General features: G+C 36.8%; 1 protein-coding gene across 1 annotated transcript; it reads left to right on the top strand.

The window, feature by feature from the left end:
- The first annotated feature begins 21,490 nt into the window (after window positions 1-21,490).
- LOC131932517 (guanylate cyclase soluble subunit beta-2) lies at window positions 21,491-59,496 on the top strand. The gene is made up of 14 exons (XM_059289437.1): window positions 21,491-21,619; window positions 28,857-28,930; window positions 31,031-31,131; window positions 33,369-33,552; window positions 35,071-35,147; window positions 43,130-43,244; window positions 43,945-44,139; window positions 50,192-50,382; window positions 51,382-51,556; window positions 52,174-52,319; window positions 54,877-55,025; window positions 56,016-56,162; window positions 56,879-57,033; window positions 58,226-59,496. The coding sequence occupies exons 1-14, from the start codon at window positions 21,617-21,619 to the stop codon at window positions 59,262-59,264; spliced, it is 2,751 nt and encodes a 916-aa protein (XP_059145420.1). The 5' UTR covers window positions 21,491-21,616; the 3' UTR covers window positions 59,265-59,496.
- The last annotated feature ends 2,329 nt before the right edge of the window (window positions 59,497-61,825 follow it).

The raw sequence follows: 61,825 nt of genomic DNA, 5'->3' as shown, positions 1-61,825 counted from the left end.
CACAATAATTGTAGGTCAACACACAATTTTTGACTAACCAAACATTTTCAATAAACAATTTTTGACTGACCAAATCTTTTCGATGAATAGACAATTTTTTGGCCAAAAAATAATTTCAGGCAGAACTAAGCATCAAATGTTAAAGTAATCAGAAACATGTATTACACATTTCGCAAATATTAATGAACTTCATATTGGTTTATAAGGTTGGAATCATTAAAAAAATTGGTGGCAGTCAATACAGCACTCATATACATATATATATATATATATATATATATATATATATATATATATATATATATATATATATATATATATATATATATATATATATCCATAAAAGATTTGATGCCTAGCAGAATTTGTACCCCCTTGACAAAACGCATTAGTCAGTGAGTGATAATTTTTCTAAGCAATCTATCAGACATGTCTCCTAGGTATGTTTGCCCTTTTCATCAGTTGAATCTTCGAGCACTGGATGGGGTGGGGGTGGAGACGAGGGGAGAGGGGAGTATGCGCCTCCCTCTGTTATCTTGTTACTCGGCAATCTAAGGTCCGAACTAATTGACAGTTTGTCGAAAGCTCCCGGGGTCTCCTCGACCTTTGTCGTAATTTCTCTGCTCACGCTGGAGGTTTCTCTCACCTCCCTTTTCTCCATCTTGCACTCTCTCTTTCTCTACCACTATATATATATATATATATATATATATATATATATATAAAGTAAAAAATTATATATGTGCATATACATGTATATATATATATATATATATATAAATATATATATATATATATATATATATATATATATATATATATATATATATATATATATATATATATATATATATATATATAAAGTAAAAAATTATATATTTGCATATACATGTATGTATATATATATATATATATATATATATATATATATATGTATATATATATATATATATATATATATATATATATATATATATATATATATATATATATATATATATATATATATATATATATATATATATATATATATTACACAGCAAATGTTATCACTGTTAGGAGGTAAACGTATTAGAATGTTTGGTATCCATTGTTCGTCAAAAGAAAGGGAAATCGCTAAACCTTCTTTTTTTACTAGCTAAAAACATAATTTATGATTGGTTAAGTTAGCAACTTATATGAAACTATGCTATGATCCTTGTGATAAAACAAAAAACAGCTATAATAGAAAGCCACTTTGATTCTGTCAAATATTTTTATTCGTTTTAATTCGATATCTTTAATCCTTTTTTTTATACGTCATATTTAATCCGTTTTTTTATGTCTCATATTTAATTCGCTTTACGTGACTTTTATAATCAGTATTTACGCGATATCTTTAATCCGTTTTACGCGACATCTTTATTCTGTTTTTATGTGACGTCTTCATTCCCTTTCGATGTGACGTTTTTAATCAGTTTTTACACGTCCTCTTTATTCTTTTTTTTTTAAATTCTCCATGTCTTTGATCCATCATTTCCGAAATGTCATGATTTTTATTTTTCTTAACGTTCGAATTTCTTCATGTTTGTTATTAGTCAGTGGAAACCCAATGTCAAGGTCGCGAGAAAGAGTAAAGCAGGGCTCTATTGAAACCCGATGCTGGCTTTCATTACTGCGTGTTTGCCGTTAATTACGGGCTGTGAGCTGTTAAGTGCCGACCACGCCCAAAAGATCAATCACATTTTTTAAGAGGGTACCGGATGGTTTCATGTTTGATGTTGGGGAACCAGATTTTCTTTTTTTTTATTTTGACATCAAATTTTGAGCAAGTTGCCTGAAAAGTTGAATTGTATTTTGTTACGGAACAAAGAAGCGAGCACTGTTTTCAATTACCCCCGGATATTTCACCCCGTATTTACCCCACCGGAGTAATTATTCCCACCGTCGATTCCCCCCCCCCCCGAAAAATTATCCCCATTCCCACCCCTTCAAGTTAGAATATTCTATATACCCACATATTACCTGAATCCTTAACTTAAGAAAAAGGCCAAAACCTAAGCATTCACCTCAGCCTAAAACTTAACATTGTTTTAAGCCTAACCTTGGCCATAACACTAACCCTAATCCTAGCCCTGACCCTTACCCTGATCCATGACACTAACCCTAATCCTAACCCTATATCAAGCCCTAACCCTAGCCCTAGCCCTAGCCCTAGTCCAAGGCCTAGCCCTAGCCCAAGCTCTAACTTTAACACTAACCCTAGCCATAGCCACAGCAATAGCCCTAACCCTAACTAACCCTAACTATGTCGGGGGGAGGGGGTAATATCCTACTGGGCGGGGGGGGGGGGGGGTAATTGACAGGGAGGTAATTAACAGGGGTAATACTCATGGGGGTAATGTCGGGGGAGGGAAATGTCCGGGGGGTATTTGACCGGGGGGGGGGGTGTAATGCCCTGTTCCCACATTTAGTACGTGTATCGATACAATGGCCCGTAATACAAAAATTGATTTTGAATGATGTAACCGTTAATCTTTACGTCTGGTCTGTTGTTATAGAACAGGAAAAAATTGTTCCGTCGACACGTTTCTAATTATCGTTAACACCTTAATTAGACAATTATGTGAACTTAATACCAAAGTTCTCGAATGTCATCTCACAAATCAGGATGAAAAAATAACCTACCTTATTTGATTTTCTAATTATCTAAATATGGTATATCATTACTGTAAACACCTTAATTAAATAATTTTGTGAAGTTAGTATGAAATCTCTCAAACAAACGTCTTCACAAAAAAAGTTGAAATTATACCCTTCTTATCCGGCTTTTCTTATAAAATATAGATTATATTATTATCTAAAGTATCTAGTCACTGTAAACACCTTAATTCGATAGGTTTTTTAAAACTTAAAATCAAATTCCTCGAGCATGCGTATTCACAAATCAGGTTGTACCCACCTAATCTGACTTTTGTTATAAAATATAGATTGTTTATATCACCAAATGACAGATTGACACCCAAATCATTCATCTGGGATGACGTTTGTTGAAAGGAGTGCGTGGTTTGTTTTCAAGTCTGCATAATCGATATCTGATACGTTCGAGCAAAGGCATGTTTGATACGCCTGTACTATCGTTTATTGATTTGTCTGCACGGGTGTTCATCGATTGGGTAAAACTGATTGGAAATGTTTGACCTGCTAGATTTTGTTTGTCATGAAATCGAATTGTAAGTTGGTATCAATTATTATCAGAATTTGTATTTTTCTTGAAATGGACAAAACCATCGAAATCTTTTTTTATATAGTTTAGAAAAAAAAACTCTTGCATACTTAATGAAGAATTATCTTTACACTCCATTCTCATTAATCAGTCCACTTTCTTAAAATACAGAACAAAAATAATACAAAAAACAACAGTAATAACAAAAGACTTGCCACTAAATTAACAACAACTTTAAGAAAAATAAGGAAAATGTGCACAGGTAGCGAACACCATTTTGCAATAAATTTGTAAAAACAAATCCACAATACTAAACGACCTGGTTACCCGCTGGCTATCGGTCAATCCGGAGAAAAGCATAACGAAAACCCTCCCCACTCATTCTTGTAGCCCCCAGCAACTACCGTCTTTAATTAAAATTTTATACTTACGTAAATATCAATATTCACGAATGTCTCTTTAAGCATTTTATAACGTAAACGAAATGCCTAAAGAATATATTTACATCACATTTAATTTCCCCATACAGCTACCAATTTAGAAATATTTCACGAGGCTGATTTAATTTAAAATTAAAATTCAGTTTGTGGACCGAAGTTTTTTTTTTTTTTTTTAATTTTTTTTTTTAGTTTTTTTTTGTTCTGGCATCTGGTTAGTGTTGAATTAAAGGTCATGGACACATACAAGGTCAGGTTACTGGACTTAATTAGACATCTAGCCCAGCGTCATCACGACTGGTAGACGTAAGCCATCAGAGCAATGTTTAGACCTCGACTTTTTCTAGTTTTAACTCACACGCGAAGCTGTGGTTCGTTTTTATTACAGGTGTCTGGTCATTGGCTTAGCTGTACTAATTAGAGTTAATGAAGATTAAGATCTAATGAAGTCGTCTTGACATTTGCGACTCGAAGTAAAAAAAAAAAATGTCGTTTTGTCGTATCTGACTTAGAGTGAGTGAAAATCTAAATCGCTGTTACTGAAGTCAATGAAAGCATGCAGCCACCCAGTGTTTCTGGGGGAGGGGCACTTGAAATTTGGGGGAGAGGTGGCGGACTAAAATCTGTGGGGGTCGGACACTGTTAAATGGATATATTTTCTATATAAATACGTTTCGTTCGGGGGGGGGGGGGCGCTAGAATCTCTCCAAAGAGATGCCTGGAAGAAACACTGCTGTAATCCTATTACATAAGTCAATGAAATCATATTGTCCTCTATTGGTTAAGTCACAAAAATAATGCATTCATGTTACTTGCAGTAAAAAAAAACATGTCGACCTTCTTGAATTAGTTCAATTAAGTCATATAATCCACTGTGATTTAAGTTAACAAGTCATATAATCCACCGTGATTTAAGTTAACAAGTCATATAATCCACCGTGATTTAAGTTAACAAGTCATATGATCCACTGTGATTTTAGTTAACAAGTCATATAATCCACCGTGATTTCAGTTAACAAGTCATATAATCCACTGTGATTTCAGTTAACAAGTCATATAATCCACCGTGATTTCAGTTAACAAGTCATATAATCCACTGTGATTTAACTAAACTATGTCATGGCGTCCGCTGTAACTTGTCTATGTCCTCTTCTTCTCTGTATCAGCTTCTCTAGTTTCCATCCCCCCCCCCATCTAATTAGAGCCTACACGGAATAGCTTGTAAACCTGACCAGAAGTCGCACAACGACAATGCTCGGGTTAAAAAAAAAACTAATTTGGATTACAAACAACAGTGCTTAGAGGTTATCAAGTTCGTTTTTCAAATTTCTTTAAAAAGCTGCCTAACTTAGTTAAAGAGTAAAAAAAAAATTCGTTGAGTATAGCCTACTTAATTTTCAGATACATGCAGAATATGATACGGTTTCATTTCTTTGTTATTTAAAACTTCTACTGGGAAAAACTATTTTTTTTTTTTTTTTTTTTTACAAAACGGAATCATTTTATCAATAATCTGTGACATAGGTTATGGACCTTACTTTCAATAAGTTCACGTTACCATAGCACCCCATCATAAATGGGTATATGTAATCAGCTAAAGGGTAGCCTACTGGCCTCAGCTAAAATGAGTACCTGTCATTAAGTCATCTCAACTTCAAAGAGAAAAATGTCACATAGGGAGATGTTCTATATTTAATTCTAAGAGTAGGCCTGCATACACAAAAGTACTTCGTTTCCAAATACCACGAACTATAATGTGTAGCTGTTGGTATAAAGGGATCTACTTTGTAAAGTTACTAGCGTCTACCCGTAGACCTAGTACAGAATGATGAGTGCTGATTGTATAAAATCCACTGGTATACACCTGTTAATAAACACACATCCATTTGCTATTACACAACAAGATAAAAGGTTTACATCTACTCTACTCCACCTATACAAAATCAACTCAAAACCTCTTTCTAAACATTGCTTATAAGATACACCATTTCTTTCATCAAAACCATCCCAGTCTGTTCCAAGATATCAAGAGTTAAAAAAAATACATTTTTGTCCTACATTTTCTAATCCCTATTCATACCTTAATTGGCAAATATCCCAGAAGTTGTTCAAACTAGTCTCAAATAGTAATCAATTAGACGTAAAAAAAATTGCATAACAGCGAAAATAATTACCGTTATAATTAATTAGATCATTTATTTCGAACTACGTAACGTGTAATTCTATCAGAGACATGTTTTAACCTTTAAATCAAGTCGCATTGAAATGTTAATCTTTTCTTCGGGCCAGTGCTAGTAAACGTCGCATTGAAAAGTTAAACTTTTTATTTCAACTTGTCTTGGTGAATGTCGAATTGAAGAGTTAATTTTTTTATTCCGGCTCGTTTTGGTGAATGTCAAATTGAAAAGAACCGGAATGGAATTCAGTCTTGTTCTTTTCAATCGGTTTGTACTTCGCTACGCCTGACTAGGTAAGAATGGAGTTCAGTAAGTGCTGAGTGAATCTGCATGACAAGTTGCAGTGGGATGGGTAGTCTACGTTGAATGAGTCTTGTCAGCAGCGCATGTAGGGTAAGGAGGAGCGAAAAAGGTTTTGGGGGTGGGAATCGGGTGGGGGGGGGGGGGGTGGGGGGGTGTAATATGGTATGGTAATAAGTGTACCGCACAGCGAGAGAGACTTTTTAGCACCAACTTACGGAGCTGTATTGGTAAGTTGTGAACTCAAAGTTCAAGAAACCAGTTTGCTTTTTTTTTAAATTATATTTCTCTAGGTTTTTTAAAATTATAATATAAACCTCTAGGTAGTTTTTCACTCTTGCTTTACCCCCGAACTGAACTTTCGGTATGGAAAATGTGTCTTTGATGTGGTAGAATAATGAGTATTTTAGATTAAACTTTCATTTGGAGGATATTAATTATCAAAAAGGCAGCGCCTGATTAATCCAAGGGATAATCGCAGCTGGCGCCTAATGAGACAAATGCATGTTCGATTAACTAGTGAGTACTTCTTTTCTAAACCTATAAGTTTAAAGTTTATCAATGTAATCGTTTGATATAATTATATCAAGTATCTTAACATCGTTTCGTTATGTACGTAATGGCCGGTATAAAATTCACTTGCTACTAATTCAGTTTCCTCCTAGTCACGGTTTTACTAGATCTAGAGTTTATCTCGTCCTATAATTCTATCTCAGTCCAACATAACGGACATAAATAAACCGATTCGGTACGCATCATTCATCAAAGCCACTAAAAGCCGCAGGTACACACTACAATGAATGACCGAATTACTGAGTGTATTGACAGTATCCGCCCATGACAAACCTACATCATCGACTCAAGGCCGGAACATCCATTAACCTAAACATGATCGAGCGATGGCTCATGAGGACAGAAATGTCAACACAGTAATACACACAGGACCGTAGTTGCGTACCATTTGTGCATATAAATTATCTCCCTTAAAATAACTATTTTAAATCTAAAATACATTACACTATTTAGTATTTACATCAGTTGTAGATAAATTTAGACACATTTATATGCATACGTGTTTGTATATAAATATACATGCATATATATATATGTATATATATGTGTATGTATATAAATATATATATGTATTTACATATATATATATATATATATGCATAAAATTTATATTTAGATACATATATTTAAATATACAATTATATATATTAAAAAATATCAAATATATTTATATAATTATATATAGGTTTATTGGATTATATATATATATATATATATATATATATATATATATATATATATATACATATAAATATATAGGAATATTTGTATACATATATTTACATATAAATAAATATATACATATAACGCTTTGGGTGTTATGATCGAAAGAGGCCGACGCAGCTGCCTACCCTACCAGAAATATCTAAAAGGCAATAACCGCCACTAGACAGTCGTCTGTGTTCCACAACCAGGCATATTCTAGGCTACCTCCGTGTTTCCCAAGTCTCGCTGAAGACGTTTCCGTGTAATTAAATCTTGCACACCCCCCACTTCATTAGCCGTCTTCTCGCCATGGTTGTGTATGTGTGTGTGTGTGAGGCTGTCCAATTCTTCGATGAAAGGGCCCGCCGTGTAAGGGGAGATAATGGGAACCCAGGACCTAGTCTGTGATTCTGTATGAAGGCTTTGACCCTGTGAACTGCGGAGCTGCGCGTCCTGATATTAGGACAGATTATGCTATTTTTAGATCTGCTAAAACTTTTAAAAGATTATGTAATTGATTTATGTTGTGTGTGTGAGTTTTTTCTTCTTTAACTCCATGCGTTAAAAAGTGCATTTGATGAATCTGTATCACGTGTGTTATATTTAAAATATTTTCTACGTCTCTTTAAAATATGAAAAAAAAAAATAGAAAAACAAACGTACATATTTGGTTAGGTGTTGTCGGATCGTGGTTGCTAGACGGAAAGGTCCATAGTTCAAATCTTCAAACCCTCTGCTGACGTATTATATGTTTTTTGGATAAACAAGAAAATCAATCTGAAATCGCATAGCGTAGGCCTATATGGCAAATAGCGTGTTGACACAATACTAAATCATACTGGACCAAATAAATCCACTTCATTATCAAACTATAGAACGGAGAATACAATATAAATAAAAACATAACATCTGAGTTAATTAAATCTTTAATTATCAACCGGTTTATAAGCTGAGTGATGCTTATAATTGGGATTGCATTAAGGTATTTAGTCAGAAAATCCGTACGACGTAGTTATAAATAAGAAAGAAAAACTCTAGCTGTAACAATAGTGAGATTATGTAATCGATATTTTAATGCCGAAATCCATCTGCCGATAACCAGCGTGGGATTGATTGAGTGAAAGAAAGCATTAGTTGGCACTATCCTAAATACTAACAGCCGATAGAGCAGGTAAGGTAAAGTATTGAACATCAATATTTGCAAGCTACTGAGCTCTCTTCCAAGCATCAGATTAGTATCAACAATGGTGTCCCATTACGAATTTAGTTTGATTAGTGGAAAACACATTTGGTTTTAAATTAAAAACATAGTAAAGAGTATTTTAAAAAGAATCCGTACAAGAAATGACATAGTTAATAATACAAACAGAGAACCGACTAGCCTTTATCTCGAGATATTGACGATCGTTAAAATAGTTCTACGATCGCGTTACATGGTTGTCAGTATTTACAAATAGTTTCTTGTAAGGTGCAAAGCAGGGTAAAGGAAGAAAAATAAAGACAAGCGGTGTAAATACAATACAACCAGAAGATCAATAAAACTAGGGCGTTTATGTAAATGCTTTGCGATTATGCGATCATTGTATAATTATATTCCATTATAATGGACACATTAAAGATTTTAAAATAATCACCTAAAAAAAAAAGAAAAAAAAAACATTTTTAATAATCAAAAGTTATTATTAAATAGACGAAGTTGTTCTTGGACATTAAATTTTAGAAATGAAGCCATATAAAAATTAACAGATTAGTGTTATTTTCAACATCAACAGGATTATTTTTAATAACAGTTCTCTTAAATTAATAAAATGTAAATATGTGCCATAACTTGTCTGAGTTTTCAGATATTCCGCTTGTCATTTTACGGCTCGGTGCATAGTTCGTCCTTGCTTGCCAATTTCTTAGACAGATTCGCTTGTTGCTTACCTCCCCCTCACCGGATTTGTTTTTTGTTATGCGTTATCAAACCCTGCTAGAAAACAAATTACTTCCGGTTGATTCTATTTTTAGACGATTGCCAATTCGCTATTCTTTAGGAAAATAGAAAATTAAAAAAATCAACGATTACATAATTTGTTAGATTAAAAAAAAATGTTAGAAATTTTTTTATAAAAATGCAGTTTACGTCTTTCTCCTAAAACCTCAAATTTGATTTTTTTTTCTCCGATATTATTATTTTTGCGTACTTTTTACATAATTGCACTCAAGGATAACTTTATATCTGAATTGATATTATAAAAAAGAACAAGCTATTTCTACACACAGTATAGACCCACAACTCAGAGAGTTGAAACTTTGCCTGCGAGAGGTTTGTCGGTGCTACTGTAATAGATTAGTTACCGCCCTTGTCCACGTACAAATCTGGCCACATCGTGATCTTTAGAATGCAAATCTGGCAATAACGCCAGTGGAGAAATCTCGGACAACAAAAGGTCGATGTCTCGTTCAGAAGTGTTAGGGTTGTACGGTGTCAGAAGCGTTAGGGTTGTACGGTGTCTCGTTCAGAAGCGTTAGGGTTGTACTTTGTCTCGTGCAGAAGGGTTGGGGTTGGTGTTTCGTTCAGAAGCGTTAGGGTTGTACGGTGTCTCGTTCAGAAGCGTTGGGGTTGTACGGTGTCTCGTCCAGAAGCGTTAGGGTTGTACGGTGTCTCGATCAGAAGCGTTAGGGTTGTACGGTGTCTCGTTCAGTAGGCTTGTACGGTATCGCGTTCAGAAGCGTTAGGGTTGTACGGTGTCTCGTTCACAAGCGTTAGGGTTGTACGGTGTCTTGTTCAGAAGCGTTAGGGTTGTACGGTGTCTCGTTCAGAAGCGTTAGGGTTGTAAGTTGTCTCGGTCAGAAGCGTTAGGGTTGTACGGTGTCTCGTTCAGAAGCGTTAGGGTTGTAAGTTGTCTCGGTCAGATGCGTTAGGGTTGTACGGTGTCTCGTACAGAAGCGTTAGGGTTGTACTGGGTTTCGCTCAGAAGCGTTAGGGTTGTACTGGGTTTCGCTCAGAAGCGTTAGGGTTGTACGGTGTCTCGTTCAGAAGCGTTAGGGTTGTACTGGGTTTCGCTCAGAAGCGTTAGGGTTGTACGGCGTCTGGTTCAGAAGCGTTAGGGTTGTACGGTGTCTCGTTCAGAAGCGTTAGGGTTGTACTGGGTTTCGCTCAGAAGCGTTAGGGTTGTACGGCGTCTGGTTCAGAAGCGTTAGGGTTGTACGGTGTCTCGTTCAGAAGCGTTAGGGTTGTACTGGGTTTCGCTCAGAAGCGTTAGGGTTGTACGGCGTCTGGTTCAGAAGCGTTAGGGTTGTACGGTGTCTCGTTCAGAAGCGTTAGGGTTGTACTGGGTTTCGCTCAGAAGCGTTAGGGTTGTACGGTGTCTATTTCAGAAGCGTTAGGGTTGTACGGTGTCAGAAGCGTTAGGGTTGTACGGTGTCTCGTGCAGAAGCGTTAGGGTTGTACGGTGTCAGAAGCGTTAGGGTTGTACGGTGTCTCGTGCAGAAGCGTTAGGGTTGTACTCCAGTTTTATGTGGATGGGGTGGAATTAAGTTGTGGTCAAGTCTAGTGTAATGGGATAGGGATTGACATTGTGTGTAATGGGATAGGGACATTTTGTGTAATGGGATAGGGAGTAACATTGTGTGTAATGGGATAGGGAGTGACATTGTGTGTAATGGGATAGGGAGTGACATTGTGTGTAATGGGATAGTGAGTGACATTTTGTGTAATAGGATAGAGAGTGACATTTTGTGTAATGGGATAGGGAGTGACATTTTGTGAAATATGATAGGGAGTGAAATTTCGTTAAATGAGATAGGAAGTAAAACTTCGTAAAATGGGATAGGAAGTAAAACCGTTAAATGGGATAGGGAGTGCAATTTCGTTAAATGGGATAGGGAGTGAAATTTCGTTACATGTGATGGGAAGTAAAACTTCGTTAAATGGTATAGGAAGTAAAATTTGGGATAGGGAGTAAGATTTAGTGCAACTTGATAGGGAGTAAGATTTTGTTAAATGGGATAGTAAGCAACATTTTTTTTAAATGGGATAGGGTGTACAATTTTATTAAATGGAATAGAGATCCTTATGATCACATTCTGGAGAATCGCAGTCCTTACCACAATCAAGACTAAACACGATCAGGAAAAGCTTACACCACTCATCTTGAGGGGAATCTAGTTACATTTTTTATCTTTGAAACAATAAATGTATCAAATTATTAATTTGAACGTTTGTTCTTTTGAATATTTTCATGTTTACCAGAGAATTCTAAAATAAATTCTAGATGAATTTAACTTACGCCTTTCCCCACTAGAAAATAAAAACCTTAATTAATTACATTTTAACGTATCGATTTACTAATTTAAAGCTGCTGCTTAAAGTAAACTACTCGTGATAAAATTCTTTCCGCGTGACAAGTAATACAAATAAAACCGGTTTTAAAACATTTATTATTTAAGTAGTAATTAGCACTCAAAATTATTGAAATCTATTCCTTTATAATAAAACGAATGTATTCATAAAAAAAAGGTTTACTTCTAAAATGGCATTAATCTGTCTAAGCCTTCAGTACTAGTTTTTGTTCTATTTAATTTTGGAAGGCGTTCGTGCCCGTCAGTCTCACTACAGCCTCCCCCCCCCCCCCACACTCTAATGACGTCAGCACTGTTTTATTTTCTGATAGGATTAAAGGATTATGTAATATTTGCGTGTCTCGTGTGTGAGCTAGTTAACGTTTGATGGAATATTTAATTCCCAGACACTCATTAATCAGCTTAATTACTAATAGGTAACAGGTAAAAGTCGGGCTGGGCTGGACAAGAAAGAAAAACCAAAAGTAAAGACTAAATTTTCAGAAATCAAGTGAAGACATCCAAAGCAATGAAAAAATTGATTACACAGATATAAAACAAAACATATTTTCTGTCTCGTCTAGTAATTCAGTAATGTAATACATAACATGAGGCTTACTCGGTAATGTTTGGAGAAATGTCGACTTAATGTTTGTAATATCATTTATAAAAAATCAAAATAGTCTGATATTCTATCTTTAAAAAAAATTGATAATTAAAACTGTCTTGTATGTTTAGTATTCCTAATTTAACGCCTTTTAATTATGTTATATAGCCTTTCAGAAATGATCTCATCTATAAGTAAAGATAGTTTAGAAAAATGTAATGTTAAAATAACATTTTATTTAAACAGTTAATAGATTAGGGAGTAGATTACTAACCTACATACGTCACGTAATCTAACTAGAGTACTGAATAATATTTACGTTTAACAAACGCATTGTTTGACTTTATACATCATGTAAAATAGTATGTTAGGGGTGCGAAGGTAGGGGAGAGGTAGCTTGCTTTAGAGACGACTCGTGTTTAGTGTGGATTAATTAGATTAATGTCTTGAAAATATTAATTAGGTTTTCATAATTTAAGTAGAGCGGCTTTTCGGAGTGTGTGAAAGTAGGTTAATGTTTCCATGAGAAAATTTTATATCTGGTTAAATTTGTGTCTGGCGTTTAGGTTGGTGTTTGGGTTTGGGTTTGGGTTGGTGTTTAAGTTTAGGTTGAAGTTTGGATTTAGGTTGGTGTTTGGGTTTAGTTTGGTGTTTGGTTTTGAGTTTAGAATGTTGTTTGGGTTTAGGATGATGTTTGGGTTCTGGATTAGGTTGCTGTTTGGGTTTATGTTTAGGTTGGTGTTTTGGTTTGAGTTTCTGTTGCTATTTGAGTTTAGGATGATGTTTGGATTTTGTTTGATAGTTGGGGTTAGGTTGTCATTTTATTCGTGGGTCAACACACCAACTTATCCATCAAATGAGTGCATAAACACATCAAAACACCTATCTCTACTGTGTGTCTACACACCAAAATATCCATTAAATTTGAGAATTTACACGGCAAAACTTCCATCCTTTATCCCTGTCCCAGACGTCAACAAACAGTAAACCCCGCCTAGCTGTTATTGACAGCACAGGAGCAAATTTGGCTCTCCTAATATTTCAAACGATGGCGCTTCAAAGTCTGGATTAGCTGGCTAACTGCGGCCGACAGAGTAAAATCTGGCAAAGCTGTACGCTGTCTACTGGCAAATGCTGTACTTTCTGGGACTGACACATATGATCATAACAGATGCACAGTTGAGCTGAGAAGGCAATGTTCTCTATGTTGATTCTTGGGAAGCGATGCACAAATAAAATCAGATATGAGAGAAATTTAAACTGAATTTTTTCCTCTTACAAAATGAAAATCGACTGGAGAGGAGGAGGGGTGTGTAGGTTGGATTGTGGAAGAGCGGGGGAGGGGGGGGGAGGGAGAGCATTGTTGAAAAATCAAAACTTTTGTCTTGTCGACCTTTTGTCTTGTCGGCCTTTTGGATGTCGGCCTTTTGGCTGTCGGCCTTTTGTCTTGTCGGCCTTTTGTCCATGTCGGCCTTTTGTCCGTGTCGGCTTTTTGTCCATGTCGGCCTTTTGTCCGGATCCTCAAAAATAGGGATATATAATTATATATATATATATATATATATATATATATATATATATATACATATATATATATATATATATATATATATATATATATATATATATATATATATATATATATATATATATATATATATATATATATATATATATATATACATATATATGTGTGTATGTATGTGTTTGTATTAATACTTATTAGATACTAAAAATCACAGTTTTATAAAAAAATATTTTGGAACTGAAATAACAATAGTTATTTAACTACCAGTTTTCTGTGTTTGAATACATTGTTTGAAGTACTAATGAGTGTCTGTAAAACAGTTCATAAAGTCACCCACAATACCCGGCTTATACCGGGACAATAGTAGCTTGTGGCGGGTGGGAATAGTGTGGGGGGGGGGGTATAGAACGGTCAACAGTCGAAGTCTGGGACTCGTTAGGCTGCCAGACAACGGTTGATTCTAGCTGACCAGCTGGTCAGACTTTAAGCAAACACCTCCCACGGTCTGGGCGTTAAATTAAAGGGACAAACTTGTTGGGCAACAGCTGACAAAATGGCTGCCACGTCATGTGACCAATGGAGGATAGAGTTTGTTTCACTACTGACTGGATGAAACTCGATTACGTGCCAAATCTTTCTCAGTTTTAGTTAAAAATATATGTTTCCCTAACTCTCTCTTTATATATATATATATATATATATATATATATATATATATATATATATATATATATATATATATATATATATATATATATATATATATATATATACATATATATATATACACACATATATATATATATATATATATATATATATATATATATATATATATATATATATATATATATATATATATCTGTGTGTGTATATGTGTGCGTGTATGTGTGTGTGTGTGAACAATATTTTATTTTCCTTTCGTGCCAAAGACACAAAGGTAAACTGTTTCAATGACCTCTGCATACGCTTGGATTTCGTGGACAATATTATACCTAGCCTAGCTCCTTAGCTTCCATAACGTGAGTTAGGTTCCCATCAGAGCTGGGTAGAATCAGACAGTTCCTTAAATTTCGAGCGGGGTACGAACTTGGAACTTTCTTGTTGGCAGTCGTAAGGCCTATCATCTGACCATTTATATTAGTTGGTTACTATTAGATCTGACATATTGTAAATAAAGACTTTGTCCAATATTTTAATAGAATCGATTGTCTTATAATGGAATCGTGTAAAATTCTGATTGGATAATGTACGAAACTCCTTTGTCTATTATTTGTAAAACCTAACCGGTAAAATACATCTTTGAAATGTAATGTTTTGATCAAACCTAATATTTTATTATATGAATGATTCGTTAAATCAAGATCAGCTCCGTGTATTTGATGATTGTTAAAATCTATTATTATTTTGTATTATTCATGTCATTACCATGTCATTAGTTTTATTTCGCTTTATCTCATTCCTCATTTTCATTGAACTCAGTATAAAAGTCTATACAGTACCCTCGTTAACTAATGATGTACACAAAGCCATTATTTTAGTTCTTTACCTCGATGTTCTAAAACAGGGCTCAGCAACCTTTTGAGACGAAAGAGACAAAAGTTACAATTTACAAAATTTCCCAGTTTTTTAAGAGCCACTAACATTATTTTTCCAATATACTGGTATTTGATTAGAATTAAGTAAATATATGTAATTGTTTATTTGAAATAAATACCGTTAAATTTGAACTAATATTGATTCACAGAAAAACATGTTTCGCACAAAAAAGTGTTTTAGCTAGCTGTGCAATGAGTAAGTTAGTTATCAAATAATATAACTATAGGACAATCCCAATCCACTTTAGAAGCCAATGATTTGTTTTTTCTTTCTTTACGGACACTACTGGCTCAGGAGGTGTCTCCCATAGCCAAGCAGCCCTCAACTAACTGGCTTAGATATAGGTTTGATAACTGAATCCGTCGCCTCTGTCCTTCGGTTCTCACAGTGCTTATCTTCCACCCTACTCGTTCCCCACAGTCCAGTACCTGGCTCCACCGTAAGATACTAATAACTAAAATACTTCGGTAGAGGGATGCATACTGAATAAAATAACAATCCCCATTTAACGATATTCGAAAAGGTCGACACTTCAGCAGTGGCAAACATGGAATTGTTGCCACGAGGCTGGTTACAGCGCGGCTGTGGGGTCGGGCCTGGTGCCAACGCGGCAGTCAGCAGTCCATTTACTTTCTACCTCACCTATTTTCACTGTTCTCTGATGAGTTTTTTAAATCCTATTTAAAGTTGTTTATCTTCACAGTACAATATTTTTATGAGTTTAGAAAATGAAATAATATAATTATTAATCATTGTGTATGAACTCGAGAGCCGCACCTTGACATCAAAAGAGCCGCATGCGGCTCGCGAGCCGCAGGTTGCCGACCCCTGTTCTAAACTAATAACTTTCCCTTTGTGGTAAAATAAAAAAATAGAACATTCAGAGAAAGTAGAACTGTATGATATAAGCATTGAAGTAAGCCAGACAAGCTTTTAAGAATTTATCCTATCGAGACAGCCTTTTGTGTAAATTAGATTTTAAAATTTTCCGCGCATATTTTTTAACACTTCGTTTGTTCTAGCCTGGATCAATATATTATTTTAATTTTTGTTTTTCTGTGGGAATGCCACATTGAGTTATTCAACAATTTTAAATTATTTTTAATCTGTTTATAATATTTTTTTGTGTTTTGTTATGATTTTAACAGTACACGAATTTTCGTAGCATAAATAAATGTGAAAGTACTACCCCGCGGAAGGTTTAAAAAATTGGAAATAATGATATGTGTAGAATATTTACTATTCCATCGCCTTTAATGTAAAAAAAAACACGATACATGGCGCAGAGGTAGTAGAGTTCACCTGTATAACTGATCTTGTTATATTAAGGGATGGTGTGGTGTTTACTATCTCCTGCCGCCGCTACTTTCCCCAGCATACTTGTCAGAGAAGTGTGGGTATGGGACATCCTGTAGTCTCTAGCCTGGGACCCGAACTCTAGACCTTCGTTAACAGTATTCATTAGCTCTAGCGTTCGACCACACCGTACCACTGTCTGTAAAATGTAGTGCTTTGATATCAAACATACTAAGTCTAGGGCCTCACATTTCCAATGGGGGCCCTCTAAATGTTCTAAAAGTCATAAAAATATCATTTGGAACTGTAAGTTTTCTAAGAATTAGGTTAAAGTTTTATGTCAGTACGGTGTTAATTCACGAAGTACTGTATTGAATAGCCTAGCAGCAGTCATGTTGTACTCACAAATCATCATTGACTTTGCACCCCCGCCTTACCAAACATGTGTTCTTGTGAGAGGCACTCTCTGCTGGAACTGTCCGGCTAAATTAACGTCACCAACTGCCTGAAGGTCAGAGACGTCACCACAGGGAATAAGGTCAACGGATGGCGCCTTAAGTAAATCAAATCTAGATTTGTGTCTGAGATGGTTGCTGCAAACACTCGGTGACGTGGGTCACGGTGACCCGGTGACCCGGGGAGAGGTGCTGTTAGGTAACAAAGAATATATACAGTTTGTAAGTGGGCGTTAGTTCCCTAGCGATGTGGGCGTCAGAAGCGGAGTCGGTTTAAGGACATTACATGAGTTGAAAATAAGAGACTGATGAATACAATACTAAACTTAAACGTGAGATGGAACATTTACTTATTTTACTTTTCGAAGCTTGAGATAATAATTTTTGTGACACATGAGATTTTAAGCTGCATAGGTTGTGGTATTGCTGATTGTTAGAGCAGGGGTGGTGTGGTATTGCTGTGTGTTATAGAGGGGATGGGGTGGTATGTATGAGCAAGATACCACAGATAGGGTGATATTGCTATGTGTTATAGTGGGGGTGGTATGGGTATGTGAAAGGGGGGGGGGGTGGGTTGCATTGGTGTGAATAGGGTTGGGATAAGATTCATTGTACATTCTGTTATGTTAATGTTGTTGAACATTCCTTACCACTATTATTCGTTATATAATATCCCACAGATTTAATTTGTTTTTAGAAATTCCCAACATTTATTTTTAATCATTGCCATAAATTATTTTCATTTGACTAATTCCTAACCATTTAATTAATTATTTATTTGTTTTAATTAAGTAATTACAGCGTTTTTATCCACATGTGTATTTCATTGACTTGCGCTTTGAGACTTTTATAAGAAAATCCAATCAAATGAACACCATTAAAAAATAATTTGATTGAATTCTGTCTTGCGAAACTAGCTCTTTCACAAACACACAATTGAATGAAAGTATATTTCACCCCTTCTACCCCTGACGCGAATTCCACCCCCACCCCCATTCACCAGAATCGAGTGTTGCAACAATCAATGGATGACTGCCCCCCCCCCCCCCCACTGGCCCACCGCCCCTCGAGTTAAGAGACATTTTATTACCCCGGAAGTAGGAATGTATTGACCGTGTGCACAGAAAGGATCCTACAATTACGGAGCCGTTCAACGCGTTGAACAGATTTCAATTAGCTGAATTGTGTTGGCTGTTGTTGGAGGGACGGCTCTGATCGTATGCATTGTGCTCTTGACGGGGTGAAAGGTCGCAGTGGTGTGGTATAAGGGAATGAATTTTTTGCCGAAATTTTCGTAACTTTATGAAATGAAATGTATATAGAAAATATATGTATATATATATATATATATATACTTTTAACAGTCCCCCCCCCCGAAGAAAGTCTACCTCCCCCCCCCCCCCCCCGGAAAATTTCAAGTGCCCCCCCCCCCCCCCGGAGAAAAAAAGTCTGGAAGAAAAACTGTTTAAAGTACATATTTTATATAAAATTATATAAATTTTATTTCGTTCGGGGGGGGGGGGGGGGGGTGAGGGCGGTAGAATTTTTTTAGGGGGGGGGACATAGCGCCCCCCCCCCCCCGAAGAGATGCCTGGTAGAAACTCTGTTCTTAATTTTATTACATCAGTATTGTGTATATAGGAAAAAGGTGCTTTGCACACTGGGGAAACGTACTCACAAAGAAGTTTGATATGTTCGGTTCGAACGCTGTTGTTCACTTGGATGAAAAAACGTGTTGTTGTTGTTGTTTTTTTAGATTCCTCCATCAAAGCCATCAAAAACAATTATTTAAAAAAAATTAAGCCTGAAAATTAATAAAGCAAATATTACTTTTAGAATCAATGTTATAAAAGTTGCAAATCCGCAAATTATGAAATGATATTTTTTTTTTAATTCTAGCCTACACTACTATTTATTGTCATCAAGTATATTTGAAGTTCATTTCGTAACACAAACATTGATTGGCTGTACAGGAACTCCGTGATCCATCTTTTGAAAACCCCCTCTTCTTAGAAATGTGTTCGCAAAACTTTGCCGATAAAATTTAAAACAAAAATTAAAAAGTAAACCACCTCACCTAGTTCAGCCATTATTTTTGTCACTTTCTGTGATAAAAAGTAAACAAACGACTTGTTTTGCTTTTTTAAAAAAAAATCGTGTTAAGTTACAGAAAATACCAGTTCACCAAGTACATCTAATTTTAAGTAGAGTCCATCAAAAATCAGTCATGGTTTTTTTTTGTTAATTTTAATAACAACGCACTAGATTTTAAAAATGTTCAAACACCACGAAAAATAGTAACCGCTGAGTCCATTAATAATTATTTGTTTTAGTAATAGACTTGTTTTTTCGTGAGAGCGGTAGATCTGTAGATTTAACACGTCGTATAAGAAATATTAAAGATTGGTGCTAAGACCACTCTCGAGTCTCGACACCTCCATACCTCAATACCACCACACCTCCACACCACCACACTACCACACCTCAAAAACTCTACACCTCAAGATCTCCACACCCCACCCAACAAACCCGGCTATGAGTTCCCAACCCGCGTAAGTTACACCTCCGTCGAATAATTATTACGAATACGTCTATCACTCATATACTTTCATTCCCTTAATCTAAACGTCTCTCTACCTCTAATCTGCCAATCTCCCAAAACTTTCTCTATCACTCTCAAATCTCTCCCCACCCCATCTTTAAGACTCCCTTGTATTTTCTCCGTGATATAAAACCCTCGCAGATTTAATCCATCAAAAAACGGCCACACGTCTCATTCAAAGACCATTATTCCTAATTTCTGGGCCTCTCATCAGCAGCAGATAGCCCCTGCCGTGTCAATCACCAGCTAACCAGGAAATCAAATCAGGACAGGAAATTGCTCAAGTTTGATCAAAAGATGAAACTTCTAGAAACTATGTGCATATATATATATATATATATATATATATATATATATATATATATATATATATATATATATATATATATATATGAAACATAATTATTTAGTCATTGCGAATTAAAATCAAAATTTATAACATTTGAGTGTATAAAAGCTAGAAAAAAAAATGTGTTCTTATAACTTTCTAGACGAGTTAGATGCATATAATGTTTAGAACCTATAGCTCTTAAGCAACTGTACCTTACCAACTCTGCCTCTACCCACGGCACATCTGTTGCGACATTGTTAAATAAACTCTAAAAGGCTATCAACTTTTACTACTCAAATAAGTCAGTCATTTTAAATATGTTCATGACAATTTTACTCACTTTCTTAAATCAGAGCAACGATTAGTTTGTTTATCTGTCCCATTTAAAACGTGAAGCCTGATCTAGTAAACAATAAAGGCCCATTTATAAAGGTGCACCGACTGTGAAATCTTATATTCTCGTTTAAAATCGATTAAATGATCACTGTATCCTAATGCACATGAGGCGATGACTAGGTAGTATCAATCACTTGATCGATTAGTTGAGCTGGTGTTAACGAATGGTGTTTACAAGTTCTAGCGCCGAAAGGTTTGAGTCAACATATTGCAAGCAATTACTGGTTTTTTTGTTTTTTCTTAAGCACATAGTACAGTTGTGAGGTGTGACATTAACATTTAAAAAAATAATTATTATATTTTCGCCAACATTAACTGTGTTTCTTTCAGACTTCTCTTCGGCGGGCAAAAGTGGGGGAGGCGCCCGTTAACAGATTCCCAATTCCCCTCCCTCTGAACGAAATAAAAATTCAAATTGAAAATATTTTAAGAAAATACTTTTAACCAGTCCGCCCGTAGCCCCCGGAAATATTAGTTGTTGTTCCTCCCCCTCCACTCCCGGAGAAAAAAGTCTGAAAGAAACACTGACACTACTTTTGGTTCCCTGGTTCCGTTTTATCATGTTAAATGTAAAATAAGAAATTATTCTTTAATAAAGAAAAACAGATTTTCGTTTGGTTTTTGTTGGTTTTTTTTTTTACATTTTTTATTGCATTTGTTAATTTTTATTTTAAAAAAAAAGATTTAAATACATTTTATTTTTAAAGTAAGTATCATTCAAGTATGAATGAATATATGGGTATTATTATGGGCGAATATATTATATTTTAACACAAATCCTGTTTAAAGTATTATAATAACTCAATATGAACACTTATATATATTCACATTATTATTTTATTAAAGTATAGATTGTACATATTTAACCATATTCTCCCCCAGAAATCGCGACTGGAACCAGTGAAGCGGACACGATACGTCGACTGATCAGCGAGAATGTCACAGTCTGTTGATCGGCTCTCAAGTATCGATCACTGACATACATGAGGGATTAGCTGGTGACTGACCAACAACTGACCAGGTGCTAACATGTCTGACACACACACTGGGTAGAAAACTTCACATACCTGCAGATAAACATGGTAAGGTGGTTGTGAATATTAAATTACTACTTGTATATTAATGGGGTAAGTAGGCTGTGAATATTAAGTTATAACTGGTATATTAATAGGCTAAGTAGGTTGTGAATATTAAATTATTACTGGTATATTAATGTTGTATGTAAGCTGTGAATGTTAAATAACAAGCGGTGAATTAATATGATATGTATGTTGTGAATGTTAAATTATTACTGGTGTATTATTTTGGTAAGTAGGTTGTGAATGTTAAATTATTACTGGTGTATTAATGTGGTAAGTACATTGTGAATATTATATTAAATTATTACTGGTACATTAATGTTGTAATTAGAATGTGAATGTTAAATTATTACTGGTATATTAATGTGGTACGTAGGTTTTATCTAGTAATTTATTACTTGAACATAAAGAAGGTTAATAAGTCGTATATGTTTAAATATAACATGGCAACCAGTACTGCTGTTTGGAGTATATAAATTATTTTTTGCCTATGGGTTTACAACTATTAACACATTGTTCTATTAAACACACTGAAACATGTTAAATTAAAACAAAAATCTATCTGTGGTGTCTATCCTTAAGCAATGACAAGTTTTAAGACTAAGGTCGTAATCGGTTGTCAGGTTAATGATACAAAACCCACATAGAAAAAAAAATATCAAAGACGTTTTTACTTTTGTCCTCGTTGTCGAATTTAAAAAAAAATAAAACAGTCCGACGCAATTTATCATGAGCAAAACGGGTGAAAAACACAATTAATAATTCCTAACTAATAAACAGGCTACGCCCACATTTTACAGGAAGTTTAGCGGAAATGTTATTCTAACAACCAGACCCAACCGTGAGGTATTGAAGTTACCGAAGTCATCAGTCATCCTGACTTGTGAAGTCACTTCTTCCGTTTGAGACAAATGTTTTCTAGATACCGCCAGAATGAGATAAAAAAAATTCTGATAGATTTAGCACAAAAATGATGTATGGTTACATTTTTTTTCCTTCCTTTTCATCTTTTTTTTTAAAAATTAAATAACGAACATATAACATGTTTTAGTTAGAAGCGTGGTTATTAAAATCAGTAGTGTCTTGACTATGTGTGAATATGAAGGTCTGAATATGGTCAAAATAAGGTCATTATATTTTTTAACTAAAGACACATTTGTATAACTAACTTAGTTAGTTATACTTAGCATGGTTATTAAAATCAGTAGTGTCTTGACTATGTGTGAATATGAAGGTCTGAATATGATCAAAATAAGGTCATTATATTTTTTAACCAAAGACACATTTGTATAACTAACTTAGTCAAACAAATCTAAGTTAATTAGTTTATAAAAAAAACAACATATCCATTCATCATCCCGTTCGTGGCCAAGACAGATGGAGCAGATAAAGTAGAGTTAATCTGTTTCACAGACCTCGGCATACAGTTGGATAGTTTGGTCAGCGCTATGCCTAACCATCTTAATTACTTTGACATGAAGATACACAATGGAACTGTGGACTCAGGGCCTTCCTACAGACTCGAGCACGGGATCCGAGTTTGAGACTTTCGGGCTAGCAGTCGTAAGCCCTACCGTTCGACCACGCCGTCCCTCCGCAGTATACATTATTTCACGGCAGCCGATTAGAAAATAAATCAATGTTCACTTCTCTCTTCACCTCTGTACGTATACGTGCAGTAACTGATGATTACTGGATAAGTAAACTGACTGACATGTTTAAGAGCTATTCACCGATAGAACAAGAGATCTCTCAAAAACATGTATTATTTTCTTCCATTACTTTTGTCTAGAAACCATAACGTTAAAAACTAAGATGGAATCATGACACGAGACTCCACCAACAAAATAAAATGGAGATAAAAAAAAATTCTATGATGCATTGTCGGTGACATCATACAAGGGAAATGCAAGAGCGATAACTCTGTTTTCGTAGATTATAGTAGACGCCATAGAGGAGGAAACAGGGGCTTAAGTAGGAAAATGTAGAGCCCAGAAGTCAACAATGGTGGATTTTTTAGCTGTGTGGCTGGTTGATTTAATTTTGTTTTCCTTTTTTTTTGCCTGGATTGGGGTTTGTTTTTGTATGCACGCATTATGCAGTAATATCAGATTGTAGACAAGTTTCTTAATTTCCTGTTTGATTGATTCGCCTGTAAAACTATGGTCCACTCGCTGCCTCGTGGTTCCAGTCCACGATATTCTGGTCCATTTCATCGCCATTCTGCTCTTGTTCTTAACGTGGAGGGCAAATGGATAAATCAGACGGGAAACACGTGATAATGACGTTGTAAATATGGAGGTTTGAAGGCTGTCCTTGGGGTCTATTGTATAGATTCAGTACTGTCTGCTGTTTTAAAGGGCGGGGTGTAGTTTGATGCCAACATTTTAAAGTGTGATTCCAGATTTGTCGTTATTGTTTATTCCGCAAACAAATGTAAATGAGATTTGAATTTAAAAAGTGTTGAACGAAAACATCAGACAAAAAGTTGCCGTTACAACTGTTAGAAATTCAGAGAGTTGTTTTTTTTTTTTTCATTAGGTTTTTAAATAGAAAATATGCGGGGTGGGAAAAGCTTTTGTTTCTGTGCAGTTTTTTTTTTTACTTAAAGTCTTAGAACTTTATGTCAAGGCGTCTTCATGAATATGCTAGGATATGCTAGGATAACAAACATACAAAAAAATTAACTTCAGGCAATTACCTAGTAAAACTATTAAAATGGCTTGCCATTATTATAAACAACAAATGCTTTTGTTTACTGGTAGAGTGTTCAAATTCGATTTATCAAATCTCAAGTTCAGCTTTTTGTCTAGACTCTATTAAGGCAGACAATTGTGATTTTAAAACAAAAAAGCGATGTTTATTTATTTTTTGTTTATTTGTTTGTATACATATTTTTGTTTTGTTTTGTTTTATTCTTGGAGAAAACTGCACCATCATCAAGAAATAAAAATGCAGACGCATCTTTAAAAAAAATAATCCCTTACAATTCATGCCCGTTTTTCTTTACGAACCTCCACAAACAATGGACGATATTCTAAACGGTTTTATTCTTCAACGCTACGGCCATAATTTCTCAAGTGTTCGCCATACAGACTCCGTCTCCTCAATATCAAAACAAAAAATCAAAACATCGAACGCTAGAGCAGGTTTAAACTCCAGACAAGAAATGCATTACCCGTCGATGTATTCATCACTCCACAAAGTATCCTATACTTACATCCACGCTTATATCTGACAGTAAAAGTATCACAAAATAGAGGAAATTTATCGCGAACGTGTTTTTATAATGGCGAGCAGGGGTAGACAAGGAGTGTAAGCGTTGGCACACGACAATTTATGGGATGTAGATGTCGCGACACGCAACTGTTCGATACTAGCTAATGGCACTTTGATCCTGGGGTGTCTGAGCCGGTACTCGCGGATATGATGGCCAGATTTTTCCTGCATTGGATTTCTAGATCGAATTGCCAGTTTGCAGATACCGTCATCAATCTAACGCGTTTTTTTTTTAGCATTTAGCTTTATAATGCACAATGGCAAAGTACATATGCAAATGTATGTTTGAATGACGCCACTGATAATAGGTTTTAAGTGCAAAGTGTATTTTCAAATGTTACCGATGTGGAGAATATAATACGTTATTACAGTACGAATGGCATTGCACCAGAAATACATTACTTTAAAATGGATGCTTAATATTTGTAATATATTTAATGCACTTTCAGGGTTCAAAAGGATGTGGTTTACTAGGTCGAAATGTTTTTTTAAATAAGATTAAAGTTCTCATCGAAAAATGGGTTGTTTAAGGGTTATTGTGGAATAGATGTATTTATTATCACTCTGTACCGGTTTTAGGGTTTAAGGTAATAAAGAATTATCTATTAGAATGTAGATTTGACACTTTTTTAGAGGAAAAAAAAATGAAGTAAATGTGTAATTATATGGGAATATGTCTCAAAAGATTTAAACGCATCAGGTTTTGCTAGTGTGAAATAGTATGACAGGTTTTGCTAATCCAAAAGTTTCGAGTTCGATTCCGGGTTCAATTCAGTATATATATATTGACTGTTTATTTTCGCCCGTTTTATGGAAAAAGTGTAACAATACATCAAAATAACAAGATATCTGTCTTCAAGAAACATCGGCCATTCAGTATATTAAGTTGATTATTCGGTACAAAAGCTAAAATATATTTATGTTATAACTGGAGTATTCTCAACCATGAGCAACAACTTTTACACGCTAGTAAGATTACACCCAGTATAACATTAATTAATCATTGTAAGTGGACACTAATTAGCCAACATCCGGTCATCCTAATCAAATATTGAAACCCCTAATGACTGCTCGTATTGCCTAACTGGCCTTGACCTTGTCCAACCAGACATGTTCTCGCTCGTGTTAGCTTCTCGTATGCCCGGGGGTAACATTACTACCAAAACAAGTTGAAGACTTCAGTCTGTTTTTAGATTTTGAAACATTAACAAGTGAAAATGGTTGTCTCAGTTTGTATCTGTTTTACCAGTGTCACTTAATAGACTCGTCTGAAAATATCTGTGTCATTGTGTTAGTAGTTTTGAAATAGCATGTATATATGTTAGTCTCTTAACCTATTTGGAGGTACCGAACCCCACCAGTTTCAGATGCGCATACACCGAAACCGTCTTTATAGTTTAATTGTACACAATAATAAAATCCGATCTTGAATCATTTGAGTCGGGTTTGTGTTTTGCCCTACACCGAACCCTAAGCCTGACTCACCGAACCCCTGGGGTTTGACCGAACTTAGGTTAAGAACCACTGTGCTATGTTAAATAAATTAGGTTTAGGGCTATAGTAGGACTTTAATTTGGGGTTGGGTTAGGGATAAAGTTGACTACAGCAGTTTATATTTGTATTTTATTTACTACCGGTAATTAAACATCTTTAATTTTAGAAATGATCCATTTATGTGACAATATCTGACACCGGTAAGCTAGAAAACATACCTCAATGCTGTCAGTATAATGTACTAACATTAGTTAAATCTACTCAGTCCTTCAAAACTAGAACGACACTACCATTATGTTGAAATCAGTTACCTGATAATTACTTGACAAAAATACAACACATAAATAATTGTGTACCGTCCTGGTCGGGTTGTAGTGCTCTCAGCTGACTACCTGAATGTCTCGATTTCAAATCCCGGTTGTAACTTGAGTATTTAGGACTTACCTGAGTCCACTTAGTACTGATGGGTGGCTTATTCAAGTTAGGGAAATTAAAGGCTGCTGGACATAGTGCTTATGTCAAACAATTAAAAAATAGCTAGAAGGAACGCACAATCACAACACAATTTTTAAAAATCAATAAAAGAAAAGAAGGATGAACACAATTTAATAAAGCAAAAATATCTTAAACAAATATGCATGCAAAACCCTAAATAAACGAAGTAATAGAAGTACCAAAAGAAACAAAACAATATTTGTCCCAAGCAAACAATATCTCGGTGTAATGACAAATAATTCATAGAAATTACTCTAATCTTTACTAGACGTTGTTAATTTAAGAGGAGTACCGTGCCAGTGATCTAGAGAACACATAGGTAATTCAGTAACTGTGAACAATAACCAAAAAAAAAAAGAAATTCAAAACAAAATTTCCCAAAAGTAAATATTAATTTTTGTTTTTTAAAGTTATAGTTTTATGGGGTTATTGTGAGAGATTAATTTTAATATGGCAAACTCGCTTAAATTTATGATTATTTGAAAAGTAAATACAAATGTTTACAGTATTAATACTCCCAGCTAGGGTGTTTTTAAATTATTTACCAATTTCTCCCTACGATGTATACACAATTTGAATCTTAGTCATTGATGTCTTTAAGATTAAACTCCCATGTAAAAATTTAATCAAAATACTTCCAACATTATTTCTTTTTTATATTCTTTTTTTTTGTCTGTTTGAAATCAGCAACACAAACAGAAACGAAAATATTTATTCACAGAACCCATTCCAGACACTGCAGCCACTAAGCCGAGAGCCAACACAAAAAATGTATCGTTCTGTCGAGAAAAATACTGCCTCCCTGTAGTTATGTCCCTTGCTTTCTTTGATGTTAAATTAATCTAACATTAAATTCAAACGGATTTCCGAAGTGATTCAGCCGTATTAGCAGAAAACTTCAATTAGTTTACACATGTTATATAGCTTAACCTTTATTTCGGTTATATGTTTTCAAAGACGTTTGCATATTTTTTGTCAGCTCAACTATTTTTAAATTGTTAATAATTTAACTTTTAAGAAACAAATTTAATATATAATATACATTTTTATTCCTATAGTAATTTTAGATTTGCCCCCCCCCCCCCTTCCGCCCCTCCTTCACCCACCGGTTTTCTTTTTCAATAAACTATAGTTAATATTTTGATGTGTCATATTAAATTGTTGTGTTTAAACTTAAAACAAAGCCCTGTAGCTTATTTATAAATTGAGCATCGCTTTAAAAGATGGAAATTTTAATTGAACGATCAATTTTTCGAATGTGTTTTGTTAAAAGAGGCTGAAAAGAATTTTTTTTTAAATAACGTTCCGGATTTCATTTTTTAACTTTCTTTTCACACTTCACCGGAACTCAATCAACAGTCTATTAATTAGAAGGAAATCAAAATCTGTACAACGTATTCGAAACATTTTTTTTACTGAAAACTGGTCTAAAGGACAAGGCAACACTTCTTTTGAACTGTTTATTCATTAACTTAGCATACTTTTTAACAAGTTTTAACGACTAGCTTTTAGTTGTGCAATCTTTTAGTATTCATAAAGATGTTGAGGAAAACGTATTGACTATAAATATTTGTATAATAGAGCTCTAGAAGTTAATTAATTAGTGAACTCTCGAGGCGGTTAATTAAGACATAGAGGCACATTATATCAGGCCAAATGTAATTTAGTAACATATAACGTGCTTTAGTGTATAGCCAAGTATGTGTGTAGCAATTAATGACATATCAGTTAAACAGTATGTGTGTAACCATTATATGTGTTTTAATGAATATCTCATGCATGTAAAGAGAGATGTAATGTCAACATTATGGCCTAGTCGTTTTGTATGTTGTTTGATATGTGCTTAATAGTATGGACTAGTTTGAGAGTAACACTGTTTTGTGCATATCTAGGTAGGGGTTTGTGTGTAATGACTGGTATCTGTTTAACAATACCACGTGGTCAGTGTTGTTTTTTTTTTGTATGTTTACAGTACGGGCAGATCCACTGTGTCATTCGGGAACTGGTACAAACTAAATTTGGAAACGAGGCGTGGGAAATTATACTGTAAGTATTTGTTTGTTTACCTACCTGATTTATTACAATTTGTATTAACTAGAATCACTGACTTGACAGGGTTATCAAAGGGAAATTCTGACGCCTGACTTCCTAACTGGACGCTTTTAAGAATTACTGACTTCTGAATTCTTGACTTACAGTTGTTAAGACGCTCTGACTCCTGACTTCTTGACTTGGCTTAGTAAAGACTTACTGACGCCTAACGTCTTGACTTACGTTAGTAAAGACTTACTGACGCCTGACTTTTTGACTTACAGCTGTTAAGACGCTCTGACTCCTGATTTCTTGACTTGGCCTAGTTAAGACTTACTGACGCCTGACTTCTTGACTTACCGCTGTGAAGACTCACTGACTCCAGAATTCTTGGATATTGGGGTGGGTCCGTAAATGACGTGACACACCTAAGTGGATCGTTAAGAATTTGGAGGCGAGGAGTGGTAAGCCTTGGGGGGGGGGGGGGGAGGGGGGAGTCTAGGAATATGACATTTCGATAATTTAAGATATAAAATCATTACGATGCGTTAATTACCTTCTGATGAAATTCATTTTAGGAACTTTGTGTCATAATATTAAGTGTTAGTGGATTGGGCATTGTGTAAAATAATTTCCTAAAATAGCAGCAAGTCATTTATGGACAACCCCCAGCTGGTACCTGACAAAAGACTTCGTACAAAAATACCCCCACGTTCTACTCGAACCCCTAGCTAGTGTTCAGCTTGACGTCTAATTAAAGCAGTACTGACTCACCCAATGGCACAACCGTATTCCTATACGGTTAGCACTACTGATTGGTACTTAGTGTTTTCTTTGACAGATGGCGTCCTTCTATAACTAGTATAGGAAGATGCTTCATTTATTAAATATTTCAGTGTTAATTATACTAATTAATATTTCAGTGTTATTTATAATAATCAATACTTCGGTGTTAGTTATACTATTTAGATATTACAGTGTTAATAATACTAATTAAATACACTTAAGAACTTTATCATTTGCGTGTGATGTATTAGGTAGCCTTAGTGTTATAAGGGGGAATCGGAAATAGACAATAATGTGGTTTAAAATGTGTACAATTGTACAATGTGCCGGCTTTTAGTGATATAGAAAGTAAGATATGGTTCTAAGTTCTCGACTAGAATCAAAAAGCAAAATTATAAAAAAGAACCAAGTTTGATGTACGTTCATAGAATGGAATGTAACTGCCGTTAGCGAACGTTCACCACTGCGCTATTATATAGCACTATAACCGCTTATTTGTTTTCTAGCAGCCAGTCAAACTTGGATGAACATGAGTCTTAATGCTGATGTTTTATAAAGTTGACGGCGTCGCCTTTTCAGAATTCCTACGACTGGCCTGCCGGTTTACCGAGGAAAATCCCGGAACGCCCCCACGTAAAAAAAAAATCCCGGTCGGCCCTAATAAACAATACGGTTTTAGGCTTATTAATGTTTCGATTTTTTAAAAATAATTTCTCGCATGGATCCCCATCAAGCTGAGAATGATCATCAGACTTTGAAGGTGAAAAAAAGGCTTAAAGATTGATTTATTTTTATCTGGGGTTAAAGGTCACTATTAAAATTCCCCGGGTCTTTTGGACACAGCCAGTCCACCCCCGCTTACCCCCATCCTCTGTTCCACCTCTTTAGCAACTGTATATTACTGTTGTGTTTATTACACCACTGTATAACACTGTAGTTTATTACAACACTGTGTAACACTGTAGCGTTTATTACACCACTGTATAACAATGTTTTGTTTATTACATCACTGTATAACACTGTTACGTTTAATACACCACTGTATAACATGTAGCGTTTATTACACCACTGAATAACACTGTTGCATTTACTACACCACTGTATAACACTGTGGTTTATTACACCACTGTTTAACAATGTTTTGTTTATTACATCACTGTATAACAATGTTTTGTTTATTACATCACTGTATAACACTTTTGCGTGTATTACACTACTGTATAACAATGTAACGTTTATTACACCACTGTATAACAATGTCACGTTTAATAAACCACTGTATAACACTTTACACCACTGTTTAACAATGTTCATGAATGTGTTCTCTAGGAAGAAGTCCAAGTTGGATGAACATGCGAGTTTTCTCATGTTCAACCGGTATGATGATACCAGTACATTCAATCTTGTGGGAGCTGTGTCGGACACACTAGGTAGGTTACGTGTGTCTAAACTTTGTGTCGGACACACTAGGTATGTTACGTGTGTCTAAACTTTGTGTGGGAGACACTAGGTAGGTTACGTGTGTCGAAAGTTTGTGTCGGACACACTAGGTAGGTTACGTGTGTCTTAAGTTTGTGTCGAACACACTAGGTAGGTTACGTGTGTCTAAAATGTGTGTGGGACACACTACACTAGGTAGGTTACATGTGTCTAGAGTTTATGTCGGACACTAGGTAGGTTACGTGTGTCTAATGCTCTGTTTCGGATACACTAGGTAGGCTACGTGTGTCCAATTTGTTTCGTCGGATACACTAGATAGGTTAAATGTGTCTAAAGTTTGTGTGGGACACACTAGGTAGGTTACGTGTGTCCACATTATTTTTTGTCTGACACACTAGGTAGGTTACGTGTGTCCACATTATTTTTTGTCTGACACACTAGGTAGGTTACGTGTGTCCACATTATTTTTTGTCTGACACACTAGGTAGGTTACGTGTGTCCACATTATTTTTTGTCTGACACACTAGGTAGGTTACGTGTGTCCACATTATTTTTTGTCTGACACACTAGGTAGGTTACGTGTGTCCACATTATTTTTTGTCTGACACACTAGGTAGGTTACGTGTGTCCACATTATTTTTTGTCTGACACACTAGGTAGGTTACGTGTGTCCACATTATTTTTTGTCTGACACACTAGGTAGGTTACGTGTGTCCACATTATTTTTTGTCTGACACACTAGGTAGGTTACGTGTGTCCACATTATTTTTTGTCTGACACACTAGGTAGGTTACGTGTGTCCACATTATTTTTTGTCTGACACACTAGGTAGGTTGTGCGTGTCTAAATTGTCTTATGTCGGACACATTATGTGGGTTTTACGTGTCTGATGCTCTGTGTCGGACACACTAGGTAGGTTACGTGTATCTAAAGTTAGCGTCAGACACATTAGGTAGGTTACGTGTGTCTAAACTTTGTGTCGGACACACCAGGTAGGTTACATGTGTCTATAAAATGTGTATGACACACTAGGTAGGTTACTTATGTCTAAATTTTGTGTCAGAAACATTAAGTTCGCAACATATGCCTAAAGTCTCATTGCCGGACACATACACTAGGTAGGTTCAATGTGTCCTTAATTTTTAGATGTCGGACACATTAGGTTGGTTTTATGTGTCTAGTGCTCTATGTGGGACACACTAGGTAGGTTTTGTGTGTCCAATTTTTTAATGTCGGACACATTAGGTAGGTTACGTGTGTCTCAAGTGTGTGTAGGACACACTAGGTAGGTTGCATGTGTCTTAAGTTTGTGTCGGACACACTAGGTTCGTTACATATGGCTTAATTCTCATTGCAGGACACACACTAAGACTAAGTAGGTTTTATGTGCCCCTAGTTTTTAATGTCGGACATAAGATTGGTTTTAAGTGTCTAATTCTCTGTGTCGGACACACTAGGTAGGTTACATGTGTCCAATTTTTTGTATGTAGGACACATTAGGTTGTTTTTACATGTAGACAGTTTGTAATGTTGGACAAATTATGTTGGTTATAAGTGTCTAATACTCTGTGTTGGACACACTAGGTAGGTAATATGTATCCAAGTTTTAAAAGTCGGACAAATAAGGTTGGTCATAAGTATTTACATTCAATGTGTCGGACACACCAGTGTTCAAAGATTCATTGTCGGACACACTAGGTAACTTTTAAGTGTCCCAAATGTGTGCGACACAGTAGGTAGGTTATACGTGTCCAGAGTCCCTGTGTCGGACACACTGAATTAAACCCAGGTAAATTTTGCTAGTAAATATGCAATTTATGGGTGATGACTAAACTGAACAATATTGAACACAATTCATGATGGACGTCAGCTTTGCGCATAGAGGGAGAGAGAGAGTTAGCCTAAATCCTTTAATGAAAAATTGTAACAAGATAATTGGAATCTTTGGTTATCATTAATTGTGTGCTTAATATAGTCTTGTAGCTGTGGGGGGTGGGGGGAGGGGGGTGGAAGTAGAGCGGGACATTGGGGAAATGGAAGCAACCCGAAAGTCCCTAAGACTACCCAGCTCGGATGGGGTACCTGATCCACATTGGGAACAAACTTCACTATCCCCCACTTGGGGAAGTTACTGAAACAGGTGTACTCTACTTCACCTGCCCTGTTGATAACCACCTGATGCCACTTAACCTGTCCAAGATCTGATTACCTTGTGGTCTAACCCTAGGCGTACCGGTGGAGACGGTTCTGGAAATCTTCGGCGAGTTCTTCTTCGACTACTGCCTACGTCACGGGTACGACAAGATGCTGCGCACTCTAGGCAGCGACATCAAAAGCTTCATTCAAAACTTGGACTCGCTTCACTCCCTTTTAGCTCTCAGCTACAAGGGGATTGCGGCCCCTTCATTCAGGTAATTTTTTTTTTAGAACAAATTTTTTTTCCATAATTTGTGAGGATTAATTTACGCATGGATGGTTGAAAAAAATCAATAAATTATATTTAAAACATTATTTTTTCAAACAATTTTTAAATTTTTTTAAAAATCCCTGTTTATCTCATTTCATCGGGCTTAGAAAGAAATAACCACAAAAAGTGTATTCATAATTTAAAAGATATTAGATTACAAATTGCGACACATATATTAAATGAATTTAAAAACTATTCAAAATACATAAATATTTCAGATGTGGAATAAATTATATTTTAGAAATTACTATAGATTTACGCTATCTATCAAAAGCCAGCTAATGAATTATAATTAATTAATAATGAGCAGGTAACGTTAATCATATAGACATGCACTAGAGGACATGCTAGATCGATATATCCGATGCGCCGATACATCTAGTGCTTAGGTGTCAAGGTTGTGTCGTATCGTTCTGTGAGTGCTGATTTCAGATATTTGTGAAAATATTGCCGGTAGATGATTGGGATATCTAAAAAAAATTATACATGAATTTTTAAATTATAGAATTTAGTTTAAAGAGGAAAAATAATTACGTTTAGTAACAAAATAATGTGACCATCATTACATATGTACATACATTCAATATAAATTTTAAACTGATGTGAGAGATTTCACCATATTCACTAACAACTTCGCGATGTTGTTGATTGTTTTCTTTTAAGCTCAAAAATCGTCAATCTACATACAGTACTTTAAAACGTTTTGTTCGAAACGATAAACTTCAGAAAAAAAAAATCGTAGCTGTAAAACAAAAGGTAGAATTTTGAGATTGGCTAAAGCAGTTATTTAAACAGACGATTTCCAGAATAGCAATGTTAAGTGACAACGTACAATATTTAAACCATTTTTTATTTTAAAAAAACACATCAAAATTACGTTTTTAAACAGTAACACCAATCTTTTAAGAATTGCAGACAAGACCTTTTAAAAAGACGATGTCTAGAAAAATCAATGATACATTAAGTGCCAGCACAGTATTTAAAGCATTTTTTTTCAAAAAGATAAACATATAAATTACGTTTTTAAGCAGTAAAACCGATCTCAACTTCTAAGAATTACAGACTCAAACTTTTTTTAAAACAGGATGTCCAGAAAAAAAATCAATGTTAAGTGACTAAGCACGTTTAACAAGAAGAGCTAGCTCTTCTCCGTCAAGCAAGATTCACACATCTTTTAGTGCAAGGCAAACGCACCTATTCACGATTAATTCTAAACCATCCCCCGAACACACACAGGCTTATATTTTATTTCCCCTACACTGCTCTGCATGTTGTCTGAGATCTCTCACCCCTTTCTCCGAACATTCCTACGCAAACAAACATTCGCGTTGGAAATATTTCTTCTTGGAGGTCCGTCGCGGCGATGAGTCTAATGGAGTGAGGCTTTCAGCCAATAGAAATGGGCGTTACAGTGGGCATCAGCCAATATAAATATGTCTTATATTTTTAAATTTATTTTTAGATGCGAAGATGGACACAATGGGGAGCTGATACTTCATTACTACAGTGGGCGGCCCGGCTTGTACCCCATTGTTAAAGGTATGGTTATCTAAGTGTGTATTCCATTGTTAAAGGTTTGGCTATCTAAGTTTGTATCCCATTGTTAAAAGTATGGTTATCTAAGCTTAATCCCATTGCTCGTTGGTGTATATCATTGTCAAACGCATGACGATCCCCGCTTGTATCCAGTTGTCAATGATAATATTATATAGGCTTGTATCACACTGACAAAGGTATTGGTCGCAGAAGTATCCCATTGTTGAAGGTACGGAAGTTTCAACTTTGAATCCCAGTGTTTAAAGTTATATTGTGGATATTGTTGAAGTAGAATGTATACACACTCTCACACACACACATTGATTGCCACACATCCACACACATCAGCAAGGGAAGCCACTCTCCATCCGATATATTGGAAAAGACGGACAACGTTTTTTCCCGGTACATCAGCATCTGTTTTTAATGCCCACCATTACATGCCCGTTACATATTTCGAAAAAAGAAAAACTAGACTCCTTAAACTACAGTAGGGCCTACTTATAAGTACTAGTAATATAGGTATAACATGGTTAAAGTGCGCAGTGGTTAAAGTACGCAGTGGTTAAAGTACTCAGTGTTTAAAGTGCGCAGTGGCTAAAGTGCGCTGAAAACAATCTATAATCTGCACAGCACTAAGCACTTCCTGATTCAGGGCGAGAAATCTATAGTGGCGGGTAATAGCATGCGATCTGCATGCGAGTTAATAGCAATAATTAAAATACGATTGATTAAGGGATTAATTAAGCAACGACTGATTAAGGGATTAGCAATATATTAGTACAGCCTATTTTCTTCTCCTAGTAAAGTACCCTTTTTTTCTTAAATGGTTGTGGGTGAAGTAGACTTCATCTGTTTAATTTACCTTAGTATATGAAGAGATAGCGTGGTCAGAACTTATCCGTGCAATCCTTTGTACAATTTTATAGAGCATTTAAACCTTGTTATAAAATACTTGTTTATTTTTCATTAGCGTTAATTCGTGGATAAGATGTTTAAAAAGTGAAGCTTACTAAATATACACATACTATTGAGCCAAAAACTATTATCTGTAAATTAAAAAAAAAAGAAATATTTTCATAATCATAATGTGGCCCTAACAATCATCCTATGTTTACATAATGTGGCCTTAACAATCTCCGCAAGTTTACATAATGTGGCCCTAACAATCATCCTATGTTTACATAATGTGGCCTTAACAATCTCCGCAAGTTTACATAATGTGGCCCTAACAATCAACCTAGGTTTACAGAATGTGGCCCTAACAATCATCCTAGGTTTACATAATGTGGCCCTAACAATCATCCTATGTTTACATAATGTGGCCCTAACAATCAACCTAGGTTTACATAATATGGCCCTAACAATCATCCTAGGTTTACATAATGTGGCCCTAACAATCATCCTAGGTTTACATAATGTGGCCCTAACAATCATCCCAGGTTTACAGAATGTGGCCCTATCAATTTTCCCATGTTTGAAGAAAACCACCCTAACAGCCCCCCCCCCCCCCCCCCCCAGGTTTACACAACGTGTCCCCCATCAATCTCCCCACACGGTACTCCACAAACATTCCCTGACCGCACCGATCATACATGCAATCAATTACCGCCATTGACCAGTTATTTATACACCATTATCCCCCTTCCAACCAACCAGCCAATCCAAGTCAATACAGCGATTGATGGCGGGATAGTGAAAATAAAATAAATTGGATATGAAATAAAAAGACAGTTATTTCATTATAAGGGTGAGGCTGCAGGGTAGTGTATTGTAATAGAACAAAGTAATCGATAGATCATTCAATCATTTTTTTTATTACTATGCGAGCAGATGATTTTTTTTCATCTCATTGTTATAGGATAATCCGTTCATTTTTGTTTTCAATAATATCTTACTGCATTGCGCTGTTGTGAATATTAGGTTTCAAATATTTTTCTACTTTGTGTTTAAGTACTTAAAAATAAAACACATCACGTATATAGTTCTCAATATAATTATAAAAATACATTTTATTTAAACTTAATGAAATGCAGTTACCAATTAGTTGTTTATTTTTGACAAATGAAACACAATTCTTAACTTTCTAAGTTGAAGGTAGTGCCATAAATTTAGTTATTTTAAGTTTGCCGAGACAGATTTAAAATCAACAAAGAAATTGGGAATATGTTTTTTGGTTTAAAAGTAAAGTTCCAATCTATACCTAGCGGTTTTTTTGGTTGATGAAGTAGAGTTAATATGTTTTTGTTTTACCTCGGCATAAGATTGGAAGGTTTTGTCAGTACTATACCAGCCGCTTTTGCTTTCCTTAAAGTAAGTTAGGTACCCCTCATGGCAGGGTGGACTCAGGAGCGTCCTAATGACTTTAAACCGGATTCAAACTCGAGACTTTCGGGTTCGCAGTATAGTTTTCTACCGCTAGGCCACCCCTCTCATTCCACACATTGTTAAGATGTATTAACCTAAAGAGAAAACTAGACTGGACATTGTCAACACACCACATTTAACTACAATTGTGACTGTGGACTTTCTTAAATCTGCCAACTTAAAGCTCGTGAAATCACCAGAGAATAACTTAGATAGTTGTGTTGGGTACCCATGCGGCACAACTCAGATCTTCTGGACTCGATCGATCAACCCAACTACTTCGTTTGTAAAGTCAGTTATCGTTACTGAGGAATGACAGAGTTACGTTCCCTGTTTATTTTGTTAACAGGGTTTAAAGGTCAGGATATATTCAGTGAAGAACAACCAGTGTTAAACACTAATGTGTTGCCCATCTTGTGAACGAAAGTCAGTTGAGAATGGGATTGTGTTTGTGATGTCTGATTATCTCTAATTGAGTGGTGTGGATGCTGAAGTTGACTGATGCCCTTGTTTGAAAGAAAAGGCGGTTGAATGTTAATAAAAAAAAAAAGAAATCGTGTGTGATGAGTTGGGGGGTACTAACTGACATTTTCATTTGGGAAGTATTCAGATAACCAATGAAAGAGCAAGCTCAAATCTCGCGAGATATTATCATTTACAAACAACAAAAAATCCAAGTAAATTCTGACCTTGACACTGATTCAAATGAAACAGTTTACAGAGCAACGAGAAATGCCGTTTACGCCCGAGTGCGTCTCTGTGGAAACATTAAGGAGCTGTTTAAATGCCATTGGCTCTGATACGCTTTACTGGATGAGTAAGATTTTCGCGTTAGGTGGCGGGTTGAATCTAGGATTGATATTTGTTTAGTCAGTTTTGTGGGATGGATGTTTTCTATTCAGACTTGTGTGGACCGGCACACAAAAGCACATCAACGGTTGATTGGTTTTTTGATATGGTGAAGATGTGCTTAACGCTCTGATCGAGTTTTAGGAGTATATTGGATGTTTTGGTGCAAGTGTTACGGGAAGGGATGGGTGGAATACCACGTGATGGTGTGTGCAACACCTGGTATAATTGTGTGTGGTTAACATGTGTGGGGTGGGTGGAATACCAGGGGAATTGGTGGGTGGAATAACACATGTGAGGTGGGTGCAATAGCACGTGAGTGGTGGGTGGCATAACACGCACATGGGTGGGTAAAATGCAACGTGAGGAATGGCTGCAATACCACATGAAGGGATGGGTGCACAAAGACTACAGAAAGGGGCGGGTGCAATACAACATGCTGAGGTGGGTGCAATATGAAGAGTCTGTGAAGTAACACGTGAAAAGATGGGTGCAATGGCACTTTAGGGGTGGGTATAATAACACTTGAAGGGGTGGGTGCTAAGACTATGTGAAAGAGGATGGGTGCAATGCTAATTGAAATTGGTGGGTGAAGCACCCCATGAAAGAGTGGGTGCAAATATCACGTAAAAGATGGATGCAAATATCATATTTGGGCAGAGGTTGTTGACAATTTTCAGGAAGAAGCTAACTTAATTAATGGATGGCTATCTTAAGGCTACGCGTTAATAAGATGTCATCGTTCATAAAATGGTGATTGGCTTTCTCAATAAAAAACAGTTATTTATTGCACGCGAGTGACCTCTATATTAATAGCAGTCGTCCTTGAACTTCTTTCGGTCTTTCGATCACATTCCCACGAGGAGAGCCACGCACACATGGAAACGTGAGCAGCTGAAATATGTGCTTAAACAATCGTTTGTTTACGGTTCACTGTTTTAATGGGGTCAACTCCGGGCGATGTTTTGTTTAAAGTTCGCCATTTTGATTGGGGTCACCAAATAACGATTGGTTGGTTTAACTTTCGCCATTTTGATTAATTGGGGAAGGAAGGCGTATGCAGATTTCTTGTTTAAATTTCGCTTTTTTAATTGCGATATTCCGTGCATCATTTGCACGAAGCTGTTTACATTTAATGCAATTTTATTCCCCCTCACGTTTTAATGGCTAGGTGCGTCTGTTTACTTTATCTTTAAAATTCATAACCAGACTCTTCCAATATATATTTCTTGGCTCATGTTTCATTTAAAACATCTCATCTGGGGTATTTATCAAGTCCATTATAGAACCAGCGATACACGTATTTCTATTCTTGTTGTGGGAAGATGTGCATCATGCGCTTTGATTGGAAACATAAAAAAAATATTTGTATTATCATTATCTTCTTTTACTGTCTGTGTCTAAGACACAGTGAAGTTTTATCTTGCTGTGTCAATGACCTCAGCTTAGACGAGAATGCTCATAGAGTGGTGAACAATACACTTAAATGCTTTTGATTCCTTTACCTGAGTCAGGTACTTATCAGAGCTGGGTGAACTCAGAGACGTCCCACAGACTCGAACCCGGGATCCAAACTCGAGACATGTTGGGTTGGTAGCCGTAAGCTCTACAATTTAACCAAGCCGTTCCTATCTGTATTATAGCGAGCTCGGTATTGCCCCTTAAATCAGTGCCAAGATTTGTTTCAATAGAACCCGGGATATTATGTTCTCACATACATGGCTGTCTAATCTCTCTCTCTCTCTCTCTCTCTCTCTCTCTCTCTCTATATATATATATATATATATATATATATATATATATATATATATATATAATTCTCTTCTTGGAGACGCTAGAAAACAAGCTGTAAGCGCGCTCCCTACCACCCCCAACCCTACATGGTCTGGTGAGCTGTGGTTCACGCTAATTGTCTACAATCGTAGAGCTGGGTTTAGTGACGGCTATTAGGGGCAAATAATTTAGTTTGAAACGATTTTAAACTAAGGGAGGTAACTAAAAGGAGTTTACTTTCACGGGGGTGGGGATTGGGGAAAAGAGGGGGGGGGGTATCGTCCTTAACGAGTTACTGATAGTGTTTTAAAGCAAATATTTTCAGTGGCAGCGTTGGTACGGTCGAATTCACAAATTATGAATTACTGAAAAGTAGAAAATAAAACAACTACATAGCGGCGTATGATACGCCGCGGGTCGGCTCGTAGGACTTAAAAAGGCAACAACTTGTATATGCGTCCGTCTTTGTAAACATGAAAATCCAACATAAGTATGAATATACAGCTTGGGGATAGTCGATGAACTACCCGTGGGTTTTTTTTTAAATAAAATTCTGAAACAATTAATGAGTTTAATCTTTGAATTACAGGCCAAATCAGAGATGATAAATATGGCATAGTAGTGACCACACTGTCCCTTTACATGCGGAGGTCACCGAAAAAGGTGAACTCTACTTCATCTAGTCTATTGACCATCAGGTTCGAAATGATAACTTTTTCTTTATTTACCGTCGGCACGCATTAGACGTTAGGGATGGAGTGGATTAATGATAGAGCGTTTAGCTGCTAGCCTCGAAGGTCTCGAGATCCGATCTCGGTTTGGACTTGTGACTGAATGACGTCCCTGAGTCATCCCAGCTTCGATGGGTATCTGACTTACGTTAGAGAAAGAAAACGTGTCTGGGCGTCGATGTCAAAAAACATATGAATTCTACTTCATCTTTCCGTGGCATCTCTAAGTCTAAAGAGAAACTTCACAAATTACACGTGTGTGCCAAACCTTACCTATTAAAGTCACACCTCTGACAGCACCATACCCCTGTGCATCGAAACCTCGGTTAATTACTATATTGTCATTCTTAAAATGTATATGATACGGCACATCCAAAACGATACTATCTATATATATAATTCTCTTCTTCGAGCCGTTAGAAAACAAGCTGCAAACGCTCTCCCTACCTCCCCACCCCTACATGGTTTTAGTGAGCTGTGTTCACTCTAAATGTTTACAAGCAGAGCCAACGATTTTAAACGTAGGGGGGATGAGGGGGGGGGGAGGGAAGGAAGGGGGGGGGGGGTTATGGTCCTTAACGAGCTACTTATAGTGTTTTAAAGAAATATTTTCAGTGTCAGCGTTGGTACTGTCGAATTCACAAATTATGAATTATTGAAAATTAGAAACAACTAAATAGCGGCGTATGTTATGCCGCGGGCCGGCTCGTTTATAACTATTTCAACTCTAAACCAGCTCACTTCCAACGACGGAATTATTGGCTCTAGCAAGTAAAAAAACATTGTGCACAGTTAATCTCAGCTAATAATCTTTATAATGGTATGATTTTTTGACCAGTCTACATACAAAGATGAGACAATTAGGCTTGGTTAAAATCAATGTTACAACCATGTCGAACTTCAGCAAACAGTTGTCAACATGGAAGCCCATTATCCAGTTCATCACTATAGGTCAAGGTTACTCATGTGGTAGAAGTTAAATCAGATTACAAACAAACTGCGAGTTGGCAGCGTTTGTCGTGTAAACAGTAGTTTGGTTGAACTAATTTTTTCAAATTCTCGTGAGAAAAACGTGATCGTTTATTGTTCACGAGTTGACCCGCGACGTAGTATACGCCGCCATCTAGTTGTTTTATTTTCTGCTTATCAGCAATTCATAATTTGTGAATTCAACACTACCCCCTCCCGCCCTCCATCCCCCCCCCCCCCCTTCCGCCCACTGAAAGCAGCCGTTTACAGACAAAGAAAAGATCAATCATAAATTGTTACCTCCCCTTCGTTTCAAATCGTTTAATACTAAATTATCTGCCCCTAATAGCCGTCACTAACCCTGCTCTATGATTGTAAACATTCGGGGTGAACCACAGCTCACCTGACAGGTGGGGATGACGGTGGTGGCTAAGCTGCGTGGTGTTTTCTATGGTTTCCATGAAGAGAATTATATATTTAGAAGAAGATAGATACTAGGTTTTGAGTAGACGGCGTGGTTGAGTGATACAGTGCTCGATTTCTAGCTCGAGTTCGGATCTCCATCGTCCCTGAGTCCACCTAGTTATGGTGGGTACCCGATTCGCGTTAGGGAAAGTAAAGTCGGCTGGGCATAGTGCTGACCAGATGCTTAGCAAGGGCAGGGTGGGGGGTGCGGATCGCACCGGGTGACACCATATAGGGGGGATGACACCAAGGTTTTATTTCTTTGATGGGGGGGGGGGGGGGTGACACCACGATGTGCAACACCGGGTGACACTCGACCTAGTGACGCCACTGGTGCTGACTACACCATTCCTTCATATGTCGAAATCAATATATATATATATATATATATATATATATATATATATATATATATATATATATATATATATATATATATATATATATATATATAGCCTAATATGAACTCTACTTTATATACCTTATGGACCGTTAGCTCAGAAAGGGTAACGTTACCTTATTTTACTTAGGTTTATAATTTTAAAGACTTTTTTTATGTTTTTATTTCAGTATTTTAAAAGAAAACCGCGTAATCATCAAATTAGAATAAAATAGCAGTGACGCAATTCCTTTGTTACATTAATAATAGTATCTTCCTATTCGATAATACCCGGGTTCATTAGAGAAATAGAAGCTAAAAGATATTAAATTACTAGCTTGGAATTAACCAAATACGGACAAACAAAAGTCTTGCGTAAATTTATCTGGTATTTTTTAAAGGCAGGCTTGTCTGTTGTATTACTGCTGGTGTTCTTTTTGTTTTTTTTCCAGGGGTCCTCAAAGCTGTGGCCAGGGACCTCTTCCAACAGTCTGTGGAGATGAGCATCATTGAACAGAACAAGGAAGACATCGGGTTCAACCAGTCCCAGGAACACACGGCGTTCAGGTAACCATAGCAACCGTCTACGTGGTAAAGTTCAAATATGGTGTCTATAGATATTTGCTGACGTATTTATGTTATTTTAATCATAAAATCCACTAGCCTGTTTGGGGGGGGGGGGGGGAATGGTATTTCGGGTTAGAGTTAGGTCTAAGAATAGAACTTGGGTTAATGTGGACGGACTCTGAAATTATAATTGAGATGAGATTAGCTGCTTTTAAACGAGATAAGCAGATTTGGGAAGTGGATTTCGATATTTTGCAAATACCTGATTTAACTAGACTTTAGAGACTAAACTTTTAACTAGACTTTAGAGATTTGACCTAATTTAACTAGACTTTATAGATTTCACCTTATTTAACTAGACTTTAGAGACTGCACCTTTTAACTAGACTTTAGAGACTGCACCTTTTAACTAGACTTTAGAGACTGCACCTTTTAACTAGACTTTAGAGACTGCACCTTTTAACTATACTTTAGAGACTGCACCTTTTAACTAGACTTTAGAGACTGCACCTTTTAACTAAACTTTAGAGACTGCACCTTTTAACTAGACTTTAGAGACAGCTCGTGCTTTAGCTAGACTATAGAGACTGACCATATTTATTTAGACTTTAGACATTGGCCTGACTTAACTAGACTTTAGAGACTTGTAGTACTTCAAAGAATCTACCTCTACTAACGATACCCGCCAATGACCAAACAGTTTGTTGACCACTAGGGTCCAGCTGCGGTCGGACAGTGCAGCATCTCTGGCATCGAGTGAGAGGTTGTCGCCCGAAGGTTCCAGCGATGGAAAGGAAATTGTAGAGTTCAACCCGGACACAGTCCTGCTCAGGGCGTCAGATTTCTGCGCAGCTTTCCCGTACCACATCATCTTTGATCGGGACTTGAGAATAAGGTAACAAAATATTTTTATCTGGGACTTGAGAATCAAGTAAAACAATATTTTTATCTGGGACTTGAGAATCAGGTAACAAAATATTTTTATCTGGGACTTGAGAATCAGGTAACAAAATATTTTTATCTGGGATTTGATAATAAAGTAAAACAATATTTTTAACTGGGATTTGAGAATAAGGTAATACAACATTTTTAACTGGGACTTGAGAATTAGGTAACAAAAATTGTTAAACTAGCACTCAAGAATCAGTTAACAAAATATTTTAAACTGGGACTTGAGAATCAGGTAAGAACATATTTTTAATTGGGACTTGGGAATCAGGTAAAACTATATTTTTAACTGGGACTAGAGAATCAGGTAACAAAATATTTTAACTAGAACTCAAAAATAAGGTAACAAAATATTTTCAGTTGGGACTTAGAAACAGGTAAAACAATATTTTTAATTGGGACTTGAGAATCAGGTAACAAAATATTTTTAAGTGGCACTTCTGGATCAGGTAAAACAATATTCTCCACCTGGGACTTAAGAATCAGGTAACACTATTTTTAACTTGCACTCAAGAATGAAGTAAGAAAATATTTTCAAGCGGGATTTAATCAGGTAAAAACACATTTATAACTAGCACTTCAGAATCTGGTACCAAAATATTTTTAAGAAGGGACTTGAGAATCAGGTAACAAAATATGTTTCACCTTGGACTTAAGAATTAATTAACAAAGCATTTTCAACCTGTGAAGTAAGAATCATAGTCGATGGAAACGTAACAATCAAGAATTACAAAAAAATATTCGACCGTGATAAATCCTGAAATATATAACTATTTTATCTACCTTTTAAATCAATGGACGTTTTGTTTCTATAGCTCTTGTAAAATGTAAATGAATAATCAATATATATATATATATATATATATATATATAATTAGTAATTGTTTTTTATTTCATTATTTAAGCGGACAAATAAACTAGTCCACAACCTTAGTGATGTATAACTTGTAACTTACTAATAATTATGTTTAAAGTTTAGAGTTAAAAGGTCAGATTCTAAAAAGATTTAAACTGATGGCCTGTATCGAAATATTGATTTATCATAACCGTTTGAGCTGAGACCAAATGTAACAAGCAAAAATAAAACAAACTAAGATAAAAAAATAACTTCCCAATTCAGATAAGCCGAATAGGATAACCCACTAGACCTTGAGTTTATAATACTTCTTTTTTTTTCCGAAATCTAAGTCTAGAACTATGCAGACTTTTTTTTTAGCATTTTTCTCATAACGGGTCGGCCTACGCCCCAGACATATTAACTGGCAGGGAAAGTCAAAGATCGTAAAGACATCAACGACATTTAACTCCTGGCATCAACTTGCTGTTACGATACTCTTGTCCTGATCATTTGTGAACGCCTAGATCCCCCCCCCCCCGACGCAATTCGTTCTTTGTGCGCCATTGACGATTTGCTATCGGTAAGATGGAATGACGCTAGACGCCGCTACAGCGACGAGCAATAATTTAATAAACGCTGAGATCTAACCCCGTAGCCTGTCTGTATTTAGCGCGTCGTCTCAAGGTCTGGGTAGATGACCGGTCTGAGAGAACAGCATGGTAGTGGGAACAACTCCAGAGTTGAAGATGTCTGGTTATATAAGGACTATTGATGACTGACATTGTGTGCACGTTTTTGGGGGTTATGTTGATGATCAGTGTTTCTTCCACACTTTTTTCTCCGGAGAAGGGGGGGGGGGCACTTGAAATTTTCGGGGTGGCGGACTAATATTTTTCGGGGGAGGGCGAACACTATTGAAAGTATGTACTTGCTGTATAAATTCCATTTCGTACGGGGAGAGGGGGTGGGGGGGTGGCTGTAGAATTTTTTCGGGGGAGGGGCACAGCCCCTCCCCCCCTGGAAGAGACACTGTTGATGATGCTATTACTATCTGTTTGTTCTCTATAATGCCGATGATGCTGTCTACTATTTCTGTTCATGCTGTTGGTACTATCTACTAATTATGTTGACTTTTAAGAAATGGTGATGACGCTGATTTTCTTTGAGCTTTAGAAATATCCTGTGTCAAGTTTATTAATAACACAGAACTTGAAAGACCGATCCATCTTTCGCATATTAGCTAACAATCTGGGTAGATTGACTTTTCTATATACTTGTAAACTACATTGAGTTGTCTCTATACCTAGGGTAAATGGTTTAGTCTTTAATGTATGTATACCTGTAGAGCAACATGACCTGCCATATCGATTAGTACGAGAAAACCTCGTGATTCACAAAATGGGCAGAGGGATTCTAGAGATTTGATGACAGGAAGATTGTGTTTTGTAGCTTGACAGACTAATTGGCTCCAATTCCTTTACAATTATTTAAAGTCAAGTTTAATTAGCGGGCTGGCGAAACTCGTCAGGGATAAAGTACGGACGGGAGGCTATTTACAAAGCACTTTTAATGTATTATCTGTCATGGCATTTTTTTTTTCGTGAAAGCGACCCATTAAATGTGGAAGAACATCAAAAGTCTCACGATCAAAAGTGTCTAGTTATGTTTGTTGTAGTTGGTGGGATACTAGTGTTACTGTTTTAGTTTAATAGCTGAGGTTCTAATTCTGTTATACCTGGTGAGGTACTAGTTCTGTAAGTTTTTTTATTTACTATTTCTGTTATATCTGGTGAAGTACTATTTATGTTATATCCTGTCAGGTACTAGTTATGTTATATTTTGTGAGGTACTAGTTCTGTTATATATCGTGAGATACCTGTTCTGGTAGAGGTGGTGAGATAATATCTGTTGTAATTGGTGAGGTACTAGTTCTGATATATATGGTGAGGTGCTAGAGTCAATGGTCCAGTGAAATAGCTGAAGAGTTACTATCTATGTTGTATGTGGTGAGGTACTAGTTCTAATATATGTGGTGAGGTACTATCTCTCTTGTATGTGGTGAGGTACTATCTCTGTTATTTGTAGTGAGGTACTAGTTTTGTTATATGTGATGAGGTACAATCTCTGTTGTATGAGGTGAGGCACTAGTTCTGTTTATATCTGGTGAAATACTAGCTTTGTTATAACTGGTGAGGTACTAACTCTGTTATATGTGATTAGATACTAGTTCTGTTATAGGTTGTGAAATACTAGACTACCTGGTTCTATTTTATAGGGTGAGGTACTATCTCTGTTATATGTGGTGTACTCGGTGGTGTACTATCTCTGTTGCATGTGGTGAGGTACTATCTCTGTGGTGAGGTACTCTGTTGTATGTGGTAAGATACTATTTCTGTTGTATGTAGTGAGGTACTAGAATCACTGGTCCAGTCATACCATGTTGTGGTGTTGTACTATCTCTGTTGTATGTGGTAAGATACTATTTCTGTTGTATGTAGTGAGGTACTAGAATCACTGGTCCAGTCATATCATGTTGTGGTGTTGTACTATCTCTGTTGTATGTGGTGTTGTACTATCTCTGTTGTATATGGTGAGGTACTAGAATCACTGGTCCAGTCATACCATGTTGTGGTGTTGTACTATCTCTGTTGTATATGGTGAGGTACTAGAATCACTGGTCCAGTTATATCATGTTGTGGTGTTGTACTATCTCTGTTGTATGTGGTAAGATACTATTTCTGTTGTATGTAGTGAGGTACTAGAATCACTGGTCCAGTCATACCATGTTGTGGTGTTGTACTATCTCTGTTGTATATGGTGAGGTACTAGAATCACTGGTCCAGTCATATCATGTTGTGGTGTTGTACTATCTCTGTTGTATGTGGTAAGATACTATTTCTGTTGTATATGGTGAGGTACTAGAATCACTGGTCCAGTCATATCATGTTGTGGTGTTGTACTATCTCTGGTGTATGTAGTGTTGTACTATCTCTGTTGTATATGGTGAGGTACTAGAATCACTGGTCCAGTCATATCATGTTGTGGTGTTGTACTATCTCTGGTGTATGTAGTGTTGTACTATCTCTGTTGTATATGGTGAGGTACTAGAATCACTGGTCCAGTCATATCATGTTGTGGTGTTGTACTATCTCTGGTGTATGTAGTGTTGTACTATCTCTGTTGTATATGGTGAGGTACTAGAATCACTGGTCCAGTCATATCATGTTGTGGTGTTGTACTATCTCTGTTGTATGTGATGAGGTACTATCTCTGTTGTATATGGTGAGGTACTAGAATCACTGGTCCAGTCATATCATGTTGTGGTGTTGTACTATCTCTGTTGTATGTGATGAGGTACTATCTCTGTTATATATGGTGAGGTACTAGAATCACTGGTTCTGTCATATCATGTTGTGGTGTTGTGCTATCTCTGTTGTATGTAGTGAGGTACTATCTCTGTTGTATATGGTGAGGTACTAGAATCACTGGTCCAGTCATATCATGTCGTGGTGTTCTATTTTAAGACCGGACGTGCGTGTTCAGGTCAAAGTCATTCCACTAAGGTAGGGAAGTGCTAGGCAAACAGTGAGCTCATTGCGTTTTTAGGACGCGCGTGATGTACACACTATCTCCTCCATCAGATGCTATAAATAGCTGAGGTAAACCGAGCGAGTGAGTGATGGTGTCCTTGTTTGTGAGGAACAAATATTTATAAAATGTTGACCAACTTAGCGACCACGTTTTGTTTTCTCAAGTTCACATTTCTTTAACTGAGAATGTCCCTTGACTATCGCTTTTGAACCAATTTTTTCCCCTTTTTGGTGACTGTTGTTGCCGAATGATAGTAGGACAACTACATGTGGTATAAAATTGTCTAGAGCTAGAGCCTCAACAGGAAACACGTTCCTGGTTCCTTAATCCGTTTACAGCTTCACGTAACACTTACGGTAATTTTTAGGTCACACCTAATGTACTGTTCTATTTTTAGTACACGGGCACTTACTTGTTCTGTCGATTCAGCTCTGTCCTCGGTGTTTCTTTCAAACTTTTTTTCTCCGGGTATGTGGGAGTTGGGTGGAGTACTTGGATCTTGTGTGTGTGTGTGTAGGGTTGTGGTGGTGGCACTTAATTTCCAGTGGACAGAGACTGGTTAAAGCATATTATAGTTTGTACATATAATTGTTTTTTTTAAAATATTATTTATTTCGGAAAAGGGGACAGTTGACGTGCTTCAGGATGGGGGAGGGGAGGGGGGGGGGCAGGGGAGGGGAGGGAAGGGACGGCTGTAACCCCTGAGAAGTGGTGCCTGGATCTAACTCGTTAATTGGGACATCGGTTTATTTTGGGAACACGTATATTTGGGTAACAATTGTAAAGAAAAAAGCAAGAAAAAGCGAACTCCGGACAATTTTTTTTTAACTTGTCTTGCCTTGTTCTAACCACTTAATTGGTGGCCAGTTGCCTTCGCCATCGTGTGTCACAATCAGATAAAATCGACAGTTTTCGTTGATCTTTATCTAGCGTGAAGGTTTAAAAACTGAGATTGAACAGCGCTATGAGAACCAAAGTGCAAACAAAACATTTACAAATTTTAATAACACAAAACTGGGAAATAAAAATATTGATCAGAATGATATGTTAGTAATTCAAAACTCAGGCTATCGATGGAATAAAGTTGTCTTTAAGTAATTGTCTTTAGACCTAGCAAACCATTTGACTGATGAGGTAGAATTCATATGTTTCTTGGCCTCGCGATATGAAAAGAGGTTGTGGTTAGTACTTTGTCCAGCTGCCTTTACTTTCCCTAACATGAGTTAGTTACCCATCACAGCTAGGTGGACTCAGGGAGGTTCTACTAACTAAACCTGGATTCGAACACCAGACTGTCGGGTTAGCAGCTTAGCGCTCTACCGCTTAGGCCACGCCGTCCATGAAATGTGAAATACTTATGCTCTTTGTGGTTTATAACCTCTATCCGTTAACCGTTGAAACGATATTTTATAATCTGTCAGGCTACTAGGTTTATTTAACCAGAGCTAGAAAAACAAAATTTTAATTAGTTTAACCCGCAGGAAATCGACAAAAATCTAGAGTGCATGCACTGTTTCTCTCCTCCTTAAATCTCGTCTGAGTTTCCGGTCTGCTGTTTATCTGGTTTTAGACAATGTGGCGATCTCATCCAAAAGCACTCGACCATGACGTTGACGGAGGGGACGCCCCTGACCCGAGCGTTCAGCATCGTCCACCCCAAGATGGTGATCAGCATCGAGAACATTCGAAAGTTTATCAACGCCGTGTTTCTGTTAGCGATCGTGAGAGAAGAAAATGGAAGGAAAACTCTTTTGCTGAAAGGTCAGTATTAGCTATTTATTGTTTTCATTAAAAATGTAGAAAAATGAAGCGGTAGTAAGCTCCCCTATGCTTTCTTGTGCAGTCGTGTGTAGCAGTAAATCAAAATCCAACTACACTGGCTATACAACACTCCCCCGCCCCCCATTTTTTTTGGGGTGAAAAATTGTTAGAAAATGCTGGTTTATGAGAATATATCAATTGAAAAGAGTAAAGAATTTGCCTCAGACTAAGAGGTCCGTTGGTCATACAGAGGCGTAGCGATGGGGGGGCAGGGGGGTACATATGTCCCCGGGCGCCGACCTTAGGGGGCGCCAAAATGGGTTGTAAAAACAAATTAAAATGTAATTTTAGCTGCATTTTTGCATTCTAAACAGTTTGAGGGGGGGGTGCAAATCAGAAGTTTGAGGGGGGGGGGGGGGTGTGCATATCAAAAGTTTGAGGGGGGGGGGTGCAAATCAAATTGAAAGTTTGTCCCCGGGCGCCTGGAAGGGTCGCTACGCCTCTGTGGTCATATGAAGTAGAGTTTCTTAACCTCGGCATATGAAGGGATGTTGTGGTTAGTATTAAGCCCATTAATTTCCCCCACTTACACTTAAAAGTTTTGATTGTGAAGGGGGGGGCACATAAATTTTTTGGGAGGGGGGAAAGGGGGAAGGAAGAAACTATATATTTTCTATATACATTATATTTTTTTCGTTCGGGAAGGGTAGGTAAACGTGCAACGGGGATGGAGCAGTGTACTTACCCTCCTACCCCCCCCCCATCCACGAAAAGAGATGCCTGAAAGAAACTCTGACAAGCTTTCATAAAAATGAAAAATATTATCAATGTAATGAAACTACTGTTATCCAAGAAGCCAAATCATTCAATCGATTTAATTATAATTGAATACCTTCTATTTCTAATTTTGTTAATGGAAATTTCATTGAATTATATTTGAAGGACGTCTGAATATTTTTTTTAAACCGTTTTCAAATAATATTTTCGGCAAACTTTCAGGTCAAATGATCTGGCTGTCTGACACACAAAACATGATTTTCATTGGCTCCCCGCGTCTGACGTCACTGAACGAGTTGATGGAGATGAACGTGTACTTGGCGGACATACCGCTGTATGACGTCACGAGGGAGTTGGTGCTGCTCAATCAACAGAGGATAGCGGAGATCGACATAGCGTAAGCACATAGTTGTATGTACATACGTACACATACTGTAAGCACATTCAGTTGTCTTACACGTCATGTTTTTTACACGTACAGTTGTTTTACACATAGCGCAAGCACATACTGTTGTCTTACACATAGCGTAAGCACTTACAGTTGTCTTAATACGTAATGTAAGCACATACAGTTGTCTTACACATAACCTAAGCGCATACCGTTTTCTAATTTACACATTACATAAACACATACAGTTTTTTAACATACTGATAGTTAGACCATAGGCACAAGATATTGTCTAACCAACAAATAGCCTTATCACTACATGTCTTTATGTAACGCGCAATCGCATACCTTATTGATACACTAAGGTACATTTCTAAAAAAACTGATGGATTTCTCTCGACCTTCACGAGGTCCTCCTGTGTGTTTGTATTTGTGTTTGTTTGTGTCTGTCTACGTAAAAAAGGACATCATATTGCCATCCACCACCCACCCGCTTACAAACACTCTAGTAACACTGTGTGTATTTAAAAATGGAAACAAAATTACCACCACCACCCCACCCCCCATAACACGAACCCACACTCAAGAACCACCACCGTACACTGACCATCCCTCTATTGTTACAGCAAACGACTGGACGAGACGACGGCGGAGCTGAAGAAGACCTCACAGGAACTGGAGGAGGAAAAGTCCAAGACAGAAACTCTGCTGCACCAGATGCTGCCGAGGAAAGTAGCAGACGCCCTGACCCACGGGCAGAAAGTTGAAGCAGGTGCGAACTGTTCTGTTTTAATCAGTTGATTATTGGTATCAACATTAGGTGCTTGAGAAAACCACAGTTTTAATCATTCGCACAATAAGTATTGCGCTAAGACAAGAACTGAGCAAAACGCTAAGCCTCAACATCAGTCACACAAAAAACCTCACTCATTTCATACACAAACCACAGAAGCAGGACATTGCCCCTCCCCCTACGTCAATTACCCCCCCCCCCCCCACCGATATCACCCCGGCATTACACCCTTAAGGTTTTAATTCTACCCTTTGGAAAATTACACCCCCCCCACGGACATCCCCCGACATTACCCCTTGGAGCATTTACCCCTGGGTAATTATTTACCCCTGGGTAATTACCCCCCCCCCCCATACATACAAGTTACACTTCAGTCACACAAAAAAAGCAAAAGCCACACACCACACGTACACGCACACATACTCCACACCCAAACCACATTCTTGGCTCCATCTAAACTTAAAGCCGCTCAAAAAGTTTGTTGATTTAAGTTCAGAAGACACATTGTTTACGCATTTTATCGACACAAAAAAATTAACATCTCCCATTTTTTTTTGTAATCGAATGACGCGACGTCCAGTTTTTTTTTGGTCACTTCCTAGCTCAGCTATAGCCAAAAGGCTTTTACCAGTAATTAGCTTCAGCTTAGAGGATATAAAAACACCCACACCCCCTTAACCCGACCTCCACAAACACGTGTTTTCTAATGAAACATGCTACATCAGCCCCATCAATTAATAGCTATATATTGGTTTTTATATATTTTTTTATGAAACTTTAAAATAAACTTCATCTCCATCGTTCTTTCTTGTAATATTCAAGGGGGTTTCCTTCAAAATGTAACATGTTATGCGTCATATATCTCTTTGATTCCGACTAGATTCTGCTCTTTTCTTAGTCTTTGTCCTTCAAAGAACTATCTGCAATGCAGATGTTGTTTGGTTTTGGAATTTTCTGTACTAGAACTACTGCTGTCTTTAGCTATAAAACATCACCTTCCCAGAAGTTCGAACTCGGGACTTTTGGAATTAGCAATAAAACGCTACCAACCCGACTACACTGTAAACAAAACATATTAAATCTTGAAATACTAAAGTGCTTTTTTTAAAGTATTGTACTAAAGAGTCTGTCTATTTTGAAAACATTTAGCAAACAAAATTTTCGACAAAAGCTAAAGCAAAAAATACATAACACGTACAAACTTGGTTTGTTAATCTAAAGTACAGATAGTAAATATCCTCCATATTGTGTATGGGTGACTTCACGGGTCTAATTCAACGTTTATCAACCTGGCTCTGTTTACTGACGCGGTTATGATAAAAACTGATTTGGCTTCTAAAGTGCAAACTAATTAATCAACCTAACGCTGAAGCAATATGGAATCTGATTTATCGCTAATGATCTTGATTTTTTACGGTATTAAAGTACACGACATAGTTCGTCGATTCCAAGAAAATATGCTGTGTTATGTGCTAGATGGTGGTCAAATTTTTACATTCGTGTAGTACATTGCAAAGGCTATACTTGAGTGGTTTTTTTTTTTTTTTTTTTTTTTTTTTTTTGACGACTTGTGATTATAGGTGTTCACTGTAAAAATATCTGGTGATAAACTTTTATGTTAAAATAGATGCCCACTTGCATTGCATTTCAAAATTAAATTGCAACCATTTTTGTATGAAACATAAGGAGAATTACATGATTATAAAAAGTGATAACACATTTTTAAAAAATGAAAATCCATTATCAATGTTTCGAACATTGGGCTTAGTCGGTTTGGTTTTTAAATTATTTTTTTTCTAAATAGATATTTTTTTTAACTTCATTGCTGAATCTATTATAGTATAAGAATTTGGGAACAAAACTAAATAAATAGCCCAGGTATATACATAATTTTAGTAGATCTTTAAACGTTCAGTATAAGGGTTATCTTTAGAGGTCTATATTATGTTTTCAGTAGTATCTTTAGAGGAATATATTATATAGTTAGTAGTATATTTTGAGGTCTCTGTTAGGTTGTCAAATGTAACTTTAGATGTCTATATTAGGTTGTCATCAGTAACTTTAGATGTCTATATTAGGTTGTTAGTAGTAACTTTAGATGTCTATATTAGGTTATCAGTAGTAAATTTAGATGTCTATATTAGGTTATCAGTAGTAACTTTAGATGTCTATATTAGGTTATCAGTAGTAACTTTAGATGTCTATATTAGGTTGTCAGTAGTAACTTTAGATGTCTATATTAGGTTATCAGTAGTAACTTTAGATGTCTATATTAGGTTATCAGTAGTAACTTTAGACGTATATATTAGGTTGTCAGTAGTAACTTTAGATGTCTATATTAGGTTATCAGTAGTAAATTAAGTTGTCTATATTAGGCTGTCAGTAGTAACTTTAGATGTCTATATTAGGTTGTCAGTAGTAACTTTAGATGTCTATATTAGGTTGTCTACAGTGATATAATAGTACTGCCTGTTAAAATATTATTACTAACGTGACCTCCCCCACTGCTACCCCCTCCCCCCCGCCCCTATTCCAGAAAAGTTTGACCAGGTGACCATCTTGTTTAGCGACATCGTGACCTTCACCAACATCGCCGCAGCCTGCAGTCCAATGGACATCGTCAACATGTTGAACGACATGTACCAGCGGTTTGATGCAAGGACCTCCCAGCACAATGTATACAAGGTCGGTACTGGTTCACATACAGGTTCACATATAGGTTCACATATAGGTTAACACATAGGTTCACCCATAGGTTCACATATAGGTTCAAATATAGGTTCACATAGAGGTTCACATATAGGTTCACATATAGGTTCACACGTAGGTTCATACAAAGGTTCACACATAGGTTCACATATAGGTTCACAGGTAGGTTCAAACATAGGTTCACATATAGGTTCACACATAGGTTCACACATAGGTTCACACATAGGTTCACATATAGGTTCACATATAGGTTCACGCGTAGGTTCACACATAGGTTTACACATAGTTTCACGTATAGGTTCACATAGGTTCACACGTAGGTTCACACATAGGTTCACATATAGGTTCACACGTAGGTTCATACATAGGTTCACACATAGGTTCACACATAGGTTCACACGTAGGTTCACACATAGGTTTACACATAGGTTCACACATAGGTTCACACGGAGGTTTACATACATGTTTCGGATTATCAGTCGTGAGTTGTACAATCCGACCACCTTCTCACATTTACACCCAGTTTACTATCAGGGTTAGCGTTGAGGTTGGGTAATAATAACAAGCGATAACTTTTTCTAAAATCTGCTGACGATCATTGAAGAAATGGCAATAAATAAGTAAAGTAGTTTAGTCGATGTTTTTTTTTCTTGTTTCTTTTAAACGCCCAACGTGAAAAAAAAGGCCTCCGTGCCTACTGTTGTAAACGTTATTGAATAAATTGAATAAATTAATAAATTGTATACGCATATAGTTTGAATTTATTGCAATTGTTATAAAAATTATTTTAATACACTCTTTGTGTGAAACATTTTCTGGGGAAAAAGACGATAGCAAAATATAAGAATGCCATACGACTCAATTTTTCAGCTACAGCAATTCGCCATGTAGATTTACATTTAAATTTGTTGATCCATCTTTCTGTTACCAATAAAAGTATCAATCCCTGACGTTTACCTTGAGCAGGTGGAGACAATCGGTGACGCGTACATGATCGTGAGCGGTGTGCCGGAACAGACGTCAATGCACGCGCAGCCCGTGGCCAACTTCGCCATGGACATGGTGGAGGACGCTGGGGACGTTAAATCTCCGGCCACAGGGCTGCCACTGCAGGTAGGAGTTATGGGCCCTATCGTCAGGGGGGGGGGGGAGGCGTATTGTTTTAGTAGGTAGCTGTATGTCAGTGAGGTGGGGGGGGGTAGTTGTAGTATGTCATGCTGAGCTTAACTATATGGGGAGGGATACAGTTCTTGTAATATCAGAAGGTACAGTTGAAGTAGGCTATGCTGACATTTATGTCAAGGAGTATAATTGTAGAGGTCAAGCTGACATTTATGTCAAGGAGTATAGTTGTAGAGGTCAAGCTGACATTTATTTCAAGAAGTATAGTTGTAGAGGTCAAGCTGACATTTATTTCAAGAAGTATATTTGTAGAGGTCAAGCTGACCTTTATTTCAAGAAGTATAGTTGCAGAGGTCATGATTACATTTATGTCGGAGCACAGTTGTAGTAAGATTTGCTTACAGTTGTGACTCGGCAAATGAAGGGGAGGTGTGGTCAGCACTTAGCCCAACCGCCTTTACGTTCCCTAACATTAGTTAGGTACCCATTATAGCTGGATGGACTCACGGTCGTTCTACTGAGATGGACCCGGATTCGAACTCGAGACTTTCGATTTTGCAGCCTATACAATAATTTATAATTTTGTGAAATATATAAATCGAAAATAACAACGTACCGCAACTACGAAGGTAAATTAATTGCAAACAGGGTTTTTATAACGTGTCATTGATTGCTGCATGATCGTGTGTGTTTGTTTCTGTTTTGAGATCAGGGTCGGCATCCACACGGGTCCAGTGGTGGCGGGTGTGGTGGGGGTCAAGATGCCCCGCTACTGCCTGTTTGGTGACACGGTCAACACCGCCTCCAGGATGGAGAGCCACGGGGTGCCTGGTCGGATCCACGTGAGCCCGACCACCTATCAGTAAGTCACGTCAATTACAGGTCACCTATCAGTAAGCCACGTCAGTTACAGGTCACCTATCAGTAAGTCACGTCAGTTACAGGTCACCTACCAGTAAGTCACGTCAGTTACAGGTCACCTACCAGTAAGTCACGTCAGTTACAGGTCACCTATCAGTAAGTCACGTCAGTTACAGGTCACCTATCAGTAAGTCCCGTCAGTTACAGGTCACCTATCAGTAAGTCACGTCAGTTACAGGTCACCTATCAGTAAGTCACGTCAGTTACAGGTCACCTATCAGTAAGTCATGCCAGTTACAGGTCACTTAAAGGTACCTCACGTCTTACAGTAGGACCCGCTCAGTAGTTGAGTACCAAAGGCTCGTAGGTAACTCAAATAAGCTCAATAATCTAGCCAAGTGGTGTATTAAACTGCAGGTTAGAGAATATTCTGCTGTATAAGATTAAACTAAAGCGATAAATATTTAAATATATAACTTTTCTTCTAGTTAGATTAAGACAGCACTGATATAGTCTGTTGGGGTACATTCGGGGGAAAAACAAAAGAATGGTTGAAAATACAAATAGTTTTTTTTTCGTTTCAATAATACTATCCTATTTAGTTATTATTCTCTACAACCTTATAAGCCGTTTTAGGCAATTTTTAGCCGTGCTTAGAAGTATATTCTGTATTTTTAGGACAATTTTAATTGAACTTTTTTATAAAATAAAAAAAAAATTGTTCTGTTGTACATTGTTAAATATTACTTACTTACTTAATCGTCGTCAATCCCTGTGGAGTATAGGGCAGCAACAAATCTCCGCCATTCCTCTCTGTTTTGGGCGAGCCACTTCAATTCATGCCAGGTCTTGTCTGTAGCCTGCACTTCTTCTTCCATCTCTCTCCTCCTTGTTCCCAGTGGTCTTCCTCTATTTCTCTTTCCGGGTGGGTTCCACTTCAGCGCCATGTTGAGGAGTCTTTTTTTGCTCATGCATAGGACATGGCCCAGCCATCTCCATCTCCTCATTCGTACTTCTGAGACCATGTCGTTTAAGCCTGTCCTTCCTCGTATTTCCTTGTTAGGATTTTTTAATTATAAAATACAATAAATGTTGGTTAATATATATTTGATATTAATTCATTTATTTCAAGTAATTATTTATTTTATCATTGAAACCAATTTTGATTGTATACTTCATGTTTTATTAAACAGAGCTCTACGAGGATGGGGGTACACCTTTCAGCACAGGGGCGAGATGGAGGTCAAAGGTAAAGGAAAGATGAGCACCTACTTCTTGTGTGGGCGACTGAATCGTCGGCTCAAGGACCCTGTGGACGAATACAGCGAGCTTGTCGTCCACGCAGACGACAACGAGCGAGGCTCGCTGGTCAAGTTCCTAACTTCCTCCAACGAAGAGCTCCACAAACAGCTGTCGTTCAATTCCGAAAACGAAGACCTCGACGAGACACCAACTTTCTACGCCGGTTCCGACTCGGAGCAAAGCCCGGATAAAGTTGTTAAGTCTTCAGAGCTGACTTCGACAAAATTGAACCGGAACAAGCTGGAAAAGACGGAAAGCGAACAGAGTGTGGACAGTAGTAAAGGGAAATTGTTGAGGAACAAGAAAATTTCTCGTTCTTCCAACGACGAGACTTTGATTTCCCCAGACGCAGAGTCTATGCCAGCTACGAAAGTTAACGATTCTAAGATCGTCTTAACCTCGTGTAGTACGAACACATCGCTGCAAGACAACCCCGACTGCGTGTACATCAGCGGGTCTTTTAAAAACACCTACCACGGAAGTAGACCCACGAGTTCTGAAAGTAAAACAAAAAACGGGACGATTGTTGAAGACGCGATTGTTAACAATCCAGAACTGGTAAACCAGTTAGCTTCTATGTGTATGGGCGGATATGGCGCGTCAAACCGAAACTCGAAATCTCCACCATCTTCAAACAAGGTGACGCCACATCCTGTTCACGTGTCTCGTCAACCCGAACACACAAGTAACTCACAAACGTCGAATACCACGGCCATCGTCCCTGACCTTCACGCGTCAGGTGACGCCACTGCTCACCCTGCTCTGCCCGGAAGAGCGGTGGTCAAGAGCGAGACGTTCCCGCCCCCCTCACCAAGCCACGCTAAAGATCGCGCGAAAGCTGCCTCACAGAACGATTTAAAAATGTTGACCGGGGATAGCAAACGAAAGAAAAAGAAGAAAGAAAGAAGTAAATTGTGTATAGTTTCTTAATGGTTAACTTATAATCTTATTGTCGTCATGGTAACATCATCAAACAAAACATTAGTAGTCATTTGAGTAACACTCTAGCGCTTACGACTGCTAAACCGAATGTCTTGAGTTCGAATCCTGTATCTGAATCACGCTGAGGAAACTAAGGCCGCTGGGCATGATGCTGACCACACTATCCCACTGCGTACCGACTTCCTTGAAAGAGATGAACTCTACTTTATCTGCCCAATTTATCTTGGGCACTAAACAAAAATGATGATGATGATGATCTATTGCTTTTTCACATAGACGACTGTACGGAAATTCAATAGACGCGATCACCCTTTCTCCAAAGTTGTAAATAAAAACAGTTTCATATTTTAAAAGTATATTTATTATCTCACGAGCGTTTTTTTTAAATTTAATTCACTTTTTATTCAGTTGACTGATACTTTCCCTCAATACAGTAATCTCTCTATAATGTCACGATTCAAGATTACCGGTGTTCCTGCTTCGCTGTATTTACATGTTTATTTTTAATTATTCTAACGTAAGGAGGCATAGAAAATGAACTTTGATTTAAAATAAGCAGTGTGTAAGGGTATCTTACTGTGAAAGAGGGTTCTTTAATATGGGGGTGTGGTGTTTGGGACATAACTCTTGTGATACTCAAGGGAATGCTGTACAAATATAACATGAAACTTAATTAATGCCATGTTTTGTAAATTTAAAACGTTTTTTATATTTAGTATTCAAGGTTTATACCAATGAATAATTCGCTTCTGTAATACCATTGTTGACCTATTGGAAACGCACCACATGAATATGAAAATGAAATGTACAACTTGAATGTTGGTTTATAATTACTGTTGACATTTTTTTTTTGCACAAGGCAAGGGACGACACTCTGTTTAAAACCACAGCTGGTGTATAAAAAAACTAAAATGGTGTGAATTAAATGTGTTTTTAAAATAAAATTTGCTGGCAAATACATTTTCTGTTTTAGTACGATTTAACTGAGATTAATGTTTTATTTAATAACTGTGTGCTTTTTATTTATTTCACAATATCTGTGTGTGGGTTTGTTTCAAATCTGGTAAGTGAATTTGTATCCATTTCTAATGAAGCGATTTCGTTTTCAGACTTGTTCGTCTTTCATGACAATACAATTTCTAATTTTTAATTAGATATTCAATTATTAATTTAAAATTATAAAATATTAATATATTCAATAAAAGGAGGAGATAACAACGAATCTCAAGCGATTACTCAATTAGCCTGATTACACGACGAATAGTTTCATCACAAAAAGTTGCTTTCTCCAGGGTTTAAGAAGGGCAGATACCTGTCTTTTAGAGATCGTGAGCTACTGGTTGGCTTTTAAAGCATGTTAGTTGTATGCGGTGTTTATTTAATTAAGAATAAATCACTCCAAAGTAGAACATAAAACAAATATATAAACCATTTATAATAATAGGCTTTTAAATGCAATGAAAATAAAAATAAAAATAAATAAATAACGTGTTATTTAAGGATCCAGTCCCACCACTAAGATAAAAAAGACGACTGTAATGTATGATTACATTTCGTGTTCATTTCTACTGCTGGGAATGGGTACAATACAAAGTTTAGATTCTAGACAACTTAATTAAACGTATGACCTAAGCGAAGTCAGTACTACAACGACATAATACGGAAAGATATGGGCAAATTAAAGCAGTTGCATAGCGATGCAATAAATCCAAGGTTTACTGTAATAGATCATTAAACTATACAATCAGCTATATGTAGAGGTGGCTGCGTTTTTGTTGTGTACGCAATAAATCATTAATCAAGTGCACGTAAAGGGTAAATATTTGATCTTAATGAACTAGAAGCGTTTGATCCATACATCGGTGATTAGTATAATGAGCTAATTTACATTAAACCTAAATAGGTTTGTGACGTAATAGGGGGATTGGGGTGGGGGGGGCGTATATTAACGCACGTTAGAAGGGGTGGAAAAAGACGAGAATTTAAAAACGCAATTAATGGTTGTTTTAATTGTAGGGGGGGGGGATAATTAATGGTCTATATTTTGAAGGCTTTAATCACAACGATATATTCCACCTTGCGACCCTAATCAATGGATTACATCGTTTAAACAATATATTCGTATCTACTAGCCACAGCACTTATTGAACTTTAATAAAATAGATAAATTAGGCTGAACAACCTTATGTTTTGTTTGGTTTATTGGTTCAGTTCAAGAAAAAAAATACATGAAAAATTTAATGCGAATGTTAACATGGAGTCTCAAATTATCTTTCTTTACTCATTTTAAAAATAAAAGTTCTGTTTCAGACTAAAAGACTAAATCCTTTGAGAAGATGGGATAGAGTGTCTGCTTCCCTGACCTCGGTCAAATGAGTAGGACGTCCCTGAGTTCAACCATCTCTGATGGGTACCTAACTCTTATTAGGAAAACAAAGGCTGCTGGATTTAGTGCTGACCACATTATTTTCTTGTATGCCGAGGTCCTTGAAACAGATGAACTCTACTACATCTGCGCTATGTGTCTTGGGCACGAACGGGGAAAAGAT

This window comes from Physella acuta, unplaced genomic scaffold, assembly GCF_028476545.2.
Source record: "Physella acuta isolate Inbredline_101_S28 unplaced genomic scaffold, ASM2847654v3 ptg002191l, whole genome shotgun sequence".
In the NCBI taxonomy this organism is placed as follows: domain Eukaryota; kingdom Metazoa; phylum Mollusca; class Gastropoda; family Physidae; genus Physella; species Physella acuta.
Note: the sequence above shows the minus strand (reverse complement) of the source record. Positions and strands in the feature narration are given on the sequence as shown.

Excerpts from the sequence above, each read along its gene's own strand:
- LOC131932517 (XM_059289437.1), top strand. Across the intron at positions 50,383-51,381 it reads GAAAACTCTTTTGCTGAAAG|GTCAAATGATCTGGCTGTCT; the intron begins GTCAGTATTAGC and ends GCAAACTTTCAG. Across the intron at positions 51,557-52,173 it reads ATAGCGGAGATCGACATAGC|CAAACGACTGGACGAGACGA; the intron begins GTAAGCACATAG and ends CTATTGTTACAG.